Source organism: Schistocerca gregaria, unplaced genomic scaffold, assembly GCF_023897955.1.
Source record: "Schistocerca gregaria isolate iqSchGreg1 unplaced genomic scaffold, iqSchGreg1.2 ptg000288l, whole genome shotgun sequence".
NCBI classification, from domain to species: domain Eukaryota; kingdom Metazoa; phylum Arthropoda; class Insecta; order Orthoptera; family Acrididae; genus Schistocerca; species Schistocerca gregaria.
The window spans coordinates 605,754-677,842 of NW_026061777.1; the positions used below are offsets into that span (position 1 = coordinate 605,754).

General features: G+C 46.1%; 5 non-coding genes across 5 annotated transcripts; all 5 read left to right on the forward strand.

Annotated features, from left to right (window-relative positions):
* Nucleotides 1-25,401: 25,401 nt before the first annotated feature.
* Trnar-ucg (transfer RNA arginine (anticodon UCG)) lies at nt 25,402-25,474 on the forward strand. The gene has a single exon. It is a non-coding gene; the product is annotated as a tRNA-Arg (tRNA).
* A 452-nt stretch (nt 25,475-25,926) lies between these two features.
* Trnak-cuu (transfer RNA lysine (anticodon CUU)) lies at nt 25,927-25,999 on the forward strand. Its single transcript has one exon. It is a non-coding gene; the product is annotated as a tRNA-Lys (tRNA).
* A 5,532-nt stretch (nt 26,000-31,531) lies between these two features.
* Nucleotides 31,532-31,604, forward strand: Trnak-cuu (transfer RNA lysine (anticodon CUU)). The gene has a single exon. It is a non-coding gene; the product is annotated as a tRNA-Lys (tRNA).
* An 11,919-nt stretch (nt 31,605-43,523) lies between these two features.
* Trnak-cuu (transfer RNA lysine (anticodon CUU)) lies at nt 43,524-43,596 on the forward strand. The gene has a single exon. It is a non-coding gene; the product is annotated as a tRNA-Lys (tRNA).
* A 338-nt stretch (nt 43,597-43,934) lies between these two features.
* Nucleotides 43,935-44,006, forward strand: Trnat-agu (transfer RNA threonine (anticodon AGU)). The gene has a single exon. It is a non-coding gene; the product is annotated as a tRNA-Thr (tRNA).
* Nucleotides 44,007-72,089: the final 28,083 nt, after the last annotated feature.

A 72,089-nucleotide genomic window follows, 5' to 3' on the forward strand; every position in this document is an offset into this window, starting at 1 on the left:
AATTTCCCTCTTATTTGCCACCCTCACCCCCATAATGTCTTCAATTTTGCCTTGATTCCCCTTTTTTGCCCAATACCAGGCTGTTTGCTCCCTTATCTTTATATCTAGTGGGCAGAGCCCCATTATGACTAACAGGGCCCCCCCTGGAGACGTTCTATAAGCCCCCACAGATCGTAATATCATACTTCTTTGCACCCTTCTCACTGCCATGGCAGGCACAACCCTCGTGAGTCTGTGCGCCCAGACTCCCGAGCCGTAACCCACCACTGAGGTTAAGATACTATTATGATATAGTTTAATGAGGTGTGGAGGGAGGTGAAATCTTTTGTGTCCTATGGAAATGAGATTATTTATAATTTGTAGGGCCTTTTGGGTTACGGTTTCAATGTGCCTCCCGAAGTTCCATTTCTCATCAATGATGACTCCTAAGTATCGTGTGTCACGTCTTCGTAATACTGGTGAACTGTCGATTCTAACTGTCGGGTTCCTGGTTAGTTGTCCTTTCAGCAGTAAGTAAGTTGACTTACTTGGTGAGACTGTCATTTTGGTGGTGTGGCACCACTGTTGAAGTTAGTCTATGGCCCTTTCTATCTTAGGTTCAATGTCATCTCGGCTCCGGCCATCGACCAACAGGAGGAGGTCATCTGCATAGGCTATCACCTCTAGCACATCCTCGCATTGTTGTAGGTTGTCCAATAAAGGCTCCATATGGATGTCCCAAAAAAGCGGTCCAAGGACCGATCCCTGGGGACATCCTTTCGTGATCACCTTACTAACTCTCTCGCTAGAGGATGATAGCCAGACCTCTCGTTCCTCGCAATAGCTCCTCAGGCAACCATATAGCGGCCCTGGACACTCTTTCTCCCGCAAGCAGGAGAAGAGCGAAGGCCACCACAGGTTGTCAAAGGCGCCACTGATGTCCACCATGATGCCCACCACGTATTTATGCGGGGTTGAGCCGCAGACCTCGGCTGCTAGGGCGATTGCATCAGATGCCGATCGCCCCGGCCTGAAACCGAATTGCCTGCTGCTCATCCCGCACAAAACTCTGTGTGCCGCCAGCCTGTCAGCCAGCAACTTCTCTAATATTTTACCAAGCAAGTCCAACAGGCAGATTGGCCTGTATGACTTCACTTCCGCTGGATCTTTATCTTGTCCTTTCTTTATAATGACAACATTTGCCTTTTTCCATCTCCTTGGGAACTGTTGTTGCCTTAGGCATTCATTATATAAATGCGTTAATGGCGCAACCAGCTAGGGGGCCAGGAATTGCACCACCTCCGCCACAATTCCGTCTGGCCCAGGAGCTTTCCCTCTTTTGAGAGATTTTATGTGTGCCGCCACCTCCTCTTCCGAGAAGGGGTAGACCGCTGCATCGTTGTTATATTGCACTTGATCCTCCTCTCGCAGTTGCCGCTGTGCTTCAGTTTCCCCGTCCGCATAGTCATCAGGCAACAGGGACTGGAGGAGGACCCCAGCAGTTTCCTGCCAGGACTCCGTCATCCCGCCCCCGTGCCTGACAGTTGATAGCACCATAGGAGAGCGGATCTTTTCCCTCACTAACTTGTAGGGAAGTCCCCATGGATCCAGCACAAGTTGACTGAGCACGTAGCGTTCCCAGCTCCGCATCCTGACCTCGCGTAGTTCCTTTTGGAACTGTTGCTTGGCCTCACTATACCGCAACTGCCATCTTTGTTTCTCCTGCCAGACGACACTGCGCTGGTAGTACCTCCTTAGCCTTCTGACAGACTGACGCAATTCCTCTAGTTCAGGCGTCCATGGTGACGGAGAGGCCGCCATGGCCCTCTTCCTGGTTGGTACAGCAGCCCTCACCGCTGTAGTTATGGCGGTCACTATGTCGTCAGTTCTGTCGTTTACGTCTATATCTTGTTGTGCGTCCCCTCCCGGTAAAGGAGGAATTTCGCACTCCCTCGCTAGCGGCTCCCAATCTGCTCTATTAAAGTTATATTGCAATTCCCACCCCATGGCCCAGCGGCACTCTCTATCCCCTATGGCGAAAGTTTTTAAATTATGGTCGCTTGTGGTGCCATTCCCTATTACCTTCCAATTTTGGAGTATGTTTGTAACATTCGGTGTTGTTAGAGTTACGTCAATATTTCTCCCTTGTCTTCCTCCCGCCGTGTAGGTAGGAGGATTGCCCGGCCTATTAGCCACCACAAGTTGTGTTGCCATAATATATTCTTCTACCTTCTCACCATTTGCATCTCGTGTGCCACTGTACCACAGGGGGGATTTGGCATTTATGTCAGCTGTAATTATCAACTTTCTCAACGCAACGGCGTGGTCACTCTCGTTAGGTGATCTAAGTGTGTTTCAATATTATCACTGTACTGAAAGTACATGTTTGTTATGAAGACGATTCCAGTTGGGGAATGCAACTCCACGACGTTGCAGTGGGTAGTTGTGAATTGAGAGAGCGTGGTGACTCTCAGGAGCTTATTTGTTATTATTATCGCCGCTTTCGGGACTTCTCCTTTACTAATTATCTGCCATGTTGCGGCAGCAAAAGCGACCTTTCCAGCTTGGGAGTATGGCTCCTGTAGACAGAGCACATCTAATCTCCTCTCCTCCACCTCCCTTCGGAGTTCCTGCATTACGAGTCGGCTGTTATGTGTATTTAGTTGTCCTATGTTAAACTTTGTCATCAAGGGAAGTATGTATGTATGCGGTCATTTGGCCAGGTTTTAGACCAGTCAAATGCAATTCTTCCATTGGCTAGAACTGCCTGCTCGTAAATGTCGTCTAAGTCGAATTTCTCCCCTCTCCTTTCGAAGACTTTTCGTAGCAGGTCCCGCAGGGCTCCGAAGTCGGTGGGGAGATTCACTGATTTTAGTTGGATTCTGTCAACAGCCTCCATCACCGAGAAGGTTACCCTTCTTCCTTCTTCATGTCCTACACGAACCACATGTCTCAGGGCTGTGGTCAGGGTAGCCGGCTGTTCAAGTCTTGCTAGCTGCATAGTATATTCCAAATTAGGGTAGACCCTCACAGGATCCACAGGTGGCAATCTGACCACTGGAGTACTCTGTTCGGTAGAATTTATGCTGGAGCTAGTTACTTCATTTTCTTGAATCGGTTTCTCATGCTTGTTCTGTTTCTCTCCAGAGACTGTTATGGCCGCAGGATGCCCTTGCCGTTTCTGATGTTTTATCGGCTCTGCTCCCCGGCTTTCAGAGGAGGGAGCTGCTGCTATAGGGAGATCTGTTTGTATTGCTATGTTCACCCTTTGGGGCTCAGTTTGAATGGCTATATCTGTTGTTTCAGTTTTTTCGGCGCCCGTAAGTGACCTCAGAAATAACTTGAATTTACTTGTCCTCATAGCGTCCCTCCTCCTCTTGCTCGGGGACTTATGCTTCGGCATCCTGTTCGGTATGCCGAGTTCAGCCATAATCAGTTCTGGAGATTAATCTTTGTTCCAACATTCTGTATTTTGGGCAATTCCGACCTACGGCTCCACAAGACTTCTTCCCTCTGCTTTTGCATGGTATGCAGATTTGTGTACCTTTACAGACCTTGCGATTATGGCCACTTTCTCCGCACTTGGTGCACGCCGGCTCCCTGGTGCACAGCCTGAGAATGTGGTCCAGGTCACCACAGTTGTGGCAACGAGGTACCACGACATAGTCTCTAGTGTTGATGGCATGGAAGCCAACATAGATCCTGCCCATTGTTGTGATATTCTTCCACATCTGTGCTGTCACTTCAGCGACATGATGTACAACATCACGACCTCGTGGACCCGTTTTAAATCTAAGTTTAAAACAATTATTAAATTCTTCAACGCTTAAGTGCTCAAAATTTTGTGCCCTGATTGTCTCTGACAGCTCTTCGTTCATCATAATAGATGGCGCGTCATAAAGTATGACGAGAGGATTTATTTTCCTTGGTGGCTCACATTTCACCACTGAGTTCAGCTTTTGGTTCTTCAACAGCTTTTCTTTATGCTCTTCCGAGGCAACTTCTACGATGACTGAATTCCTACTCGGTTTGATTCTCTTTATCTTTATTTTTTCCTTCACAGGGTCCACGGTTTTCGTGAATAACTCCTGTATTTTCTTTATGCTTGTGTCTTGTCCAGGAAGTGTTCTCAAAAAGACTGCCGTATCTGGCCTCTTAGTTACCTTGTCTATAGTCTCTCTGGTGGTGTTGGGCTTGGTGGGAGCTTGCGCTGCCACTGCCGCCCAAGTTTTCACTGGCTGCTTTCTTAGTCGGTTGTTTTCTTTTACTAGTTCTTCTAGCCTTCCTTCTAGTTTTGCATGGACGATGGCCCAAGCTGCCAATTCATTTTTAATGGCTGACATTCCGGCTTGGCTGATCTTGCCATTTTTTACAGATTGCTCCATGAGCGTAGTTATTCTGGCAAGCCTTTGCATAACTGTCTCATTCTCGACCTGTCCCAGCTCGTCCTGAGGAGAGGGATCAGGCGCAGTAGACGCACGTTGAGGCGCACTCAAATCACTCATAACTGCCGTCGCCATGATTTACGAGTGATATAAAAAAAAGGTGGGAGCCCGTCTCTTACCCTGGACCGGCTCCTCTGGCATGGGGGGGGGGGGGGGGGGGGGACTTCTTGCAGCTCGCCCACCGACCTCGCCCCAAGGTCAAGGGCCCTCTCGAACTGCCGGGTTCAGCGCGCCGTTGCCAGCGCACTGGTCCCCATCGATGGCTCCGTCATCGGCGATTCCACGCGACGCTCCTCGGCAACTGCACCCCGCACTCTGGAGAGGCGGATGCACCTCTCGCCCTTCGCTGCCTACTAGCACGAGTTTCCACCTTTCGGCCAAGGACCCACTCCTACTCAGGTGGCGGGCCGGTCCCCCAGACGTTCGGCGGTCTGGACCCAGTTAACCGGGCCCAGGCGGTGTCACCACCTCCTGGGTTTGGCAGAACACGCCCCGGTTACCCAGGGGCGCGGCGAAGCGCCCTTGCCGACTCGCGCCGCGATCCCACGCCGACGAACGAAGTCGCCGGCATGCAGAGCTCCTGCTGGTCTGGGCCCTGCGAACTAAAGGGACAGATGTTCGTCTCTCGACACAGCTCCCCCTGTGCCACGCACCCTTCGCTTTCGCATCGGGTTGGGTGGCAGCTCTTCCTTTTGTCGCAAGGCACACCCCGGCAAGCCCGAGAAATGCCAAGCTTAACGTCCGGCACCACTTGAAGGCGGAAAGAGCAACTTGAGAAGGAGAGGCTATATATGACGCATCACTTCCCCTGTGGGCACGTCCGACTGGAAGCGATACGCCCCAGTGCGAACCTCTGTGCCTTATGGGGCGCCGGCGAGGACTGGCCCACGCCAAAAAAAAAACGCACCGCGAAACGACAGGTCCCACGCCAGACAGATCCACGTCAGACAGGTAAAGCATTTGCCAATGCGGTAAAGCATAAAATGTAATTCTGACTGCCTCGTCCCACCTTATGCTTTAGATAAAGCATTTGCCAAAGCGGTAAAGCATAAGGTGGGACGAGGCAATCAGAATTACATTTTATAGATGTATTTCTCACATATCTCAGAGCCTCTCGCGGTCGTCGTCGTCGTCGTCGTCGCCACCGCGTCTGCAGAAGTAACAAATGGCCATCGTAGCAAATGCGGCGAGGGACGCCCTGCCTTCGATTCCGAATGCACAAAGTGTGTGGTCTTGTTTCCCAGTCTATATCTGGTCGGTCTCGTAAGAGGTTGAATGTAACGAATGGGTGGGAAAGAGCAAGGGGCAGCGGCTGTGCAGAACGAAAACACAATTCCTCAGGGTGTGAGCGTTACGAGATGAGTCGTATACAAGTTATAGTTGGTCGTCAGTGACCGTGTGGCCTAATGGATAAGGCGTCGGACTTCGGATCTGAAGATTACAGGTTCGAATGCTGTCACGCTCGTGTTTTTCCAGTTCAGAAAAAGAAACATACCGTTTTAATGTAGCAATTGAGCAGTAAGAAACCGTCTGAATGTTGCTGTTGACCATTTTTTGCTTGGAGTTGCTCTTGAGCTTGAAACACACACAACAAGACCGGTGTTAACTAGCGAAATGGTCGGCAGGGTGCCGTCACCGCGAGTTTTGACTGGCACTTGCACATCTAAAACAACGTCGGAAAGTAACTCGTTCGGCTTTTGAGTCACATCAAGTATGTGTGTTAATTTTGACGCCACTAGCTCTGCATGTTGACATGCAATTAGTTTACCTCTCAGAAATGATTATGAAATAAAAGTTAAGTACGTGACGAGTGTGACGTTAGGAAAACATTAGGCAGCATGGAGAGAATCTGTATGGGACCACCCAACCCAAACGAGTACTGTGTGACGTGCTACCTGGCAGGTACTAACCGAGGCAGCCGGCTAGCTAAGTCGGTAGAGCGTGAGACTCTTAATCCCAGTGTTGTGGGTTCGAGACCCACGCTGGGCGGAACGGAATTTTGTTCCGCTGCAGATGTAAATTACCGTTTTCTGATTAACGTGATATAATGTAAATAGCAACTTTCAACTTTGCCTACGTCTCTGTCAGTCCCAAGGAAACTGTATTTGAACGTGAAGGTGATTTTGTAGACATGTGTGAAAGACATGTTCTGAAATGCAAGTGTTGTTGTTTGGAGAGCACATCGGTTACGTGTCAGATGTGTAGCCAAGGAGTAATGAGGTCGCCATAGCTGCAAATATTAGAAGCTAATATGAAGTGTTGTCAGCTGAAGTCTGATGATGCAGGCGACCGTATGGCCGAAGTACGGAAGAATACCGCTAGGCCGCGCCCCTTTAGCTCAGTGGTAGAGCACTGGTGTAGTAAACCAGGGGTGGTAAGTTCCGTCCTCAGAGGAGGAAGACGAATTTTGGAAATCAGTTTCGCGTCGTTGCCGTATAGCAAACAGTATCTGTGATGACGAACAATTAGCGACAAGCGTTTTATTAAGAATTTCTCTCAGATGTGATTAAGGCGAATGGTGCAGATAAAGCATTTGCCAAAGCGGTACAGCATAAGGTGGGACGATGTAGTCTGAATTACATTTTATAGATGTATTTCTCACATATCCCAGAGCCTCTCGCGGTCGTCGTCGTTGTCGCCGCCGCCCCCGCTTCTGCAGAAGTAGCAAATGGCCATCGTAGCAAATGCGGCGAGGGACGCCCTGCCTTCGATTCCGAATGCACAAAGTGTGTGGTCTTGTTTCCCAGTCTATATTTGGTCGGTCTCGTAAGAAGTTGAATGTAACGAATGGGTGGGAAAGAGCAAGGGGCAGCGGCTGTGCAGAACGAAAACACAATTCCTCAGGGTGTGAGCGTTTCGAGATGAGTCATATACAAGTTATAGTTGGGCGTCAGTGACCGTGTGGCCTAATGGATCAGGCGTCGGACTTCGGATCTGAAGATTACATTTTCGAATGCTGTCACGCTCGTGTTTTTCCAGTTCTGAAAAAGAAACATACCGTTTTAATGTAGCAATTGAGCAGTACGAAACCGTCTGAATGTTGCTGTTGTCCATTTTTTCTTGGAGTTGCTCTTGAGCTTGAAACACACACAACAAGACCGGTGTTAACTAGCGAAATGGTCGGCAGGGTTCCGTCACCGCGAGTTTTGACTGGCACTTGCACATCTAAAACAACGTCGGAAAGTAACTCGTTCGGATTTTGAGTCACATCAAGTATGTGTGTTAATTTTGACGCCACTAGCTCTGCATGTTGTCATGCAATTCCTTTACCTCTCAGAAATGATTATGAAATAAGAGTGAACTACGTGACGAGTGTAACGTTAGGAAAACATTAGGCAGCATGGAGAGATTCTGTATGGGACCACCAAATCCAAACGAGTGCTATGTGACTTGCTACCCGGCATGTATTAACCGAGGCAGGCGGATAGCTAAGTCGGTAGAGCGTGAGACTCTTAATCCCAGGGTTGTGGGTTCGAGCCACACGCTGGGCGGAACGGAATTTTGTTCCGCTGCAGATGTAAATTACCGTTTTTCTGATTAACGTGATATAATGTAAATAGCAACTATAACCTTTGCCTACGTCTCTGTCAGTCGCAAGGAAACTGTATTTGAAGGTGAAGGTGATTTTGTAGACATGTGTGAAAGACATGTTCTGAAATGCAAGTGTTGTTGTCTGGAGAGCACATCGGTTACGTGTCAGATGTGTAGCCAAGCAGTAATGGGTCGCCATAGCTGCAAATATTAGAAGGTAATATGAAGTGTTGTCAGCTGAAGTCTGATGATGCAGGCGACCGTAGGGCCGAAGTACGCAAGAACACCGCAAGGCCGCGACCCTTTAGCTCAGTGGTAGAGCACTGGTGTAGTAAACCAGGGGTGGTAAGTTCCATCCTCAGAGGAGGAAGACGAATTTTGGAAATCAGTTTCGCGTCGTGGCCGAGTAGCAAAAAGTATCTGTGATGACGAACAATTAGCGACAAGCGTTTTATTAAGAATTACTTTCAGATGTGGTTAAGGCGAATGGCGCAGATAAAGCATTTGCCAAAGCAGTACAGCATAAGGTGGGACGAGGCAGTCTGAATTACATTTTATAGATGTATTTCTCACATATCTCAGAGCCTTTCGCGTTATTCGTCGTCGTCGTCGTCGTCGTCGTCGTCGTCGCCGCCGCCGCCGCTTCTGCAGAAGTAGCAAATGGCCATCGTAGCAAATGCGGCGAGGGACGCCCTGCCTTCGATTCCGAATGCACAAAGTGTGTGGTCTTGTTTTTCAGTCTATATTTGGTCGGTCTCGTAAGAGGTTGAATGTAACGAATGGGTGGGAAAGAGCAAGGGGCAGCGGCTGTGCAGAACGAAAACACAATTCCTCAGGGTGTGAGCGTTTCGAGATGAGTCATATACAAGTTATAGTTGGGCGTCAGTGACCGTGTGGCCTAATGGATCAGGCGTCGGACTTCGGATCTGAAGATTACAGGTTCGAATGATGTCACGCTCGTGTTTTTCCAGTTCTGAAAAAGAAACATACCGTTTTAATGTAGCAATTGAGCAGTACGAAACCGTCTGAATGTTGCTGTTGACCATTTTTTGCTTGGAGTTGCTCTTGAGCTTGAAACACACACAACAAGACCGGTGTTAACTAGCGAAATGGTCGGCAGGGTGCCGTCACCGCGAGTTTTGACTCGCACTTGCACATCTAAAACAACGTCGGAAAGTAACTCGTTCGGCTTATGAGTCACATCAAGTATGTGTGTTAATTTTGACGCCACTAGCTCTGCATGTTGTCATGCAACTCCTTTACATCTCAGAAATGATTATGAAATAAGAGTGAACTACGTGACGAGTGTAACGTTAGGAAAACATTAGGCAGCATGGAGAGATTCTGTATGGGACCACCCAACCCAAACGAGTACTTTGTGACTTGCTACCCGGCAGGTATTAACCGAGGCAGCCGGGTAGCTAAGTCGGTAGAGCGTGAGACTCTTAAATCCAAGGTTGTGGGTTCGAGACCCACGCTGGGCGGAACGGAATTTTGTTCCGCTGCAGATGTAAATTACCGTTGTCTGATTAACGTGATATAATGTAAATAGCAACTTTAAACTTTGCCTACGTCTCTGTCAGTCGCAAGGAAACTGTATTTGAAGGTGAAGGTGATTTTGTAGACATGTGTGAAAGACATGTTCTGAAATGCAAGTGTTGTTGTTTGGAGAGCACATCGGTTACGTGTCAGATGTGTAGCCAAGCAATAATGGGTCGCCATAGCTGCAAATATTAGAAGCTAATATGAAGTGTTGTCAGCTGAAGTCTGATGATGCAGGCGACCGTAAGGCCGAAGTACGCAAGAGTACCGCTAGGCCGCGCCCCTTTAGCTCAGTGGTAGAGCCATGCTGTAGTAAACCAGAGGTGGTAAGTTCCATCCTCAGAGGAGGAAGACGAATTTTGGAAATCAGTTTCGCGTCGTGGCCGTATAGCCAACAGTATCTGTGATGACGAACAATTAGCGACAGGCGTTTTACTAAGAATTACTCTCAGATGTGATTAAGGCGGATGGCGCAGATAAAGCATTTTTTTTTAAACTTTATTTCAACATCAATAATAGTTATATATAATAACCCACTCCCTTAGTTGATTAGTGGGCCTGTATTATAATACAATGATTATTACAAATATGCGGCTCTTAATTCTAAATTGTAAGTGAGCTACAGGTGTTTCACAATAATGGGCACCACTAATATTATTGTCTATACCTACAATTAAATACTACTTCTTATCACTAAGTTCTAACATCTGCAGCGTCACATATGTGCCAACAGAGAGTATAAACCTACTGATAATTGCCTTGCTCTTCGAGCTAAACCCGAAGAGCATGCCCCTGGCACTGGGCAGGCCAAGATGTTATTTCGCTGCACTTTCCTAAACGTAAATATCCTAGTCTAATTCCTACAAACTAAGCTTATCCTAAGTCAAATCCGGTGCTTTCCATTTTGGTAGAGTTGACCCCTACTCCCCCTATTCCTGCACGCGGCGGATCCCAACTATGGTGGAAAGTCGGCCAGTCCGCGCCCAGGCGGTATGGGAACAGGGATCCAGACGAAATCGGTGTATATTTCTCAGTTTATTTTAATTCATGTCCCTCAGATATTCCATCAACACCTTACGTGATACCTCGTTTGCCAGAGTGTTAAGCAGTTGAAAGGTATCTTCGCGTCTTAGAAGTTGGTATGTGTCTTGGTTTGGTAGTCTGTCTCGGAGTGTGGTTGCAACATCATTGAAGAGAGGACACTCGTAGATCACATGTTCAGGAGTACCTTCCGGAACGCCACATTCACACGCGGGCGTTGCCTTCTTCCCAAACCGACATAGGTATGTCGGGTAGGGTCCATGTCCAGTGAGAAAGTGGATCAATCCCCTTGTTGGCTCAAAATACTTCATTTGCAAGCGTTCCCTCACGTCCGGAATGAACTGAAAAGTTCTACGTCCGGTTTCCTCCGTTTCCCAAGTCCCCTGCCATAATTCTTCTCCCCTTCTCATAATTTCCCTCTTATTTGCCACCCTCACCCCCATAATGTCTTCAATTTTGCCTTGATTCCCCTTTTTTGCCCAATACCAGGCTGTTTGCTCCCTTATCTTTATATCTAGTGGGCAGAGCCCCATTATGACTAACAGGGCCCCCCCTGGAGACGTTCTATAAGCCCCCACAGATCGTAATATCATACTTCTTTGCACCCTTCTCACTGCCATGGCAGGCACAACCCTCGTGAGTCTGTGCGCCCAGACTCCCGAGCCGTAACCCACCACTGAGGTTAAGATACTATTATGATATAGTTTAATGAGGTGTGGAGGGAGGTGAAATCTTTTGTGTCCTATGGAAATGAGATTATTTATAATTTGTAGGGCCTTTTGGGTTACGGTTTCAATGTGCCTCCCGAAGTTCCATTTCTCATCAATGATGACTCCTAAGTATCGTGTGTCACGTCTTCGTAATACTGGTGAACTGTCGATTCTAACTGTCGGGTTCCTGGTTAGTTGTCCTTTCAGCAGTAAGTAAGTTGACTTACTTGGTGAGACTGTCATTTTGGTGGTGTGGCACCACTGTTGAAGTTAGTCTATGGCCCTTTCTATCTTAGGTTCAATGTCATCTCGGCTCCGGCCATCGACCAACAGGAGGAGGTCATCTGCATAGGCTATCACCTCTAGCACATCCTCGCATTGTTGTAGGTTGTCCAATAAAGGCTCCATATGGATGTCCCAAAAAAGCGGTCCAAGGACCGATCCCTGGGGACATCCTTTCGTGATCACCTTACTAACTCTCTCGCTAGAGGATGATAGCCAGACCTCTCGTTCCTCGCAATAGCTCCTCAGGCAACCATATAGCGGCCCTGGACACTCTTTCTCCCGCAAGCAGGAGAAGAGCGAAGGCCACCACAGGTTGTCAAAGGCGCCACTGATGTCCACCATGATGCCCACCACGTATTTATGCGGGGTTGAGCCGCAGACCTCGGCTGCTAGGGCGATTGCATCAGATGCCGATCGCCCCGGCCTGAAACCGAATTGCCTGCTGCTCATCCCGCACAAAACTCTGTGTGCCGCCAGCCTGTCAGCCAGCAACTTCTCTAATATTTTACCAAGCAAGTCCAACAGGCAGATTGGCCTGTATGACTTCACTTCCGCTGGATCTTTATCTTGTCCTTTCTTTATAATGACAACATTTGCCTTTTTCCATCTCCTTGGGAACTGTTGTTGCCTTAGGCATTCATTATATAAATGCGTTAATGGCGCAACCAGCTAGGGGGCCAGGAATTGCACCACCTCCGCCACAATTCCGTCTGGCCCAGGAGCTTTCCCTCTTTTGAGAGATTTTATGTGTGCCGCCACCTCCTCTTCCGAGAAGGGGTAGACCGCTGCATCGTTGTTATATTGCACTTGATCCTCCTCTCGCAGTTGCCGCTGTGCTTCAGTTTCCCCGTCCGCATAGTCATCAGGCAACAGGGACTGGAGGAGGACCCCAGCAGTTTCCTGCCAGGACTCCGTCATCCCGCCCCCGTGCCTGACAGTTGATAGCACCATAGGAGAGCGGATCTTTTCCCTCACTAACTTGTAGGGAAGTCCCCATGGATCCAGCACAAGTTGACTGAGCACGTAGCGTTCCCAGCTCCGCATCCTGACCTCGCGTAGTTCCTTTTGGAACTGTTGCTTGGCCTCACTATACCGCAACTGCCATCTTTGTTTCTCCTGCCAGACGACACTGCGCTGGTAGTACCTCCTTAGCCTTCTGACAGACTGACGCAATTCCTCTAGTTCAGGCGTCCATGGTGACGGAGAGGCCGCCATGGCCCTCTTCCTGGTTGGTACAGCAGCCCTCACCGCTGTAGTTATGGCGGTCACTATGTCGTCAGTTCTGTCGTTTACGTCTATATCTTGTTGTGCGTCCCCTCCCGGTAAAGGAGGAATTTCGCACTCCCTCGCTAGCCGCTCCCAATCTGCTCTATTAAAGTTATATTGCAATTCCCACCCCATGGCCCAGCGGCACTCTCTATCCCCTATGGCGAAAGTTTTTAAATTATGGTCGCTTGTGGTGCCATTCCCTATTACCTTCCAATTTTGGAGTATGTTTGTAACATTCGGTGTTGTTAGAGTTACGTCAATATTTCTCCCTTGTCTTCCTCCCGCCGTGTAGGTAGGAGGATTGCCCGGCCTATTAGCCACCACAAGTTGTGTTGCCATAATATATTCTTCTACCTTCTCACCATTTGCATCTCGTGTGCCACTGTACCACAGGGGGGATTTGGCATTTATGTCAGCTGTAATTATCAACTTTCTCAACGCAACGGCGTGGTCACTCTCGTTAGGTGATCTAAGTGTGTTTCAATATTATCACTGTACTGAAAGTACATGTTTATTATGAAGACGATTCCAGTTGGGGAATGCAACTCCACGACGTTGCAGTGGGTAGTTGTGAATTGAGAGAGCGTGGTGACTCTCAGGAGCTTATTTGTTATTATTATCGCCGCTTTCGGGACTTCTCCTTTACTAATTATCTGCCATGTTGCGGCAGCAAAAGCGACCTTTCCAGCTTGGGAGTATGGCTCCTGTAGACAGAGCACATCTAATCTCCTCTCCTCCACCTCCCTTCGGAGTTCCTGCATTACGAGTCGGCTGTTATGTGTATTTAGTTGTCCTATGTTAAACTTTGTCATCAAGGGAAGTATGTATGTATGCGGTCATTTGGCCAGGTTTTAGACCAGTCAAATGCAATTCTTCCATTGGCTAGAACTGCCTGCTCGTAAATGTCGTCTAAGTCGAATTTCTCCCCTCTCCTTTCGAAGACTTTTCGTAGCAGGTCCCGCAGGGCTCCGAAGTCGGTGGGGAGATTCACTGATTTTAGTTGGATTCTGTCAACAGCCTCCATCACCGAGAAGGTTACCCTTCTTCCTTCTTCATGTCCTACACGAACCACATGTCTCAGGGCTGTGGTCAGGGTAGCCGGCTGTTCAAGTCTTGCTAGCTGCATAGTATATTCCAAATTAGGGTAGACCCTCACAGGATCCACAGGTGGCAATCTGACCACTGGAGTACTCTGTTCGGTAGAATTTATGCTGGAGCTAGTTACTTCATTTTCTTGAATCGGTTTCTCATGCTTGTTCTGTTTCTCTCCAGAGACTGTTATGGCCGCAGGATGCCCTTGCCGTTTCTGATGTTTTATCGGCTCTGCTCCCCGGCTTTCAGAGGAGGGAGCTGCTGCTATAGGGAGATCTGTTTGTATTGCTATGTTCACCCTTTGGGGCTCAGTTTGAATGGCTATATCTGTTGTTTCAGTTTTTTCGGCGCCCGTAAGTGACCTCAGAAATAACTTGAATTTACTTGCCCTCATAGCGTCCCTCCTCCTCTTGCTCGGGGACTTATGCTTCGGCATCCTGTTCGGTATGCCGAGTTCAGCCATAATCAGTTCTGGAGATTAATCTTTGTTCCAACATTCTGTATTTTGGGCAATTCCGACCTACGGCTCCACAAGACTTCTTCCCTCTGCTTTTGCATGGTATGCAGATTTGTGTACCTTTACAGACCTTGCGATTATGGCCACTTTCTCCGCACTTGGTGCACGCCGGCTCCCTGGTGCACAGCCTGAGAATGTGGTCCAGGTCACCACAGTTGTGGCAACGAGGTACCACGACATAGTCTCTAGTGTTGATGGCATGGAAGCCAACATAGATCCTGCCCATTGTTGTGATATTCTTCCACATCTGTGCTGTCACTTCAGCGACATGATGTACAACATCACGACCTCGTGGACCCGTTTTAAATCTAAGTTTAAAACAATTATTAAATTCTTCAACGCTTAAGTGCTCAAAATTTTGTGCCCTGATTGTCTCTGACAGCTCTTCGTTCATCATAATAGATGGCGCGTCATAAAGTATGACGAGAGGATTTATTTTTCTTGGTGGCTCACATTTCACCACTGAGTTCAGCTTTTGGTTCTTCAACAGCTTTTCTTTATGCTCTTCCGAGGCAACTTCTACGATGACTGAATTCCTACTCGGTTTGATTCTCTTTATCTTTATTTTTTCCTTCACAGGGTCCACGGTTTTCGTGAATAACTCCTGTATTTTCTTTATGCTTGTGTCTTGTCCAGGAAGTGTTCTCAAAAAGACTGCCGTATCTGGCCTCTTAGTTACCTTGTCTATAGTCTCTCTGGTGGTGTTGGGCTTGGTGGGAGCTTGCGCTGCCACTGCCGCCCAAGTTTTCACTGGCTGCCTTCTTAGTCGGTTGTTTTCTTTTACTAGTTCTTCTAGCCTTCCTTCTAGTTTTGCATGGACGATGGCCCAAGCTGCCAATTCATTTTTAATGGCTGACATTCCGGCTTGGCTGATCTTGCCATTTTTTACAGATTGCTCCATGAGCGTAGTTATTCTGGCAAGCCTTTGCATAACTGTCTCATTCTCGACCTGTCCCAGCTCGTCCTGAGGAGAGGGATCAGGCGCAGTAGACGCACGTTGAGGCGCACTCAAATCACTCATAACTGCCGTCGCCATGATTTACGAGTGATATAAAAAAAAGGTGGGAGCCCGTCTCTTACCCTGGACCGGCTCCTCTGGCATGGGGGGGGGGGGGGGGGGGGACTTCTTGCAGCTCGCCCACCGACCTCGCCCCAAGGTCAAGGGCCCTCTCGAACTGCCGGGTTCAGCGCGCCGTTGCCAGCGCACTGGTCCCCATCGATGGCTCCGTCATCGGCGATTCCACGCGACGCTCCTCGGCAACTGCACCCCGCACTCTGGAGAGGCGGATGCACCTCTCGCCCTTCGCTGCCTACTAGCACGAGTTTCCACCTTTCGGCCAAGGACCCACTCCTACTCAGGTGGCGGGCCGGTCCCCCAGACGTTCGGCGGTCTGGACCCAGTTAACCGGGCCCAGGCGGTGTCACCACCTCCTGGGTTTGGCAGAACACGCCCCGGTTACCCAGGGGCGCGGCGAAGCGCCCTTGCCGACTCGCGCCGCGATCCCACGCCGACGAACGAAGTCGCCGGCATGCAGAGCTCCTGCTGGTCTGGGCCCTGCGAACTAAAGGGACAGATGTTCGTCTCTCGACACAGCTCCCCCTGTGCCACGCACCCTTCGCTTTCGCATCGGGTTGGGTGGCAGCTCTTCCTTTTGTCGCAAGGCACACCCCGGCAAGCCCGAGAAATGCCAAGCTTAACGTCCGGCACCACTTGAAGGCGGAAAGAGCAACTTGAGAAGGAGAGGCTATATATGACGCATCACTTCCCCTGTGGGCACGTCCGACTGGAAGCGATACGCCCCAGTGCGAACCTCTGTGCCTTATGGGGCGCCGGCGAGGACTGGCCCACGCCAAAAAAAAAACGCACCGCGAAACGACAGGTCCCACGCCAGACAGATCCACGTCAGACAGGTAAAGCATTTGCCAATGCGGTAAAGCATAAAATGTAATTCTGACTGCCTCGTCCCACCTTATGCTTTAGATAAAGCATTTGCCAAAGCGGTAAAGCATAAGGTGGGACGAGGCAATCAGAATTACATTTTATAGATGTATTTCTCACATATCTCAGAGCCTCTCGCGGTCGTCGTCGTCGTCGTCGTCGCCACCGCGTCTGCAGAAGTAACAAATGGCCATCGTAGCAAATGCGGCGAGGGACGCCCTGCCTTCGATTCCGAATGCACAAAGTGTGTGGTCTTGTTTCCCAGTCTATATCTGGTCGGTCTCGTAAGAGGTTGAATGTAACGAATGGGTGGGAAAGAGCAAGGGGCAGCGGCTGTGCAGAACGAAAACACAATTCCTCAGGGTGTGAGCGTTACGAGATGAGTCGTATACAAGTTATAGTTGGTCGTCAGTGACCGTGTGGCCTAATGGATAAGGCGTCGGACTTCGGATCTGAAGATTACAGGTTCGAATGCTGTCACGCTCGTGTTTTTCCAGTTCTGAAAAAGAAACATACCGTTTTAATGTAGCAATTGAGCAGTAAGAAACCGTCTGAATGTTGCTGTTGACCATTTTTTGCTTGGAGTTGCTCTTGAGCTTGAAACACACACAACAAGACCGGTGTTAACTAGCGAAATGGTCGGCAGGGTGCCGTCACCGCGAGTTTTGACTGGCACTTGCACATCTAAAACAACGTCGGAAAGTAACTCGTTCGGCTTATGAGTCACATCAAGTATGTGTGTTAATTTTGACGCCACTAGCTCTGCATGTTGTCATGCAATTCCTTTACATCTCAGAAATGATTATGAAATAAGAGTGAACTACGTGACGAGTGTAACGTTAGGAAAACATTAGGCAGCATGGAGAGATTCTGTATGGGACCACCCAACCCAAACGAGTACTTTGTGACTTGCTACCCGGCAGGTATTAACCGAGGCAGCCGGGTAGCTAAGTCGGTAGAGCGTGAGACTCTTAAATCCAAGGTTGTGGGTTCGAGACCCACGCTGGGCGGAACGGAATTTTGTTCCGCTGCAGATGTAAATTACCGTTTTCTGATTAACGTGATATAATGTAAATAGCAACTTTCAACTTTGCCTACGTCTCTGTCAGTCCCAAGGAAACTGTATTTGAACGTGAAGGTGATTTTGTAGACATGTGTGAAAGACATGTTCTGAAATGCAAGTGTTGTTGTTTGGAGAGCACATCGGTTAAGTGTCAGATGTGTAGCCAAGCAGTAATGGGTCGCCATAGCTGCAAATATTAGAAGCTAATATGAAGTGTTGTCAGCTGAAGTCTGATGATGCAGGCTAGCGTAAGGCCGAAGTACGCAAGAGTACAGCTAGGCCGCTCCTCTTTAGCTCAGTGGTAGAGAACTGGTGTAGTAAACCAGGGGTGGTAAGTTCCATCCTCAGAGGAGGAAGACGAGTTTTGGAAATCAGTTTCGCGTTGTGGCCGTATAGCAAACAGTATCTGTGATGACGAACAATTAGCGACAGGCGTTTTATTAAGAATTACTCTCAGATGTGATTAAGGCGAATGGCGCAGATAAAGCATTTGCTAAAGCGGTACAGCATAAGGTGGGACGAGGAAGTCTGAATTACATTTTATAGATGTATTTCTCACATATCTCAGAGCCTCTGGCGGTCGTCGTCGTCGTCGTCACCGCCGCCGCCGCTTCTGCAGAAGTAGCAAATGGCCATCGTAGCAAATGCGGCGAGGGACGCCCTGCCTTCGATTGCGAATGCACAAAGTGTGTGGTCTTGTTTCCCAGTCTATATTTGGTCGGTCTCGTAAGAGGTTGAATGTAACGAATGGGTGGGAAAGAGCAAGGGGCAGCGGCTGTGTAGAATGAAAATTCAATTCGCAGGGGTGTGAGCGTTTCGAGATGAGTCGTATACAGGTTATAGTTGGTCGTCAGTGACCGTGTGGCCTAATGGATCAGGCGTCGGACTTCGGATCTGAAGATTACAGGTTCGAATGCTGTCACTCTCGGGTTTTTCCAGTTCTGAAAAAGAAACATACCGTTTTAATGTAGCAATTGAGCAGTACGAAACCGTCTGAATGTTGCTGTTGAGCATTTTTTGCTTGGAGTTGCACTTGAGCTTGAAACGCACACAACAAGAACGGTGTTAACTAGCGAAAGGGGCGGCACAGTGCCGTCACCGCGAGTTTTGACTGGCGCTTGCAAATCTGAAACAACGTCGGAAAGTAACTCGTTCGGCTTTTGAGTCACATCAAGTATGTGTGTTAATTTTGACGCCACTAGCTCAGCATGTTGTCATGCAATTCCTTTACCTCTCAGAAATGATTAGGAAATAAAAGTGAAGTACGTGACGAGCGTGACGTTAGGAAAACATTAGGCAGCATTGAGAGATTCTGTATGGGACCACCCAACCCAAACGATTACTGTGTGACGTGCTACCTGGCAGATATTAACCGAGGCATCTGGCTAGCTCAGTCGGTAGAGCGTGAGACTCTTAATCCAAGGGTTGTTGGTTCGAGCCCCACGCTGGGCGGAACGGAATTTTGTTCTGCTGCAGATGTAAATTACCGATTTTCTGATTAACGTGATGTAATGTAAATAGCAACTTTAAACTTTGCCTACGTCTCTGTCAGTCGCAAGGAAACTGTATTTGAAGGTGAAGGTGATTTTGTAGACATGTGTGAAAGACATGTTCTGAAATGCAAGTGATGTTGTTTGAAGAGCACATCGGTTACGTGTCAGATGTGTAGCCAAGCAGTAATGGGTCGCCATAGCTGCAAATATTAGAAGCTAATATGAAGTGTTGTCAGCTGAAGTCTGATGATGCAGGCGACCGTAAGGCCGAAGTACGCAAGAGTACTGCTAGGCCGCGCCTCTTTAGCTCAGTGGTCAGTTCCGCTTCAGACGCCGTGCAGTGTGGACGTGCCTAGTCTTCCGCTCCGCCGTAGCGTTACGTATAGTGGGATATCGTTTGTTTACGTGTAGTGTTGTACCTTCTGTAAATTTTTCTCCGTCGCTGTTTCGTTCCTTGTGTTACTTTTTGTGTGTATTTCAGTGTTTTTGTTTAGCGGTTTAGACCGCGTAGTTTTTGAAAATGTCGTCTCAGGTTATTCCTCGTCAGGCTACAGTTAGTTTTGCTTTTGACAAGTCCACCCGCCATGTGCAACCTAGTTCCCTTGAGATTCATGATTGGTTAGTAGATACCTTTGGCATTAATTCGGATCAGGTGCACACTGCATATTGTGATACAGAACTCTATGTTTTCTTTGTTAAATTTATGGACCCCCTTCAGGTTGATAAATTTATTTCCAAATTTGGTCATCAGGTTCTCTTTCGGCATCGGGATGATTCTGTCAGTACCGTACTGCTTTCAAATGCTTCCATTACGTACACCAGTGTTCGTGTTTACAACCTTCCGCCGGAGGTGGATAATGTGTATCTTAAGGAGGGTTTACTCAAGTATGGTGATGTTAAGAGTATTCGCCTTGAACGCTGGTCCAGCCAACATCGTCTGCAGTGTTGCAGTGGTATTCGTTCCGTCGAAATGCACGTGAAGCAGAATATTCCCTCGCACCTGCAGATCGGTGGATATCGTGTCCATGTAACATATAGTGGTCAGGTTGGCACCTGTTTCTTGTGTAATGAGAGTGGCCACGTGCGTACCGACTGTCCGCGGAGGGTTTTTGTGTTAAAAAATTCTCTCGAACAGCGTCGCAAGTTAACGGTCGCTGACCTCGTTGCAGGTGGTTCTGCTCTTGGTGTCGAACAGTCCAGTGGTAGTAGCGCCCAGTCGCAGGTTTTGCACGCCCCTGACACAGAATTTCCTCCTTTACGTGCCAAATCTGATGTTGTTCCGTCGGTTCCTCAGGTGGGTGTGCCGCTTTTGAATAATAAACGGCGTCGCGCACAAGATGGAAATAGTACGGATGAGGATCTCCCCGAGATGCCCCAATCCGAGAGACCGACATCCTCCGAGCCACAGAGTAGTGTAGATGCTCCCTGTTCCCCTGAAGTAGCTGTTCCGGTAGCGGCTGCTGACGCCCCTCCGGCTTCCGACGCGGCTTCTCTCGAGTCGGCTCGTCGGTCGGGCCTGTTGGCGCCTCCTTCCGAACCGACTTCGTTGTCACGACAAGTTGAGCCGCAACAACTTCCTGCTTCGCTGCCCCATACCTCTGCCAGCGGAGCTGCTCCGCCTCCTTCCAACTTAGCAGCTTCGGAGCTTCCTGCTCACGTTTCGCCTCCGTGTAGTCCATGTTTGCCGGAAGCTAGTATTGGTGTAGACCAGTCCGTTTCGTCGGATGTTTCCCCCGCGCCTCCGGACCCTGACTGTGGACCGGCGCGGGTGGTGTCGGATACAGAACTTGACCCTCCTACGTCACCGGCTGCTGCCGCTTCCTTGCCCGTCAGCCGACGCAAGTTGCGCGTTCAGCCGAACGTCAATGCTGTTCGTAAAAAACCGAAACGTAAGGGATCCGCGGAAGGGGGTAGCAGTCCCCTTCCCTCGGATGCCTCCGTCTCCCCTGCTATGGACTGTGATGTTGATGCGTCGGTGTAGGTGATTTCCTCTCTCGATTTTCTCTCCATGGTTCAAGCATACACCTTTCTTACCTTAAATGTTAACCGTATTGAGTCCGACGTTCGCATTGCCTCTTTGCGGCAGTTTCTCTACGACTCCTGTGCGGACGTAGTATTTTTGCAGGAAGTATTGTTTTCTGATCTCTCTCTACCTGGATTTCAAACTGTTTTTAATGTCGCACCGGATAATTCAACAGGAACTGCTCTTTTCTTTCGAGAAGGTATTCCTGTTACTGACATTGAATTCCTTGACTCTGGCCGTGGGATTGGTTGTCGTCTTTTTGATCTCTGCCTAGTTGTTTTGTATGCCCCCTCTGGTTCGTGTCGCACTGTGGCTCGATCGCGCTTTTATAAGGAAGAGCTTATTTATCTTTTGCGCAAGAGTCCTCGGAGTCTCCTGCTCGGAGGCGATTTTAATTGTGTTTTACGCCCTGAAGACCAGTCCCCCAATTTTAATTATTGCCGAGATTTACATGACTTGGTTCGTACCATGCACCTGCGTGATGTTTGGGAACACAAATATCCAACCCTGGTGATATTTACGTATTTTACCGCGTCCTCATGCAGTAGACTCGTCAGATTCTACTTCTCTGATTTTTTATGTTATAACATTCTTTCTGTCGATGTTATTCCTACTAGTTTTTCTGACCATTGTGCTTTTACTGCAACTGTAAATCTTAGTCACCAACCAGCAAAACTTTATCGTTCCCAGTGGATGTTAAATGTTTCCCACCTTGCCGACAGTGCCATTGACGAAGTTGTAAGTGCAGTGTGGGAGCGATGTCTTCGCTCTGTCCCGCGTTACCCCTCCTTGCTCGTTTGGTGGACTGCGTTTGCCAAGCCCAATATTCGTCAGTCTTTGATTTTTTACTGTGCCGCAAGGGCGCGTGATTTTAAGAACACGTATGAATTTTACTACTCTGTCCTGCGTGAACTGTATGACGCGGCGGGTCCTTCTCCTCTGCGGATCCATGATGTTCGTCGTATTAAAGCCAAGCTCTTGACCCTCAAACGACGACAGTTGGATGGTCTGCGAGTAAAGTCGAAATCTCACTCTCTTGTTGAAGGTGAACTGACTTCTTTGTACCACCTGCTGCGGCATCAGACTCGACGTCGTCGCACCTTCATCTCTTCTCTTATGGTGGATGATGGACGACAGCTTATTGCACAGGAGGATATGACGCATGCTCTTCATCAGTATTACGCTAGTCTCTATTCTGCCGATGATTCTGGTGCGTCACTTTCTGATGATGTCCTTGAGGATCTTCCTGCGACGATCACGCCTGACGCGAACGGCGACTTTCTCCGGGAGTTCCAGGTAGATGATGTTTTCTATTTTATTCCTCGCTCTCCGTCCGGTAAATCGCCGGGTCCAGACGGCCTGCCTAAAGAATTTTATCTCCGTTTTTGGCCTCTTTTGGGTGGCACTTTTACGCAGATTTTAAATGAGATTGTCAGGGGGATGGATGTGCCAGCCGATTTTAAAGTAGGGAAAATTGTTTTAATTCCGGAGTCCACTGGTCGTTTATCTGCTGCCAATCTTCGTCCGCTCACATTGCTGAACTTTGATTACAAGACAGCTGCTAGAGCGCTCAATAGTCGATTGTCTTCTCTGCTTTGGGGTGTGATTGGTGCACATCAATGTTGTTTTCCTGGTAGATCTATTCTGACCCCAGTAGCCGAATATCGGGATGTTGTCTCGGTTGCGGCGGTTACAAACGTTCATTGTGCCTTTGCTTTCCTCGATTTTTACAAGGCTTTTGATCACGTCAGTCATGTGTTTTTAAATCGTGTTTTAGATACAATAGGTTTTAACGCTTCATCACGTGGTGTTCTTGGTAATTTGTATAGGGGAATAACTGCTCGGGTGTCAGTCAATGGGCAGCTGACGCCGCCCATTGCTATCCGCCGAGGGGTACCTCAGGGTATTCCGCTCTCTATGTCTCTATTCATATTGTCCCTGGAACCGCTGCTTCGGACTCTTGCTTTCAAGCTTCAGGGTATGACCCTCTCTGGTGGGAAGCTCACTGTTAAGGCGTACGCGGACGATGTCGTTGTTCTCCTCCGTCAACGTGATGATATCACATTGTTGAAAGGGGCAGTTGATGCATACTGTTGTCTCTGGAGCGCGTCTCAATCAGGGTAAATGTAAGTTCCTTAATATTCGAGGGTTTCGCGATGCTGATGTCCCTTGGGCCACTTTTGTCGATCGCCATACCTCATTGGGGATTAGCATTGATCGGTGTCCCATAAAAATGGCGGCTCTTAATTGGAAATCTGTCACCGAGAAGATACAGGGGGCTCTGATGGTCCATAAGCAGCGCTCTGCGGCCATTTTGCAAAAAGTAAGAATTTTAGACACGTACGTGTTATGTAAAGCCTATTATGTTGCTCAGCTGATCCCACTTCCCATAATGGTGGCGAAAAGGTTGCGCCAATTGTCTAGCAGGTTTATATGGAAGGGTCATCTATTCAAGTTGCGTTACGAGGTTATGACGAAACCGCGTATCTCCGGAGGCTTGGGCCCCACTGACATTACTCGCAAGGCATCTGCCTTGTACGTCCGCCGTACGACTCTCATTGTTACGCAAGAAGTGACTTCAATTACATCCAGAATTTTTACTGTTCTGCGTCCGAAGAGCCTTGCTCCACCTGTCGACGTCGGTCGCCTCAATTTTAAGTTGAAACACGTCCGGGAATTTTATATTGCGGTTAGTTACCTCGGTGACGTCTTCTTGCGACGACCGGTGCCAACGACCAAGAGCTTGATTGCCCGTTGTGAGGGGCTGGCCGGTCCCAATCCAATCGAACTGGCGTCTCCATCAGTGTCCTGGAGGAACGTCTGGAAGAATGTTAGTCTGCCGATCCACTCAATGGCTGTGGCGTCCACATGGTATAGGGTAATTAATAATTTGGTCCCCACCAACGTACGACTGCACCGTATTGGTCTTTCTGACACGGACAACTGCACTCGGTGTGGTCTCCTGGACACACTTAGGCATCGATTCACCTGCAGTGGGCACCTTGCTAATTGGCTTTGGCTCAGGAAACAACTGGCTTTTGTCACTAGGACTGCCGAAACCGCTTATACCATTGACATCATCGTACGGCCCGATTCTTCCTTTTATCCGCGAACGAAGCTCAATACCGTTATGTGGTTGCTTGGACACTTCGTACATTTTGTCAATAGTTGTCATGAAGAGGATGAACACCTAACGTTTCGGCAGTACATCGTTACTGCTTACTGGAACCGATTGCGCTTGCCAGGACTCCTTAAAGATTTTGCAAATATGCTTAGCCTGACATTTGAAAGGGAGGGTGTTGGCTAAGGTCACCTGTGTGAGCCGATTTCTTTTACACTGTAGTTGGTTTTGTCGCCTTTATGTAAAATTCTTCTCTACACCTGGACTGAAGTTTACGTGGACCTTTAGGGCGAACAAGAGAAACAAACGTAAGACCAAGAACCAAGACAGTAGGGGAAATTACGACGCCGTTGTACAGGTGCCATTCGGAAAGAGGACGGTGGAATCATCGTGGCCAGGCCTCGGGTTTCGACCCCTGCCCGCTTTGTTTCCGTAGGCCTGAATCTGATTGTCACCCCTAACTTTCAAACAATGGCAGACGAAAACGACACAAAATAATGGTAAAAAAAGAAAAAACGGGGCAGAGCACTGGTCTTGTAAACCAGGGGTCAATAAAAAAAAGTGGCTAGGATACCTGGCTCTCACCCAGTATTAAAAAAAAAGTGGTAGAGCACTGGTCTAGTAAACCAGGGGTCGTGGGTTCCATCCTCACAGGAGGAAGACGAATTTTGGAAATCAGTTGCCCATCGTGGCCGTATAGCAAACAGTATCTGTGATGACGAACAATTAGCGACAGGCGTTTTATTAAGAATTACTCTCAGACGTGATTAAGGCGAATACAAAAAAAAAAGAAAAAAGTGGTAGAGCACTGGTCTAGTAAACCAGGGTCGTGAGTTCCATCCTCACAGGAGGAAGACGAATTTTGGAAATCAGTTGCGCGACGTGGCCGTATAGCAAACAGTATCTGTGATGACGAACAGTTAGCGAAACGCGTTTTATTAAGATGTGATTAAGGCGAATGGCGCAGATAAAGCATTTGCCAAAGCGGTACAGCATAAGGTGGGACGAGGCAGTCTGAATTACATTTTATAGATGCATTTCTCACATATCTCAGAGCTTCTCGCGGTCGTCGTCGTCGTCGTCGTCATCGTCGTCGCCGCCGCCGCTTCTGCAGAAGTAGCAAATGGCCATCGTAGCAAATGCGGCGAGGGACGCCCTGCCTTCGATTCCGAATGCACAAAGTTTGTGTTCTTGTTTCCCAGTCTATAGTTGGTCGGTCTCGTAAGAGGTTAAATGTAACTAATGGGTGGGAAAGAGCAAGGGGTAGCAGCTGTGTAGAACGAAAACACAAATTCTCAGGGGTGTGAGCGTTTCGAGATGAGTCGTATACAAGTTATACTTGGTCGTCAGGGACCGTGTGGCCTAATGGATAAGGCGTCGGACTTCGGATCTGAAGATTACAGGTTCGAATGCTGTCACGGTCGTGTTTTTCCAGTTCTGAAAAAGATACATACCGTTTTAATGTAGCAATTCAGCAGTACGAAACCGTCTGAATGTTGCTGTTGACCATTTTCTGCTTGGAGATGCTCTTGAGCTTGAAACACACACAACAAGTCCGGTGTTAACTAGCGAAATGGTCGGCAGAGTGCCGTCACTGCGAGTTTTGGCTGGCACTTGCACATCTAAAACAACGTCGGAAAGTAACTCGTTCGGCTTTTGAGTCACATCAAGTATGAGTGTTAATTTTGACGCCACTAGCTCTGCATGTTGTCATGCAATTCCTTTACCTCTCAGAAATGATTATGAAATAAAAGTGAAGTACGTGACGAGTGTGACGTTAGGAAGACATTAGGCAGCATGGAGAGATTCTGTATGGGACCACCCAACCCAAACGAGTACTGTGTGACGTGCTACCCGCTAGGTATTCACCGAGGCAGCCCGGGTAGCTCAGTCGGTACAGCATGAGACTCTTAATTTCAGGGTCGTGGGTTGGAGCCCCACGCTGGGCGGAACGGAATTTTGTTCCGCTGCAGATGTAAATTACCGTTTTTCTGATTAACGTGATGTAATGGAAATAGCAACTTTAAACTTTGCCTACGTCTCTGTCAGTCGCCAGGACATCTTTCGATTGTCAGTAGCACCGTTTTCGTTAAATTAGCGAGATCCGACATGTGCGAGAAAATTGTTGCATCTTGTGGTGGTATCCTAACGTTTAAACATAGCGATGGAAATGTGGGAGAAGTTGTTGTTTCGCATGCCGGCCTAGGAATACTGACTGTTCGAATTTTTGAACTTCCATGTAAAATAACCAGTGAACAGATAAACGCAGTGCTTTGTCTTTACGGTAAAATCATAAGCAATATTGCGGAACGCTGGTCTAGTGCACATAAATTCCCAGTTCTTAACGGGGTGCGGCAATTAAGAATCGAGCTGCAGAAGCACATCCCGTCTTATGTTCACGTTTGCGGGTATCGTGCGATAGTAATGTACGATGACCAGCCTCGAACACGTGCAGCATGCAACTCGACAGGTCACGTGCAAGCCGAATGCATGCAGAGGCGAGTGGCGCAGCAGCCTATCGGCGGGGCTGCCACGCCCCCCTCAATGACAACACTGTCTGTAACGTATGTGGCCGTGGCGCGTGGGCTTTCGGCTACACCCACGGTCCCACAAGTTAGTGAAACCACGTAACTGCCTGCGACTGTGAGACGAATAGAGACTGCTGAAACGCCTGATCATAGTCAACCTAAACCAGCAGAAATATCGACGTCTATCGTAGTCACCGAAGAACGGGCATCTGCGTTGCAAACGGCTGCGTCTCCACCGGCCGATGCTACTCCACGGGGGGAATCTCAAGCAGGTGATGATAAAAGCCCACAAAAGTGTGCATCTCCCAGAAAAACTAAAAAACGGAGAGTTGCCCGCCAGGATGCCGAACTGATTGCACCGGTTCTGCGCGAAAAGGCTAAACAGATCGGTGAACAAATCAGTGCAAAAGCATCTGATAGCACAAACCATGATCATCCCTCAGCTAGTTTACCATCAGTCCTTGACAATGTCTCAGATGCTCTACCTCTGAACCCCGAACAGTCAGCTACACTTCGAGCCGACCGTGATAACCACATGATCGACCTCTATCCTGTTGAAGCGTCAATAACCACCTCGACAGGCCCACAGCCAACTAGTTGGGCAGACGATACAGAATCCAATGTCGAAGTAGACAGTATGGATACTTCAGAAACGGTGACAGCCATAACTTCGGTCCCCAAGGACGACGATGTTAATGAGAAAGGTAACGCCTCGACAGAAACTACTGTGCAAAAAGAACTCGCGACTGATCCATTTTCAAACGGAGAATATTTTTAACTCTGCCTTTACAGTGACTGTCCATAGATGTTTTTAAATTGCTTGCACAGTGCATTTTCGACGTGGTTTGCTTTTCCAGCGCTATTTATGATTGATATTGGACGGATTTTAGGCATTGCTTTTGTTTAGTCACCCACAATTCAGCCACAGGCCTATCGACTTGCTACTCTAAATATTAATAAGATACGTAGCGCTTGTAAATTACAACATTTAAAGGACTTTTTATATGCAGCTGATGTAGACATTTTATTTGTCCAAGAAGTAACAGAGGTCGGACTTGATTGCATACCAGGTTATAATGTGATTACTAATCCTGGAGCCGGTTGTGAACTAGGTACAGCTTTTATTGCCAAGGAAGGTATTATTATCACTGACGTCACAGAATTGCCGAACAGTAGGGGCATTGCGGGCACTTTTTATAACAACAGACTAATTAATGTATATGCCCCATCCGGTTCCAGTAATAGACGTCAAAGAGCAGATTTTTTTAAAGGAGAAATAGTTCCAATCTTTGGCGTCCGCCACGACAATGTTATCTTCGGAGGTGACTTTAACTGTGTCATCAGTGCAAAGGACCAGACTCCCAATCTTAACAGATCACTTGAACTGGAACGAATTGTACGAGACTTAGGCTTAATTGACTCTTGGGAGCTCAAGCATGGGGCTGCACCTGGGTTTACCCATATTACGACCCATTCGGCAAGCCGTCTCGATCGAATTTATGTCACACCTAATTTGAGGAATAACATTCTGCAGTCAGAAGTATGGCCAGTGGCGTTCTCAGATCATGCTGCATACATCTGTACTATCACTCTAGACCGACAACGAACGTATCGATACAGGGGCCTGTGAAAATTAAATATTTCACATCTTCAAGACTCGGCGTGTCAAGAAGCCTTCCTCCAAACCTGGCGAGAATGTGAACAGAGATTTGCCTCTTACAATACAGCCATTGATTGGTGGCTCAGGTGCGCCAAACCTAAAATTAGGTGGTGTTTCATGAACTACGCACGGGAAAAGAGCTTTTGGCTTCACAGGACGATCCATTTCTATTTTCATTGTCTGCGGGAACTGTATGCGCTCGGCACTTCGGCCGTCGAGCAATGTAAACGAATTAAGAAAATCCAGGCCAAAATCCTAACCCTAAGGAGGACGCAGCTAGAAGGCTACAAAGTCAGGTCGCGGGTCCAGACTACTGCACACCAAGAACTCACCTCAGTCTACCATATGATCCAAGAAAGTAGGAAAGGATCCCGTAAAATTCTGACGGAGTTAACTGCTGAGGATGGCGCAACGCTGACTACGCACAATGAGATTAAGGCGGCGGTGCTTAACTACTTCACCACCTTGATGTCAAAAATAGAATTTAACGTGCAAGTGCGGGACGATCTTTTGAATAATTTGCACAACAGAGTCAGTCTCGCGAACGCGGAACAGCTATTAGCCGTGGCAACCGAAGACGACGTGGGATATGTCATCTGGGAAAGTGCTAAGAATAAATCCCCCGCACCTGACGGAATTCCCGCCGAATTCTATCAAAAATTCTGGAACACCATAAAGGCGAAGATCACTTGCATGTGTAACGAACTTCTAGACCACAACAACGTGATCCCCACCAGCTTCTGTGAAGGCGCAATCGTTCTAATTAAAAAAACTCAGGCGGTGCCAACGTAAAAAATCTAAGACCGATAACGCTGCTCAACAGCGACTATAAAATCTTTGCGAGACTATTGGCCCAAAGGCTTAAATCCACGATGACCAGCATCATTGGCCCTTACCAGACCAGCGTGGGCAAGGATCGGAAAATTCAACAGACTCTATGCGACTACCGTGATTTAATCTCCATTGCGGAAGTCTGTAAACTGAAATGTGCCATCATGTCCTTAGATTTCGACAAAGCCTTTGACAGGGTAAACCACCAGTATCTCTTTCGTACCATGTCTGCGATGGGTTTTCCACCTGGGTTCGTTGCCATTATACAACAGATGGTAGCGACTAATTCATCCAGAATCATCATCAATGGCCAGCCTACCCGAGCAATAGAGATAGTCAGTTCCGTCAGGCAGGGCTGCCCAATGTCCATGGCGCTTTTTGCGATTGCCATTGAGCCTTTGTTAGCTACCCTGACGAAAAGTTTACAGGGCATCGTCATACATGGATCCCGAGTTGTGTGCAAGGCGTATGCAGACGATGTCGGTTTCCTTATCATAAATAGAACTGAAGTGGAAACCGCACTACAGACAGTCAGGCAATATGAGCAAGCGTCCGGTGCACAACTAAACTGGACAAAGTCTGGAATATTCAATATTGGCCGCGGCCTAGGATCGCGCCCTCACAGGCAACTACGTCAGCTGAAGATCTTCAAGTGTCTTGGAATTGATTTTCAGCGTAATATCCGGCACACAATTGCAACCAACTATAGAAAGCTTTTACAGACTATTCGTGCCGGCATACGGTAACACAGTGTACGAAAACTAAATGAAATTCAGAAAGTCACGGTCGCAAATGTATATCTCACCTCAAAACTCAATTATATCGCTCAAATTTTACCAATGTCTGCACACACTGCAAAACGAATTATGTCAGCATTAGGACAGTTTGTCAGCCATCGTCACATTTTTGAAGTTCAGTTTGACACCTTAACGCTGGCCACAAAAAATGGTGGCTTAAAGCTTGTCGATGTTGGAAAGAAGGCGCAAGCTTTATACATATCAAAAACTTTCCACCAATGGAAACACTCAGCAGATAGTCTCGCTGCTCACCTGCTTACTGAGATAGCTCCGGCAAACCTCAGTCCACCCATCACGGTGCAACATATTCCAAACGGACTTTATCATTTAAAACGGTTTTTATTGGAGTACAGTTATGCACAGACAAGGATCCCCGTACAAGCAATGACGGCAGTGAAACGCGTGTACCAGGAACTCATGAAAGATAAGAAGACAAATAACGTCGAAGACAAATACAATTTTTACGACTGGAAGGTAATCTGGTTGAACATCCATTGTCCACACTAGCCGTCAGCAATGCAAGCCACTTGGTATTTCGCAGTTAACAGAAAATTGGCCACTAACTCCAAACTACATAACATACACCTCGCAGAATCACCTTTATGCATCACGTGTAATTTAATAGATACTGATGAACACAGATTTGTGTGCGACAAAGTAAAAGATATATGGGCATATATCACGAACAAGTTGGCGCTCATCAGCAGAACATCTCCCAGATATATAACGCCTGCTGCCTTTCTAACGCCGGATGATACTCCGTACCCACGGACGAGAAGGAACGCACTAAACTGGTTAAAATCCGCTACAGTACACTACTTATTTACAAAAGAAGAAAAGAGTAAAGAAGACTTCTGGGTCTATCTTACAACTCAGCACCATCTGCTAATGAAAACACAAAACTACAAGGATCACTTCGCCAACTACCTGCTCAAAACTGTGACGTAAAATAAAGAAACTAACAGGTCAACTGATTGAATTTCATGTTACTGAAAGTTCAGCAGATATTCACTGCAAAAAGGCGGACCATCTATAAGGCGAATAATATATCATGTTGACCGACTCCCAAGTTACAACCACACTGAAGGATTCGATTGGCAAGATTTTCAAGCTTCATTTCGTAAGCAGAAGAAAAATAATAATAATAAAAAAAATGGATAAGGCGGCGGTCTTCGGATCCAAAGATTGCAGGTTCAAATCCTGTCACGGTCGTTTTTTTCCAGTTCTGAAAAAGAAACATACCGTTTTAGTGTAGCAATTGTGCTGTACAAAAACCGTCTGAATGTTTCTGTTGACCATTTCCTGCTTGGAGATGCTCTTGAGCTTGAAACACACACAACAAGACCGGTGTTAACTAACGAAATGGTCGGCAGAGTTCCGTCGCCGCGAGTTTTGACTGGCACTTGCACATCTAAGACAACGTCGGAAAGTAACTCGTTCGGCTTATGAGCCACATCAAGTATGTGTGTTAATTTTGACGCCACTAACTCTGCAGGTTTTCATTCAATTCCTTTACCTCTCAGAAATGATTATGAAATAAAAGTGAAGTACGTGACGAGTGTGACGTTAAGAAAACATTAGGCAACATGGAGAGATTCTGCATGGGACCACCCAACCCATACGAGTACTGTGTGACGTGCTGCCCGGCACATATTTACCGAGGCAGCCCGGCTAGCTCAGTCGCTAGAGCATGAGACTCTTAATTTCAGGATCGTGGGTTCGAGCCCCACACTGGGCGAACCGGAATTTTGTTCCGCTACAGATGATAATAACCGTTTTTCTGATGAACGTTATGTAATGGAAATAGCAACTTTAAACTTTGCCTAGGTCTCCGTCAGTCGCAAGGAAACTGTATTTGAAGGTGAAGGCGATTTTGTAGACATGTGAGAAAGACATTTTCTGAAATGCAAGTGGTGTTGGTTAGAGAGTACATCGGTTACGTGTCAGATGTGTAGCCAAGCAGTAATGGTTCGCCAAAGCTGCAAATATAAGTCGGTGATATGAAGTGTTGTCAGCTGAAGACTGATGATCGAGACGACCGTAAGGACGAAGTACTCAAAAGAACCGCTAGGCCGTGCCTCTTTAGCTCAGTGGAAGTCGCGCCTGTGACACCGTGCTGATCGGACGTGTAAAGTGCTCCACTCCGCCACGTGTTTACAAGTCGTGATAACAACTTAAGTTTTCTCTTTACCGTGAAGTGTTTTTATTTAGTGTATATTGTTCTTGAGTTTGATTTTCATTCTTGTGTTCTTCTAGCGGTTCCTTTGCTAGTTATCGTTTTGCAATGTCCAGGTTATTTCCGAGAAAGTGTACACTCTGATTTGAATTTGACAAGTCTACCCGTTCTGTGCAGCCTAGTGCCTTGGAAATACCAGATTGGGTTGTGGATGTCATTGGAATTACCTCTGATCAAGTGCACACGGCGTATTATGATACCGAGGAATATTGCTTATTTGTAAAATTGCTGAATCCTGTATTACTGGAAGAGATTCTGACGAAACACGGAGGGAGAGCTGTTTTTCGACACCGGGACGAGTCTGTAAGTACTGTGCTCATTTCCAATGCCGATGTGGAGTATACCAATGTGCGTATCTTTAACCTACCCCTTGAAGTAGAAGATTGTTATCTGAAGGAAGTTCTGTCCAAATTCGGGGATATCAAGCAGATTCGTAACGAACGGTGGTCAAACCAGCACAGGTTACAATGTTACAGTGGCGTCCGATCAGTAGAAATGCATATAAAGCAGAATATACCCTCGCATGTTACCGTTTGTGACTATAGGGCTCATGTTACTTACAGTGGCCAAACTCCCACATGCCATATATGTAATGAGAGTGGTCACCTGCGTCATGACTGTACCAGGCGAATGTTTGTGCTAAAAAATTCGCTACAGAAGCGTAAAAGTCTTACGTTGGCTGATGTAGTTTCGGATAACCCTATCGTAGAGGGTGAGGTCCCTAGTTCTGCCGTACCTTCGGAAGAGCTAAAAGAATTTCGCCCTGAAGAGTTTCCAGCTCTGGTAAGGAGAGACAATGGTGCTAAGCCACCCGCGAAGGTCGATGCCACGACTAATAAGAGGCGTTGAACTTGTGACAGCCGTGACTCTGATGATAAAACCTTCAGTGCGCACGAGACCGCGGAATCGGTCGTACGGGGGATCGCTTCGGGTACTAAAGTTATAACCGGTGCAGCGATTGTGGACGATTCTTCTACCGCAATTTCAAGCGTCGATACTTCCGTCGACGCCGTTCAGTTACCACAGGCTCATGTCTCAGAACTTCCGCAACAGCACACTCAGGAAAGTCAACAAGTAGATATGGCTCACGTATCTACTGGAAGTACTCACATCGCGGCTCGCCGTTATGGTATACAAACAATGTCTCCGGGAGCGGACGGTACACAACACGTGGCAACTGCTCCGACCCTAGCCTCAGAACAACATGAATGTCATCAACTCCGCGACGGTATACAAACACAGCAGCCTGGGACTGTCAGTGACAACAAACAACTTCGGGCAGCGAGTGTTGCCAAACAAGCTGATAGTGAAAGTGGTGGCTCAGCTGATCGCTCGCCAGCGGTTTCGGCGCATGCGCTCCCGGCGCAAGATGTGTCGGGAGAGACGATTGACATCACCCAAGACCCTCCCACACATCCGACTGCAGCGGTGCTGCAGAGTGTCCGTCACAGGATCCAAGTACCACCAAATGTTAATGCTGTCCGGAAAAAGAGTAAAAACAAAGATGCAAGAGATCAACTCAGTGACGCTCCAGACAGGAATTGCGCGGCCGCTACTCACATGGAATGGCATGGAGATGTGGGCAATTAACGGCAGTTGATCCCTCCTTCTCTCAGACGTCCTGTTATTATGTCACAGGCCTATACGATCACGACCCTCAATATTAATAAAATTTGATCAGAAGTGAAACTGCATGCATTAAAACAATATCTATATGAGCCCGGTACTGATATACCACTTTTGCAGGAGGTGTCGATGCCACAATTTACTCTTCCTGGGTTTGTCGGCATTGCAAATTTTTCCCTGGAAACGACCGTGGGCACCACAGTCTTAATTAGAGAAGGGATTCCAGTTACTCAGATCGACAAATTGGAATCGGGTAGAAGGATCGGGATCACTGTTTTCGGCGTCACCATCATCAACTTGTACGCACCTTCTGGCAATACCTATAGAGCGGAACGAGCTACTTTTTTTCTTTCGGAAAAATCCCCGACACATTATCATTGGTGGTGATTTTAATTGTGTCTTATCCAGGAAATATCAGTCCCCAACTTTTAATTATTCGTCTGAATTAAAGCGCCTCGTGACCGACCTCAAACTTAAAGATGCGTGGGAAATTAGGTACCCGACATTGGTACGCTTCACTCACATCGTCGCATATTCCTGCAGCAGAATCGACCGGATTTATGTTTCCGATGTTATCGAGAATGATTTATTAAAAGTAGAGACGATCCCCTCCAGTTTCTCCTATCACAGTGGTGTCATCGCGTGCTTGAAATTACTTCCCCAACCCACGCGATGGTATAAAGATCAATGGAACCTGAATGTGTCTTTGTTATCGGATGTTTTGCTGGAGGAGGGGGTGCGTCGTGCTTGGGAGCAGTGCTTGCGCGCTACTCACAAGTTTCGCAGCACTATAGAGTGGTGGACTCTGCAGGCAAAGCCGAAACTGCGAAAAGTTATCATGTCATTCGGAATTGAAAGGGCGGCGGAAATCAAAAAGACGATGGAATTTTATTACACAATCTTACGGGACCTGTACGATCGTGCAGACGCGACGGCCACCAGAATTGACGACATTCGGAAAATAAAGGCAAAATTAATCAATCTGAAGAGGATGAAACTGGACGGCCTTAAGATAAAATCTAAAGTGACGTCGGTCAGAGATGATGAAGCAGCGGCTCTGTACCACCTCCTCAAACATACAAGGAACAGGAGGCGGACTTTTATTGACGCCCTGAAACTCGAGGATGGAACAACGGTTGACACATAACGAGAGATTGTCACAGCACTGCACAACTATTTTGTCAAAACCTACGCATCAGTGACTCTACACGATGACTGCTATGATGGACTGTTTAGTGCCATTTCATCTACCGTAACTAGGGAAGACAATGACTCTATCTCGTTGGCCTTCAGTAATAAAGATGTTGTGGGGGTTGTCTGCAGTTCGCCGATTGGGAAATCGCCGGACCCTGATGGCTTACCAATTGAATTTTACAAGCAATATTGGCACATCATCGGGGACAAAATCACTCACGTCGTGAACGAAGTCTTGCAAGGAACGTCTGTCCCACCCTTCTTTAAGGAATGTAAAATTGTGCTTCTCCCTAAAAACAGAGGTACTAAAACTATCACCAATTTCCGGCCAATATCGTAGTTAAACTCGGATTATAAGATCGTGGCTCGCGCAATTAACATGAGACTCACGCCACTCACTGCTAAAATCATTGGCCAACAGCAGACATGCGCCTTCAGGAGAACAATTCTGCAAACGGCTGCTTTTTACCGCGACGTCATTGCGTTAACGAACGCTAGTAACATGAAATGTGGGCTGATCTTTCTTGATTTTTTAAAGCTTTTTATCTCGTAAATCATGCTTACCTTCTCGAGACTATGCAAAGATTGGGCTACTCTCGGAACACGATTGACATGATTAAAAACGCGGCCATGGGAATCACTGCAAAACTTTCTGTCAACTCACGACTGACGCGACCAATACCAATCAACCGAGGGGTTCCACAAGGGATCCCTCTGTCTATGTTGCTTTTGTACTTTTCCTTGAACCTCTGTTACAACAGTTGCAGACGAAACTCACTGGGATTACAATTTCTGGGGTAAAAAGTGTAATCGGAGCTTATGCCGACAATGTGGGTGTAGTGATTCGCGATGTCGATGATGTCACCGTATTAGAGGCTGAACTTCGGAAATACTGTCTGGTGTCAGGAGCGCAGTTAAATGAACACAAAAGCAAATTTCTGAACCCCTGTGGCCTCCAGCATTTTCGTGTTGATTATGCTAAACAAGTCAGAGAACACAAGGCTCTGGGGATCATGTTGATGGCGTCCTCTCTACAGATGATAGCGGCAAACTGGCGAGATGTAGCACGTAAAATAAATGGAGCCCTAATTGATAATTACCATCGCAGCCTCAACCAATTTGATCGCATTCAACTTATCAATGCCTGTATCTTATCAAAAGCCTACTACATGGCGCAGCTCCTGCCGCTCCCTGCTGTCATTGCTAGAAATACTATGTCGACGATAACAAATTTTATTTAGCGCGTGGAAATTTTTCGTGTATCTGCCAAAACTGCTACACTCCACCCCCTGAACGGAGGGATGGGCTTAGTCGACATCAAGAAAAAGGCAGCGGCTCTCTATGTCACAAGGACGGTCTCTATCCTTACCAACTGCCCTTCGGGCATTACGGCGCAATTATTCTATGCTGTCAGGCCGCAAAGCCTTGACCCCCCGCTGAACATTCAGACCATCAGTTACAAGCTCAAATACATCCGCGACTATTTCCTTGCATGCAGCTACATCAGTCAAGAGCTTAAATTCTCGACATTTAGCAGCTACAGCAATATTGGCATACTGGCGACAACATGAAGGACCAAATCCAATTGTTACGAAGTGCAGTGGCATCAACTGGGATATAGTGTGGCGTAATGTCAGTTCCAGGATCCTTACTTCAGCCGCTCGAACTGCATGGTACAAAGCAATCAATGAAGTGATTAGTACAAGTGAGAGGCTACATAAAATCGGACTCAGTGATACAACTCTGTGCCATAGCCGTCAACTGGTGGATACCGTTATGCACAGTTATACCTGCGGAGAACGTGCACGAAATTGGAGTTGGCTGAGAGAAAAACTAGCCATCATTACGAGGACCACAACCACCAACATACCTTCAACTATGTTGTCTCGACCCGACGTGCGATTTTATCCGCCGTCGAAAAATAATGTAGTTATGTGGTTGCTGGGCACCTATTCCAGCTATGTTTTTAATAAACTTGGTGGTGACGATCACTTAGAATTCAAGCTGTTTATGGACATCGAATTCGCAAAAACCTGCGGATATCCTAATCATGGCAACATTTTCGGCAATATGCTTAAATTAACATTTAATAGAATGGGTATAGGGTGAGACATGTGAGTGTAAGTGGGTGGGCCCGGGCCGCAGGACACCAGTGGTGCCGCGAAGAGGCCCCACTGCTTCTGTGACGCGTCCTGGTTCCCACCCCCGCCACTCGCAGACTCCAGTACGCCGGAAAATGAGGACAATTCTTGTGTTAGCAACGGAGCTATTTTTTTTTCTATACTTCTCCAGAAGCAATCAGAGACAAGCAAAGAAGAGTGTTTTAGTTGTTGATAAAAAAAAGCTCAGTTGGGAGAGCGTTAGACTGAAGATCTAAAGGTCCCTAGTTCGAACCCGGGTATCGGCATGCGACCTTTTTGAAGCTGACGCCTATGGAATTGCTCTGCCTTTGTGACAATGCAATTACCGCTGAGGATGTGAATTACTCCGCCCTGTAGCTGTTCTGATTGTCTAGTGCTTACAACAAGAGGGATATAGTACACACAGTCTGTAAAAAAATAAAAATAAAAAAAATAAAAGTGGCGGAGCGCTGGTCTAGTAAACCAGGGGTCGTGAGTTCGATCCTCACAGGAGGCAGACGAATTTTGGAAATCAGTTGTGCATCGTGGCCGTATAGCAAACAGTATCTGGGATGACGAACAATTAGCGACAGGCGTTTTATTAAGAATTACTCTCAGATGTGATTAAGGCGAATAGCGCAGATAAAGCATTTGCCAAAGCGGTACAGCATAATGTGGGACGAGGCAGTCTGAATTATATTTTATAGATGTATTTCTCACATATCTCAGAGCCTCTCGCGGTCGTCGTCGTCGGCGGCGGCGGCGGCGCCGCTGCTTCTACAGAAGTATCAAATGACCATCGTAGCAAATGCGGCGAGGGACGCCCCGCCTTCGATTCCGAATGCACAAAATGTGTGGTCTTGTTCCCAGTCTATATTTGGTCAGTCTCGTAAGAGGTTGAATGTAACGAATGGGTGGGAAACAGCAGCTTGGCGTCGCCCGCAGCTGTTGGTACTGTAAGTAGTACTTCAAGAAAGTGATGGAAGATGTGTTGAGACGTTACACGCTACGATTTGGATTTCCGTATGGATATGCTTGACCTCAGGTTCATGAACTCGTTGACTGGTTTTACGATCGTTTAGGACTGCGAGATGAAGTAGTTCTTGGCTTTTCATATGATTTTCTTGCGAACGCTGTGTATGTAAAATTTGTTAGTGACGATCCTTGCGTTCGTATTATGACCCTCACGGAGGGCACAGCGGATTTTGTGAATTCTAAAGGCGAAATATGCAGTGTCTGTTAGTCATGCTGGCCTAGGGCTTCGAAACGGCCGGATATTTAATCTGCCTTTCGAAGTTAGCTTCGATAGAATTCGGCAAGCTTTGTCTCCCTACAGTAATGTCCTGCAAATTCATGCCGAGCAGTGGAGGGGTTACAGACATTTCAATGTAGATAATGGCTTTAGGAATGCGAAAATTGATTTGACGAAGCACATCCCGTCCAACATTTTGGTGCAGGGTTTTCGAGCGGTGGTGATGTACGAAGGACAACCGAGAACTTGCGTAATTTGTGGTTCTACCGACCATTTAAAATCTGCTTGTCCCCGTGTCCGGGCGGGTCGACGAAGAATGCAACATCGTCTTACGCCTCTCGATGGGCAAGATGACAATCGGTTGTCTTACGCCCAGACTCTGATGGAGTCGCCTGTGACACACCCGACGCTCCACCAACCGGCTGCGGTGACCCCAGACGCCGGCGCAGTTGTTGTCAACAACTCTGCGACAACCCCCCAATGTCACGTTCGTAGTGATGTCACCGATGCCGACAGCCACGCTGCACACCTGCAGGTTTCCACGACTGTCGGCCGTCGTGCCGACCATGCAGGACCGACTCCCGTCATTACTCCAACCATGTACGCTGAGCTGAAACAGTTGTCGGATGGTGGCGACAGGTCGCGCATTTCTTGCACCCCTGACGTTGCGCCCCACACACCCCTCCCTCCCGGCAGTGACCAATCTGAGGAAGGCTCTACGCACAGCCTCTTGACGGATACCAAAACCGTTTCTGACGCCGACGCACCTCCCCAAAGAACGGGGAAATCTAAGCGGGCGGCACGGAAGCAGAGTGAGGAGGAGATACGCACTGGAAAAGAAACTGCAGCGCACCATAAAGCAGATCCGAAAAGACGGCAGTGACCGCGGCAGCACAGATGAAATGGGTTCCGTCGCCCGCCACGTGGGGGAGGCCGATATGGACATGCATGTCGACCGTCCGAGTCCTGAGCTGATGGATACTGGCCATCAGCATACGCCATCCGAAAAGTCTTGGGCCGACGACAGTGAATAAAACGGACCCTTCCTATCCCCACCATGCAAGATTACACACTTGCCAAAGTTAATTTAAATCGGATCGCATCCGATGTCAAACTTAAATGTTTGACCGACTCTCTACATGCAGCAGATATCGATATAGTTTTCTTCCAAGAAGTTGTGTCACCCAAGGTTAGAGAAATACCTGGGTATGATGCCATATTAAATCTAGGCACTGAGACGGGAACTGCGATTTTATTCAAAGCTGGCATCGCTTACCAACCTACAGCGATCTTAGAAACGGGACACGGCATTGCCGTCCAATTAGAGGATTTGCTTCTCCTGAACGTGTGCGCCCCGACAGGGTCCGCTGGCAGACGGGACAGAAGTGATTTTTTTAGGGCTGAAGTTGTGCCATTATTAACAAACATTCGTCTGAAGATCATCCTGGGTGGGGATTTTAACTGCGTTTTGCGAAAAGCAGATCAACGTCCGAATTTTAATTTTTGTCCCGAGCTACTAATGTTAACAGATGGACTGCATTTAAAAGATAGTTGGTGTCACCTTCGACCACACACGATGGGATATACCTATGTGAGCGCTGCTTCTTCCAGCCGTCTGGATAGGTTTTATGTTTCTCAAGATCTTTTAAATACCATTCGTGATTGTGAACTATGGCCGCTCAGTTTTAGTGACCACTCCGCATACCACATAACGTTACGGCATTTGCGACAGAAGACATTTTTGGGACGCGGCACGTGGCAGCTGAATGTCTCTCTGCTAGAAGAAGCGGACTTAAGGCGTTGCCTCGTTGCCACGTGGCAGCAGTGCCTCCAGAGGCAAGCTCGGTATAGGGAGCGCATTCTTTGGTGGACGGATTTTGTTAAGCCGCGGATTCAGAAATGTCTTTGCCAGTTTGCCAGGACCAGGGCTTATTGGAGGAAACAGTCTCTAGAATTTTATTTCCTCGGTTTACGCCAGCTGTACAGCGATCCCTCCGCATTGTCCGACAACCTGATCCGCATCAAGCGTATCAAAGCAAAACTTACAGCTTTAGTTCGTGAAGCACTTGTTGGTAATCGGGTACGATCGCGCTCTTCTGATGACGTTTCCCACGAGTCCACATCGTTATTCCATATCATACGGGAAAAGAAACGTGGTAAACAAAAACTTATTGCTCATCTTACGGATGCTGGGGGGCATCTGTACAATGAGCAGGGTGCTATCAAGGCGTATGTCTTCAATTATTTTCGAGAACATTATTCCGAGTCAGATACCGATCTATCGGCGGGGGATGATTTTTAACCGACATCGCCTCCACAGTGGATCAGGATGATAACGCTGATCTCTTGGCCAATGTCACCTACTCTGAAGTTAAGTCCATTATTGCGTGCGCTGCCAAGAACAAAGCTGCCGGCTTAGACGGCTTACCGGTCGAATTTTATTCACGGTATTGGGATGTGATCGGCGACGAATTGACCCAAATGTACAATGAATTGCTCTCGCATGCTGCCTTCCCCCCGCAGTTCACGCAAGGAATGGTTGTCCTGGTTCCTAAAACATCAAATCCGACTATGTTAAATGATTTTCGGCCCATTACGTTGCTTAACTCCGATTTCAAGATCTTGACTAGGATTATAAGCAACAGGCTTAAAGTGCTTCTTGGCAAAGTACTTGGCCCTTATCAGACGAGTGCAGTCAGTGGTCGATCTATGTTAAATGCCCTGTGTGAATATCGTGACCTGGCTTATTTAACTTGGATTACCAACACTGATTTGGCGTTACTGTTTCTCGACTTCGATAAGGCGTTTGACAGAATTAATCACGGATTTTTATTGCGCACAATGAGTAAAATGGGATTCAGTCAGCGTTTTCGACAGCTTATTAAGAAATGTATCTGCGGAACGTCTTCACGCGTGAAGGTTAACGGCCAGTTAACCGCCCCTGTGCCTATACGACAAGCAGTACGACAAGGGTGCCCCCTTTCCATGACTTTATTCTCGATTGCTATAGAGCCACTTCTTAAAAAGTTTTACATAACTTTACATGGGTTGCAAACGTTAAACAACAAAACGGTCTGCCACGCCTATGCCGCCGATATCAGTGTGATTATTACTACCACCGAAGAGCTGGGGTCAGTTCGTCGGATTGTCCATCAGTACTCTGTCGCTTGTGGTGCCAGACTTAATGAGCGAAAGTCCAAAATCATGCCGTTGGGTCGTAATCCGAACTCCATCGATATTTCTTGGTTGGAGAAGACCGAACATCTGTGGCATTTAGGCCTGGTTATATCACCACATCCCCAGGCAATGCTCAACGCGAATTGGGAACGCAAGCTTACCATCTTACGTGCGGTGATCAAAGAACATAACATGCGGTCTTTAGACCGGATGCAGAGGGCACAGTTTATTAATAGTTACGTTTTCAGTAAGCTCTATCATACTGCCGCTGTTTTACCAATCCCAACAGCCATTGCGAAAAAATTTTTAGCACTTGCTTGCTGGTATGTCTGGAGAGGGAACATCTTTAAAGTTTCCTTTAAAGCTACCTCGTTACTTCGTTCCCGAGGTGGCTTAGGCGTCAAAGACCTTGAATCCCAATGTGTGGCTACTTTTTTAACTCGTACTTCCCGCATACTACACAGTAACCAAAATAGCCTTACGGAACAGCTTTTCAAGACCTTACGTCCAAAGGAGTTGTCTGCGCCAACGTATGTGGGACACATTCATCCCGAGCTCAGCTATGTCTGGCGATATTATGTGGAGCTCAGCTATGTTCAGGATAACCCGCATCCGTTCCACACGGCGGAGATCTATCGTGCTCTTACTAAACGGCAGCTGAATAACCCAATTGAGAAGAAACATTTAGGCATAAACTATAGAAATATATGGAAGAACATTAGTTATCCGTTCCTTCGTTCCAGAGTTCGATCTGTTTGGTATGACGCTGTCAATAAGGTGATTCCCACTGGAGAGAAATTGCACAAAATCAAGCTGCGGCCCACCCCGTTTTGTGCCAAGTGTAACCTAGTGGAAACCCTGCCGCATCTCTTCCACTGCAGGGATCAAACACAGATATGGCAGTGGACACGAAAGAAACTCGCTGTCATTAATAGGACGTCGGATACTTCCATTCAACTTCAAGACGCGCTCCGACCGGACTGGCAGCTTTATCCTCAATCTAAGAATAATAGTTATGTCTGGCTCATGGGCCAGTTCGTCTATTACATGCTCGTCCATACAACGGCAACGCTACACGATTATCAGATGTACCTCATCGAAGAGTACTATGCGATTAAGAAATTGCGACAGTATAAAGACCAGTTCCAATATTTTCTCACTATTGCTTTAAGTGATGGAAGAATTTAAGTTTCTAAATCCATTGGGCGGAGTTTTTCTTTTTTTTTCACTACTTTGTTATTATTGTTATTGTTTCCATGGATTGGTCTGCTCCGCACCGTCAGATGTGGGTGATTTGCATCATGGATCAATAGACGGTACAGAGTACATCGTGCACTCGGCCTCGAACATTTAATTGTATTTTGGTGTTCCTTTTCGTTTTGCAATGAAAGCACTTTACTTTTGGTTCCGCAGTGCGACACCCTGAAGAGGATCCTCATTTGTTTACTTTCATTTCGCATTATCTTTCATCAAAGCTGCACAAAGATTTAGTAAGAACCAGAAGTTTTCTGCAGCTTCTATTATTCCTATCAAGAGGACTTATAATACGGGAAATGGTTGTTTGGCATGTCCCTGCTCTATGGTGCCCCCACGTTACCAGCGCGCATCTTCAAACGCATAGCATGCTCAAGGTTTTGAGAAGCAGGAATCCACAATCAACCATCTGGCAACAGAATTCACCATACCAATAAACGACATGGAAACTGGGAAAATTATTTGTACGCGAAGACCAACTTAGAGTATCTGCTGTGCTGGATTTCATAGTGTGCTGCGTAATCCTAAGACCAGACATGGATTTATTTTAACATTCTGTTTATATGTATAAAAACACTGGCGCACATGATACCACTTTAAAAATTAATACAAAAATGAATAATACACAAATAGCCATAACATAAAATCACAAAACCATGCGAATGAGTGCGAGGTATGGCAGTGACATCGTGGCCAGGCCTCAGGATGCGACGCCTGCCCGCCTTGCCGCCGACTGCCTAGCGCTGAGATGCATAAAAAAATAAACAATTAAAAAATTAAAAAAAAATTTAAAAGGCAGCCCGGCTAGCTCAGTCGCTTGAGCATGATACTCTTAATCTCAGGGTCGTGGGTTCGAGCCCCACGCTGGGCGGAACGGAATTTTGTTCCGCTGCAGATGTAAATTACCGTTTTTCTGATTAACGTTATGTAATGGAAATAGCAACTTTAAACTTTGCCTACGTCTCTGTCAGTCGCAAGGAAACTGTATTTGAAAGTGAAGGTGATTTTGTAGTCATGTGTGAAAGACATGTTCTGAAATGCAAGTGTTGTTGTTTGGAGAGCACATCGGTTACGTGTCACATGTGTAGCCAAGCAGTAATAGGTCGCCAAAGCTGCAAATATTAGTCGGTGATATGAAGTGTTGTCAGCTGAAGACTGATGATCCAGACGACCGTAAGAACGAAGTACGCAAAAGAACAGCTAGGCCGCGCCTCTTTAGCTCAGTGCCAGAGTACTGGTCTAGTAAACCAGGGGTCGTGAGTTCGATCCTCACAGGAGGCCGACGAATTTTCGAAATCAGTTGCGCGTCGTGACCGTATAGCAAACAGTATCTGGGATGACGAACAATTAGCGACAGGCGTTATATAAGAATTACTTTCAGATGTGATTAAGGGGAATAGCGCAGATAAAGCATTTGCCAAAGTGGTACAGCATAAGGTGGGACGAGGCAGTCTGAATTATATCTTATAGATGTATTTTTCACATATCTCAGAGCCTCTCGCGGCCGTCGTCGCCGCCGCTTCTGCAGAAGTAGCAAATGGCCATCGTAGCAAATGCGGCGAGAGACGCCCTGTCTTCGATTGCGAATGCACAAAGTGTGTGGTTTTGTTTCCCAGTCTATATTTGGTCGGTCTCGTAAGAGGTTGAATGTGACGAAAGGGTGGGAAACAGCAAGGGGCAGCGTCTGTGTAGAACGAAAACACAATTCCTCTGGGGTGTGAGCGTTTCGAGATGAGTCGTATATAAGTCAGTGACCGTGTGGCCTAATGGTCAGTCTGCTTTCCGCAGCGCTGCGGCGAGGACGTCTTGTTTACGTCCCGTCCGCGTGGTCGCGAGTGCTCGTAGTTGTTTACTACTGCGTTGTCGCCTGTTTGGAGTCCATCACTACCGACGCACCATGGCACATTCATACAGACAAACCACCATCAAGATCAGTTTTCAACCCGATCATGCACGACCGCGAGCTTTTGAAGTGGAACGTTTCTTACGTGACGACGTTAAAATTTTCCCGCGAGACATAATTGGTATCCATCTCTCTATCACGAGCAGTGTTGTCTACGTCAAGCTAGTAAATGACGAGGTGTGCAACAGAATCGTGAGCGCACATGCGAACGGTCTTAAATTCAAACATTCTGATGGCCATATTGGGGCGGTCTCTATCGATCACGCGGGGCTTGGCCTACGTACGATACGCGTCTTCGAACTCCCTTTTGAAGTACCACCGGACGTAGTCGGCGCGGCTTTCCAGCCCTACGGCGGAGTGATCAGCCATATGGCAGAAGAATGGACCACCTTTACAACGTACCCCGTTAAGAACGCGGTACGACAGATTAAAATTGAATTGACCAAACATGTTCCGTCCTATCTTGTCATCGGCGGATGTAGGGCGATCATTATGTATGACGGTCAGCCACGCACTTGCTCTGGTTGTGGCCAAGTAGGGCACGTCCGTTCGGATTGTCCCCGACGACGGCTTACTCAAATCCCGACAGGTGAATCTATGACTCCTTCTACGGTGACGACCCTTCCTCTCAATTACGCCGAAGTTACACGGGCAGCAACCTTTACCGATACTGACGACATTAGTCCGATAGCCGCCCCCGACGGCGAGAACATAATGGCTTCTACAGTACAGGATCCGGTCTCTACAACGGCACCCCCACCTGAAGATAATCGCCGACCGACCTTGCAAGAAGGCGTGGATGCCAGGATGGACATTGACCCACGGGTTGTGCCGACAGCGGCTTTTCTTCCAGACACCGGAGCAGCTGAAGAAATCCACCCACATTCAGATACTGAAGCACACGACCGTAAACAGCGTTCCCCGCGAAAACACAAGAGACGGCGGCGTGCTCCATCGGAGGAGTGTTTGCAGCGATCGTCTGACATGGACAGTGGAAATTCCGACGACGGTACCGGCGGTACAGAGGCCGCTGTAACTTCAAACTCAACAGATCGCCGTGGTGACGGCTTCAGCCCCTCCGACCCCACAGAACAGCAGGATAACAAGCAGGCAGCCGCTGCCGATTCCCAGCCAGAAGAGCCGATGGAGTCAGCGCCGAGTGCCGCAGCAGCCACTAACAGCCACCAACAGCCGATGGTATTTCATGGCGACTGGACAGACGACTGTGAGGCACACTCCTTGCCCATCGTGTCGGACGACACGGGGGGAAATTTATCCCACCAGTGCTGACCCTTTCCCGCCATCAGTTAGAGTGACGAGACAGCCTTACAGGGGTACTGATGGCCAACACGGATGCTGTGGATAGACCTCAAACTTATCACATTGCAACTATAAACATCAACACTATACGGACGCGCGCTAAGTTATCCTTGCTTCAGGATATGTTGAACTCTGCTTCCATCGACATAGCCCTCCTCCAGGAAGTGTACGTCAACGACTTTCCAGGCATGTACGGTTACGATGCTTGCGTCTCTCCAGCTTCCCCAACATGCAGCGGTGTCGCTGTACTTCTTCGGGAAGGGATAGTGGCGGACGATATGATGTTTCTGCCTGGGGCAAGAGGAATGGCACTCACAGTACTGGGTGTCCGCCTTATCAATATCTACGCACCTTCCGGGACGGACAAACGTCGCGAACGTTCACGATTCTTTGCGGAAGACGTCGCCCCGCTCTTCCAAGGCCCCCACGACCGTCTGTTGTTTGGAGGTGACTACAATTGCGTACTGGCGCCCAGAGACCAACTACCACGTCATAATCCGTGCCCGGAACTCGAGACGCTAATTCGAGACCTGCAGATGGTGGACACTTGGGAACATCTTCACGGCCACCGACCGGGATTCACGCACTTCACGAGTCACTCTTCCAGTCGTATCGACAGGATTTATGTCTTACGCTCTCTCGCCGCTGGAACACAGGATGTGGAACTGTGGCCTGCAGCATTCTCGGACCACTCAGTTTACATTCGTGCCGTCACCCTGCGGCGGCGACAAATGTGGAGAAGCCGCAGCCCGTGGAAATTAAAAATCGCTCACCTGTCGTACCCGGATTGCCGCCAAGCCGTTGAGGATACGTGGCATTCGTGTGAAAATCGCCTCCGTGCGTATCCCACAACGATCCGCTGGAGGTTGGACTGCGCCAAACCGGCACTGAGGCGAACGTTGATAATCTACGGTCGCGACCATGCTACTTGGCGAAGACATACACTCGACTTTTACTTCCGGGTCTTGCGCACCTGCGATGCTATGGCGCCGTCTCCGGAACGACAAACGGCGGTCCACCGTGCCAAGGCTCAGATCCTCGCTCATATGCGACGCCACCTAGAGGGGGTAGTCATCCGCTCGAGGACGCAGGATCGGATACCTAGCGAACGCCCGTCAATGTTCCACGTCCTTCGTGAACGTAAACGACGCCAACGAGCGCTGATACGCTTCATCGATACGGAGGACGGTCATCGCCTCACCACGCAACAAGACATAAACACAGCGTTCTACAATCATTATGCCCAGCTCTATTCCGCTCAGACCCGTGATCCGACAGCACTGGAGGACGTCTCTCAGACGATTTACGGCACCGTCACCCCGGTAATAAAAGCGGCCTTGATGGAAGAAATTACAGAAGAAGAAGTGATCAACGCCATTAGAAAAGGAGCTGTCAACAAGTCTCCGGGTCCTGATGGCCTCCCCTTGGAATTTTACCGGACTTTTCAATATTTATTAGCCTCCCGATGGACGGACATCTGTCGCGAACTACTATCCCCGGACGTGCCGCTCCCTGCGGCCCTTGTGGAAGGGATGATTATTCCTATTCACAAACCGTCTGGTGGCTGACGACTGCAGGACTACCGCCCGTTGACGCTATTGAACTGCGACTTTAAGATCTTTTCTCGACTGTTGGCGGCGCGGATACGCCAGACCCTACGCAATGTTATCTCACCCGATCAGACGTCATTGGGAGGCGACAATAATATTGAAACAGCACTCAGCGAATATCGTGACTTGATCTCACTGGCGAGGGCATGTCGTCTGAAGGGTGCACTGGCGGCCATCGATTTTAGTCAAGCTTTCGACCGAGTGGACCACAACAATTTGGAAGCGGTCCTCCAACATATGCGGTACCCACAGCCATTCGTCACTGTCGTCATGCGACTACTCCGTGGCGCGACGTCCAAGGTGATCGTCAACGGCCGACCTTCGCAGCCCCTCACAATTTCTCGATCGATACGCCAAGGCTGCCCTCTGTCCACTTTACTTTACGCTGTGGCCATGGAACCTCTCCTCTGCGGCCTGCGCCAACGACTAACGGGTATGACGTTACGAGGCCACACTTTCCGATGTAAAGCGTACACTGACTACCTGCTGATTGTCATCCGCAACGGTGACGACACCGCTAGCGCACTAACTTGGATAGCGAAATATGGCATGGCCACTGGTAGTCGTATCAACGTCGCAAAATCGGTGGCGATGAACATCGGGGTCGGATTGTCTGAGAACAGTGTCACCCCCTTACAGCTCAGTGATAGTTTGAAATGTCTAGGCATTGATTTTACAGACGATATACGACGGACTGCTGCTCACAACTTTCGACGGCTTTTACGAAATGTTCGGACTGCAATTGCCAACAACCACCTACGAGACCTGGATATCGTCCAACGGTCTCAGTATGTCAACACACATTTAGCGTCACACATTCCGCACTACACCCAGATATTACCTATACCGGTGGTGTTAGCTCGCCGTATACTTGCGGCTTTTGGGTCCTTCGTGAGTTCTAGAATGCTTTTCAAGATCAAATGTGAGACTCTCACCCTTCCCCCGGATCGGGGAGGGCTTGGCCTTTATCACGTTTATGACAGAGCGGTTGCCCTATTTGTGAGCACATTAGTCAAACTATGGCACCGCCGTCCGGACAGTCTGACCAGTTTGTCAATAGAAGAACTAGCACCGCCCTCCCTGTTGCCGCCTGTGCCGATACACCACGTCCCCTCTTCGCTCTTATACATCGGTGTCTTTTACCTCGAACTCAGTTACTTTCGACTTGCCTTACCAGCGACTCAACTGGCGTCGGCAAAGACGGTTTGTAGGGTCCTGCAACGTGGACGACCCGACAACGTAGTGGAGAGGAAGCACCCGAACGTCAACTGGAGGGTAGTGTGGAGGACAATTCACCACGTAACACTAGACACTGACGTCACGGCGATGTGGTATATCACTGTCAACGGTAAGCAGGTGACCAGATCAAGGCTACATGCGATCCACATGGTAGACTCACCCACGTGCACGAGCTGTGGCGTTCAAGACAACGATGAACACCGTCTTAGCTGTGGCTAGTCCACAGCAGTGTGGCACTTAGTGAGGCAAATGTCAGCATACTTCCTTCCGGTAACGCCAAATCATATCGCCCCTAAGACTACCTTATACCCGGATGAAACGTATTACCCACGGACTAAAACTAATGCAATGACGTGGTTTCGTGGACATGCAGTGCATTATTTGTTTCAAGACGGCACTAAGGACACTTTAGACTTTCGGAACTATTTGCAGGAACGACATTGCAAGATCCTCCGTAACCCAAAGTAGCGACAATATTTTTCCAATTTTTTGTGGAGTGCGTTCCACGACCCTCCACGTAGCTGGAACGTCACGGATAAGAGAAGCTAAAATTACAATACGATAATAGAACACTACACGGTACAACGTGGGATCTACTTTCATCATTACGAGAAGTCATACGTGGATGATACAGCAGATGGAGAGTTTCGTTGTGAACCCTCACACTCTGTAGCAGTATTTGTCCCGTTTCCTCTTTTTGTCCCCGGTGCGAAAAGGTCTTCGCAGTTTTAGTTATCCCATCCGGTGCAAGATGTAGCACTGGTTAATTGTGGTATGGATTCCACCCTTCAGTTTTGTTTCATGGTTTCCTTAGCCCCGCACTTTGCTCTCTTTATTTATGCCTTTTTCTACAACTATTAGCATGGTTTTAGTTACGTGCGTCCCCAACTCGACGCAAGGAGTGCACTTACTAGTTTTCTGTTCCTCACTGTTAAAAAAAATAAAAATAAATAAATGAATAAATAAAAAAATCACAATAATACACCAACTGTATCCTTTGTACCACATCACATCCCCAGGATGGGAGGGGGCAGGCATCGTGGACAGGCCTTGGGTCGCGACCCCTGCCCACCTTGCCTCCGCCAGCCCCCTCCCTGCTCCATCAAATAAATAAATAAATATAAATAAAAATAAAAATAAATAAAAAAATAAAATGGATAAGGCGTCGGACTTGAAGGTTCGAATCCTGTCACGGTCGTGTTTTTCCAGTTCTGAAAAAGAAACATATCGTTTTAGTGTAGCAATTGAGCAGTACGAAACCGTCTGAATGTTGCTGTTGACCATTTCCTGCTTGGAGATGCTCTTGAGCTTGAAACACACACAACAAGACCGGTGTTAACTAGCGAAATGGTCTCGACAGCACGGTAGCTCAGCGTGTCCGGACACAGTGTTAGCTGCCCTCTGCAATAAAAAAAAAAAATAATAATAAAAATAAAAAAATAAAACTGAGTTAATGGATCAACGACGAACTGAAATGGACGTCTTACGACGTGCACAACGAGCAGATGAAACGAACAATACGATATTTTTGCCTGCACGGTAACTCAGCGTGTTCGGTCAGAGGGTTACGTACCCTCTGTCATAAAAAAACTGAGTTAATCAGTCATCAATGAACTTCATCGGATGTCTTACAACGTCAGCCCCGAGCAGATACAACGGAGAAAAGCACACAAAATGAGAGCTAAAAAAAAAAATCTGGATAAGGCGTCGAACTTCGGATGCGAAGATTGAAGGTTCGAATCCTGTCACGGTCGTGTTTTTCCAGTTCTGGAAAAGAAACATACCATTTTAGTGTAGCAACTGAGCAGTACGAAACCGTCTGAATATTGCTGTTGACCATTTCCTGCTTGGAGATGCTCTTGAGCTCGAAACACACACAACAAGACCGGTGTTAACTGGCGAAATGGTCGGCAGCGTGCCGTCGCCGCGTGTTTTGACTGGCACTTGCACATCTAAGACAACGTCGGAGAATAACTCGTTCAGCTTATGAGTCACATCAAGTATATATGTTAATTTTGACGCCACTATCTCTGCAGGTTTTCATGCAATTCCTTTACCTCTCAGAAATGATTATGAAATAAAAGTGAAGTACGTGACGAGTGTGACGTTAGGAAAACATGGGCAGCATGGAGAGATTCTGTATGGGACCAATCAATGCAAACGAGTACTGTGTGACGTGCTACCCGGCACGTATTCACCGAGGCTGAGAGAATGTGGGTTTGGTAATATATTCATATACATACGGCCTGGGAAATCAATAAAAAAAATTCAATGTTACTTTACAATCAATGTGAGTGGCGGCAATCGCAAGAGGCCTAGAACTATCTGCCCCTGAAATCCTTGCCGCCACCTGCCTGGCCCGCTCGATATATGTAGAAAGAGAGTGTTGGTTTGGTGATATGTTCATATACATATGGTCTGGGAAATCAATAAAAAAAATTCAATGTTCCATTTCAATCGTTGTGAGTGGTGGTGAGTATGAGGGGGGCACTGGATCCAGGCCTAGCACTATCTGCCCCTTAACTCCGTGCCGACATCTGCCTTGCCCGCACGATATATCTAAAACGAGAATGTTGGTTTGGTGATATGTTCATATACATATGGTCTGGGAAATCAATAAGGAAAATTCAATCTTCCTTTACAATCGATGTGAGTGGTGACACATATGAGGGCAGCACTGGAACCAGGCCTAGAACTATCTGTCCCGGAAATCCTTGCCGCCATCTGCCTGGCCCGCTCAAAACATGTATAAAGAAAATATTGGTTTGGTGATATGTTCATATACATATGGTCTGGGAAATCAATAAGGAAAATTAAATGTTTCTTTACAATCAATGTGAGTGGTGACCGGTATGAGGGCAGCTCTGGAACCAGGCCTAGAACTATCTGCCCCTGAAATACTTGCCGCCATTTCCCTGGGCCCTTCGATATATGTAAAAATAGAATGTTGGTTTTGTTATATGTTCATATACATGTGGTTTGGGCAATCAATAAACAAAATTCAATGTTCCACTACAATCAATGTGAGTGGTGACGAGTATGAGAGCAGAACTCGAACCAGGCCTAGCACTATCTGCCCTTAACTCCGTGCCGCCATCTGCCAGGCCCGCTCGATATATATATAAATAAAATGTTGGTTTGGTGATACGTTCATATATATATATGGCCTGAGAAATCAATGTAAAAACTTCCATGTTCCTTTACAATCAATGGGAGTGGTGTTGGGTATTAGGGAGGCACTCAGACCAGGCCTAGAACTATCTAACCCTGAACTCCTTGCCGCCATCTGCCTGGACTGCTCGATAAATGTAAAAAGAGAATTTTGGTTTGCTGACATGTTCTTATTCATATAGTGTGGGAAATTACTAAAGAAAATTCAATGTTCCTTTACAATCAATGTGCGAGATGGCAGGTATGAGGGCAGCACTGGAACCAGGCCTAGAGCTATCTACCCCTGAACTCCTTGCCGCCATCTGCCTGGGCCGCTCGATATATGTATAAAGATAATGTTGGTTTGGTGATATGTTCATATACATATGGTCTGGGAAATCAAAAAAAGAATGTTCAATGTTCCTTTACAATCAACGTGAGTGGTGATGAGTATGAGGGCGGCACTGGAACCTGGTCTAGCACTATCTGCCCCTTAACTCCGTGCCGCATTCTGCCTGGCCTGCTTGATATATGAATAAAGAAAATGTTGGTTTGGCGATATGTTCATATACATATGGTCTGGGAAATCAATAAAGAAAATTCAATGTTGCTTTTCAATCAATATGAGTGGTGACAGGTATGAGGGCGGCACTGGAACAAGGCCTAGGTCTATCTGCCCCTAAATCCTGCTGCCATCTTAATGGCCCGCTCGATATATGTATAAAGAGAGTGTTCAGTTGGTGATATGTTCATATACATGATGATGATGATGATGAGTCCCATACTCCGTTTACCGAGCGTAGGGGAGCGACGCGGGAGACCCGCGCCGCCATACTAGGCAAGGTCCTAGTGGAGGTGGTTTGCCATTGCCTTCCTCCGACCGTAATGGGGATGATTGATGATGATGATGAAGACGACACAAACACCCAGTCATCACGAGGCAGGTGAAAAATCCCTGACCCCGCCGGGAATCGAACCCGGGACCCCGTGCTCGGGAAGCGAGAACGCTACCGCGAGACCACGAGCTGCGGACCTGGTCTGTGAAATCAATAAAGAAAATTCAATGTTCCCTTACAAACAATATGAGTGGTGACAGGTATGAGGGCAACACTGGAACCAGGCCTAGAACTATCTGCCCCAGAAATACTTGCTGCCACCTGCCTGGCCCGCTCAAAACATGTATAAAGAAAATGTTGGTTTGGTGATATGTTCATATACATATGGTCTGGGAAATCAAAAAAAGAAAGTTCAATGTTCCTTTACAATCAACGTGAGTGGTGATGAGTATGAGGGCGGCACTGGAACCAGGTCTAGCACTATCTGCCCCTTAACTCCGTGCCGCATTCTGCCTGGCCCGCTTGATATATGAATAAAGAAAATGTTGGTTTGGCGATATGTTCATATACATATGGTCTGGGAAATCAATAAAGAAAATTCAATGTAGCTTTTCAATCAATATGAGTGGTGACAGGTATGAGGGCAACACTGGAACCAGGCCTAGAACTATCTGCCCCAGAAATACTTGCTGCCACCTGCCTGGCCCGCTCAATATATGTATAAATAAAATGTTGGTTTGGTGATATGATCATATATATATGGCCTGGGTAATCAATATAAAAAATTCAATGTTCCTTTACAATCAATGGGAGTGGTGTTGTGTATTAGGGAGGCACTCAGACCAGGCCTAGAATTATCTGCTCCTGAACTCCGTGCCGCCATCTGCCTGGACTGCTCGATAAATGTAAAAAGAGAATTGTGTTTCCTGACATGCTCATATACATATGGTGTGGGAAATTAATAAAGAAAATTTAATGTTCCTATACAATCAATTTGAGTGAAGACATATACGAGGGCGGCACTCGGACTAGGCCTAGAACTATCTGCCCCTGAAATCCTTGCCGCCATCTGCATGTCCCACTCGATATACGTATAAGGAAAATATTGGTTTGGTGATATGTTCATATACAAATGGTGAGGGAAATCAATAAAGAAAATTCAATGTTCCTTTACAATCAATGTGAGTGGTGACAGGTATCAGAGCAGCACTCTAACCAGGCCTAGAACTATCTGCCCCTGAAATCCTTGCCGCTATCTGAATGGCCCCCTCGATATACGTAAAAAGAGAGTGTTGGTTTGGTGATATGTTCATATACATATGGTCTGGGAAATCAATAAGGAAAATTCAATCTTCCTTTACAATCGATGTGAGTGGTGACACATATGAGGGCAGCACTGGAACGAGGCCTAGAACTATCTGTCCCGGAAATCCTTGCCCCCATCTGCCTGGCCCGCTCAAAACATGTATAAAGAAAATGTTGGTTTAGTGATATGTTCATATACATATGGTCTGGAAAACCATAAAGGAAATTCATTGTTCCTTTACAATCAATGTGAGTGGTGAAGTGTGTGAGGACAGCACTTGATCAGGCCTAGAACTATCTGCCCCTGAAATCCTTGATGCCATCTGCATGGCCCGCTCGATATATGTATAAGGAAGATCTTGGTTTAGTGATATGTTCATTTACATATGGTCAGGGAAATCAATAAAGAAAATTCAATGTTCCTTTACAATCAATGTGAGTGGTAACAGGTATGAGTGCAGCACTGGAATAAGTCCTCGAACTATCTGCCCCTTAACTCCGTGCTGCAATCTGATCGGCCCACTTGATATATGAATAAAGAAAATGTTGGTTTGGAGATATGTTCATATACATATGGTCTGGGAAATCAATAAAGAAAATTCAATGTTGCTTTTCAATCAATATGAGTGGTGACAGGTATCAGGGTGGCACTGGAACAAGGCCTAGGTCTATCTGCCCCCTGACTCCGTGCCGCCATCTGCCTGGCCCACTCGATATATGTATAAACTAAATGTTGGTTTGGTGATATGTTCATATACATATGGTCTGGGAAATCAATAAAGAATATTCAATGACCCTTTACAATCAATGTGAGTGGTGACACATATGAGAGCAGCAGTGGAAACAGGCCTAGAATTATCTGCCCCTGAAATCCTTGCTGCCATCTGCCTGGCCCACTCGATATATGTAAAACGAGAATGTTTTTTGGTGATATGTTCATATACATATGGTCTGGGATATCAAGAATGAAAATTCAATCTTCCTATACAATCAATGTGAGTGGTGACGGGTATGAGGGCGACACTGGAAATAGGCCTAGCAATATCTGCCCCTTAACTCCGTGCCGCCATCTGCCTGTCCCGCTCAATATATGTGTAAAGAGAGTGTTCGGTTGGTGATATGTTCATGTACATATGGTCTGTGAAATCAATAAAGAAAATTCAAAGTTCCTTTACAATCAATGTGCGTGATGCCAGGTATGTGGGCAGCACTGGAACCAGGCCTAGAACTATCTACCCCTGAACTCCTTGCCGCCATCTGCCTGGGCCGCTCGATATATGTATAAAGATAATGTTGGTTTGGTGATATGTTCATATACATATGGTCTGGGAAATCAAAAAAAGAAAGTTCAATGTTCCTTTACAATCAACGTGAGTGGTGATGAGTATAAGGGCGGCACTGGAACCAGGTCTAGCACTATCTGCCCCTTAACTCAGTGACACCATCTGCCTGGCCCGCTCAGAACATGTATAAAAAAATGTTGGTTTGGTGATGTGTTCATGTTCATATGGTCTGGGAAATCAATAAGCAAAATTAAATGTTCCTTTACAATCAATGTATGTGTAACAGGTATGAGTGCTGCACTGGAACCAGGCCTCGAACTATCTGCCCCTTAACTCCGTGCCGCATTCTGCCTGGCCCGCTTGATATATGAATAAAGAAAATGTTGGTTTGGCGATATGTTCATATACATATGGTCTGGGAAATCAATAAAGAAAATTCAATGTTGCTTTTCAATCAATATGAGTGGTGACAGGTATGAGGGCGGCACTGGAACAAGGCCTAGGTGTATCTGCCCCTGAAATCCTGCCGCCATCTTAATGGCCCACTCGATATATGCATAAAGAGGGTGTTCAGTTGGTGATATGTTCATATACATATGGTCTGTGAAATGAATAAAGAAAATTCAATGTTCCCTTACAAACAATATGAGTGGTGACAGGTATGAGGGCAACACTGGAACCAGGCCTAGAACTATCTGCCCCAGAAATACTTGCTGCCACCTGCCTGGCCCGCTCAATATATGTATAAATAAAATGTTGGTTTGGTGATATGATCATATATATATGGCCTGGGTAATCAATATAAAAAATTCAATATTCCTTTACAATCAATGGGAGTGGTGTTGTGTATTAGGGAGGCACTCAGACCAGGCCTAGAATTATCTGCTCCTGAACTCCGTGCCGCCATCTGCCTGGACTGCTCGATAATAGTAAAAAGAGAATTTTGTTTCCTGACATGCTCATATACATATGGTGTATGAAATTAATAAAGAAAATTTAATGTTCCTATACAATCAATTTGAGTGAAGACATATACGAGGGCGGCACTCGGACCAGGCCTAGAACTATCTGCCCCTGAACTCCTCTCCGCCATCTGCCTGGCCTGCTCGATATATGTATAAAGAGAATGTTGGTTTAGTGATATGTTAATATACATATGGTCTGGGAAACAATAAAGTAACTTCATTGTTCCTTTCCAATCTATAGGAGTGGTGACGGGTATTAGGGAGGCACTCAGACCAGGCCTAGAATTATCTGCTCCCGAACTACTTGCCGCCATCTGCCTGGCCTCCTCGATATATGTATAAAGAGAATGTTGGGTTGGTGATATGTTCATATACATAGGGTCAATAAAGAAAATTTAATGTTCCTTTACAATCAATGTGAGTGGTGACAGGTATGAGAGCGACACTTGGACCAGGCCTAGAAGTACCTGCCTCTTAATTCCTTGCCGCCATCGGTCTGGCCCGCTCGATACATGTAAAAAGTGAATGTAGGTTTGATGATATGTTCATATACATATGGTCTGGGAAATCAATAAAGTAAATTCAATGTTCCTTTATAATCAATGTGAGTGGTGACGGGTATGAGGGCGGCACTTGCAAGAGGCGTAGAACTATCTGCCCCAGATATCCTTGTCACCATCTGCCTGTCCCGCTCGATATACGTAAAAAGAAAATGTTGGTTTAGTGATATGTTCATATACATATGGTCTGGCAAATCAATAAAAAAATTCAATGTTCCTTTACAAACAACGTGAGTGGTGACGAGTATGAGAGCAGCACTCGGACCAGGCCTAGAAATCTCGGTCTCTGATCTCCTTGCCGCTATCTACCTGGCCCGCTCGATATATGTAAAAAGAGAATGGTGGTTTGGTTTTATGTTCATATACATATGGTCTGGGAAATCCAAAAAAATTGAAGTGTTCCTTTACAATCAATGTGATTGGTGACGGGTATGAGGGAGGCACTCGGAAAACACATAGAACTATCTGACCGTGAACACCTTGCCGCTATCAGCATAGCCCGCTCAACTTATGTATAAGGAAAATGTTGGTTTGGTGATAGGTTCATATACTTATGGTCTGGGAAATCAATACAAAAAATGAAGGGTTCTTTTACAATCAATGTGGGTGGTGACGGTTTAAGAGGGCAGCACTCAGACCAGGCCTAGAACTATCTGCCCCTGAACTCCTTACTGCCATCTGCGTGGCCTGCTCAATATATGTATAAAGAAAATGTTTGTTTGGTGATATGTTCATATACATAAAGTCTGGAAAATCAATAAAGAAAATTCAATGTTCCTTTACAAATAATGTGAGTGGTGACGGGTATGAGGGCGGCACTGTGATCAGGCCTAGAACAATCTGCACCAGAACTACTTACCACCATCTGCCTGGCCCTCTCGATAAATGTATACAGAAAATGTTGATTTGGTGATATGTTCATATACATATGGTCAATGAAATCAATAAAGACAATTCAATGTTCCCTTACAATCAATGTGACTGGTGACGGTTATGAGGGCACCACTAGGTTCAGGCCTAGAAGTATCTGCCAGTGAACTCCTTACTGCCATATGACTGACCCGCTCGATATATGTATAAAGAAAAACTTTGTTTGGTGATATGTTCAGATACATTTGGTCAGGGAAATCAAAAAAGAAAATTCAATGTTCCTTTACAATCAATGTGTGTGGTGACGGTAAAGATGGTGGCACTCGAACCGGGCCCAAAACTATTTGCACCTGAACTCCTTGCCGCCATCTTCCTGGCCCGCTCGATATATGTATAAAGAGAATATTGTTTTGGTGATATATAAATATATATATGGTCTATGTAATCAATATAGAAAATTCAATGGTCCTTTACTATCAATGTAGTGGTGACGGGTGTGACGCGGCACTGATTCTAGGCCTTGAACTATTTGCACCTGAACTCCTTAGTGCCATCTGCCTGGCCCTCTCAATAGATGTGTAAAGATAATATTTGTTTGGTGATATGTTCACATACATGTAATCTGGGAAACCGATAAAGAAAATTCAATGTTCCTTTACAATCAATGCTAGTTTTAACGGGTATGAGGGCGCCACTAGGGACAGGCCTAGAACTATCTGCCCCTGAAATCTTTACTGCAATCGGTCTTGCCCGCTCAATATATGTATAAACAAAATGTTGGTATAGTGATATGTTCATATACATATGGTCTATGAAATCAAAAAGAAAATTCAATGTTCCTTTACAATCAATGTGAGTGGTGAGGTGTATTAGGGCACCACTAGGACCAGGCCCAGAACTATCTGCCCCTGAACTCCTAACTGCCTTCTGCCTGGCCTGCTCGATATATGTATAAAGAAAACGTTTGTTTGGTGACATGTTCATATACATATAGTCTCGAAAATCAATAAAGAAAATTCAATGTAACTCTAGAATCAATGCGAGTGGTTACGGGTATGAGGGTGGCACTGGGACCAGGCCTAGAACTATCTGCCCCTGAACTCCTTACTGCCTTCTGCCTGTCCTGCTCGATATATGTATAAAGAGAATATTGATTTTGTGATATGTTCATATACTTATTGTCTATAAAATCAATAAAAAAATTCCATGTTCCTTCAAAATCAATGTGACTGGTGACGGGTATGAGGGCACTACTAGGACCAGGCCTAGAACTATCTGCCCCTGAAATCCTTACAGCCATCTGTGTGGCCCGCTCGATATATGTATAAAAATAATGTTGGTTTGGTGATATGTTCATATACATATAGTCTGGGAAATCAATAAAGAAAATTCAATGTTCCTTCACAAATAATGTGAGTCGTAACGGGTATGAGGTTGCCACTGGGACCAGGCCTAGAACTATCTGCCCCCAAACTCCTTACTGCCATCTGCCTGGATCGCTTGATATATGTATAAAGAAAAAAGGAAATATTGGTTTGATGATATGTTCATAAACATATAGTCTGGGAAATCAATAAAGAAAATTCAATGTACCTTTACAATCAATGTGAGTGATGACGGGTATGAGGGCACCACTAGGACAAGGCCTAGAACTATCTGCCCCTGAACTCCGTTTTGCCATTCGCCTGGCCCAATCGAAATATGTATAAAGAGAATATTGGTTTGTTGATATGTTCTTATACATATGGTCTATGAAATCAATAAAGAAAATTCAGTGTTCCTTTACAATCAATGTGAGTGGTGAGGGGGATGAGGGCGACACTGGGCCAGGCCTAGAACTATCTGCCCCTGTACTCCTTACTGCCATCTGCCTCGCGCTTCGATATATGTATAAAGGGAATATTGGTTTGGTGATATACTCATATACATATAGTCTGGGAAATCAATAAAGAAAATTCAATGTTCCTTTACAATCAACGTCAGTGGTGACGGGTATGACTGCGGCACTGGGACGAGGCATAGAACTATCTGCACCTGTACTGCATACTGCCATCTGCCTGGGCCGCTCGATATATGTATAAAGAGAATATTGGTTTGGTGATATGTTCTTATACATATGGTTAATGAAATCAGTAAAGAAAATTCAATGTTCCTTTACAATCATTGTGAGTGGTGACGGGTATGAGGGTGGCACTGCGACCTGGCCTAGAACAATCTGCCCCTGAACTCCTTACTGCCATCTGCCTGGCCCACTCGATACATGTATAAAGAAAATGTTGGATTGGTGATATGTTGATGTACATATGGTCTATAAAATCAATAAAAAAAATTCAATGTTCCTTTACAATCGATGTGAGTGGTGAGGGGTGTGGGGGCGGCACTGCGACCAGGCCTAGTAACTCCTGCTCATGAACTACTTACTGCCATCTGATGGCCCTCTCGATATATGTATAACGAAAATATTGGTTTTGTGATATGTTCATATACATATGGTCTATTACATCTATAAAGAAAATTCAATGTTCCTTTACAATCAATGTAAGTGGTGAAGGGTATGTTGGCACCATTAGGACCAGGCCAAGAAACATCTGCCCCTGAACCCCTTACTGCCATCTGCCTGGCCCACTCGATATATGTATAAGGAAATGGTTGGTTTGGTGATATGTTCATATACATATAATCTGGGAAATCAATAAAAAAATTCAATGTTCCTTTACAATCAAAGTGAATGGTGACGGGTAAGAGGGCGGCACTGGGACCAGGCCTAGAACTATCTCCCTCTGAACTTCTTACTGCCAACTGCCTATCCCGCTCGATATATGTATAAAGAAAATGATGGTTTGGTGATATATTCATATTCATATCATTTGGGAAATCAATAAAGAATAATTAATGTTCCTTTACAATCAATGTGGTGGTGACAGGTATGAGGGTGGCACTGAGACCAAGCCTAGAACTATCTGTCCCTGAACTCCTTACTGCCATCTGCCTGTCCCGCTCGATGAATGTATAAAGAAAATTTTGGTTTTGTGATATGTTCATATACATGTGGTCTATGAAATCAATAAAGAAAATTCAATGTTCCTTTACAAACAATATGAGTTGTGATATGTATGCGGGTGGCAGTGGGACCAGGCCTAGAACTATCTGCCCCTGAAATCATTACTGCAATCTCTCTTGACCACTCGACATATGTATAAAGAAAATGTTGGTTTGGTGACATGTTCATATACATATAGTCTACGAAATCAATAAAGAAAATTCAATGTTTCTTTACAATCAATGTGAGTGGTGACGGGTATGAGGGCGGAACTGGGACCAGGCCTAGAAAAATCTTCCCCTGAACTACTTACTGCCTTCTGCCTCGCACACTTGATATATGTATAAAGAAAATGTTAGTTTGGTGACATATTCATATACATATAGTCTGGGAAATCAATAAACAAAATTCAATGTACATTCACATTCAATATGAATGGTGACGCGTATGAGGGCGGCACTGGATCCAGGCCTAGAAATATCTGCCCCTGAACTCCCTACTGCAATCTGCCTGGTCTGCTCGATATATGTATAAGGAAAACCTTGGTTTGTCAATATGTTCATATACATAGGGTCTGCGAGATCAAAAAAGAAAATTCAGTGTTCCTTTACAATCAATGTGGGTGGCGACGGGTGTGAGGGCGGCAGTGGGACCAGGCCTAGAACTATCTGCCATTGTACTAATTACTGCCATCTGTCTGTCGAGTTCAATATATGTATAAAGAGAATATTGGTTTGGTGATATGTTCATATATATACAGTCTGGCAATTCAATAAAGAAATCTCAATGTGCCTTTACAATCACTGTGAGTGGTGACTGGTACGAGGGCGGCACTGGGAACAGGCCACGAACTATCTGGCCCTGAACTCAATACTGCCATCTGTCTGGACCGCTCGATATATGTATAAAGAAAATGTAGGTTTAATGATATGTTCATTCTCATATAGTCTGCGAAATAAATAAAGAAAATTTAATGATCCTTTACAATCAATGTGGGTGGTAATTGGTATGAAGGCGGAACGGGTCCAGGCCTAGAACTTTCTGCCCTGAACTAATTACTGCCATCTGCCTGGCACGCTAGATATATGTATAAGGAAAATGTTGGTTTGGTGATACGTTTATATACATATTGTCTATGAAATCAATAAAGAAAATTCAATGTTCCTTTACAATCAATGTGAGTGGTGACGGGTATGAGGGCATTACTAGGACCAGGCCTAGTAACACCTGCTCATGAACTACTTACTGCCATCTGCTGGCCCTCTCGATATATGTGTAAAGAAAATGTTGATTTTGTGACATGTTCATATATATATATATATATGGTCTATGAAATCAATAAAAAATATTCAATTTTCCTTTTCAATCTATGTGAGTGGTGACGGGTATGAGGGCGGAACTAGGACCAGGCCTAGAACTATCTGCCCCTGAACTCCTTACTGCCATCTGCCTGCCTCGCTCGATATATGTATAAAGAAAGTGTTGGATTGGTGATATGTTGATATACATATGGTCTATGAAATCAATAAAGAAAATTCAATGTTCCTTTACAATCAATGTGAATGGTGACGGGTATTAGGGTTGCACTTGGACCAGGTCTAGAACTATCTGCCCCTGAACTAATTACTGCCATTTGCCTGCCGTGCTCAATACATGTACACTCCTGGAAATTGAAATAAGAACACTGTGAATTCATTGTCTCAGGAAGGGGAAACTTTATTGACACATTCCTGGGGTCAGATACATCACATGATCACACTGACAGAACCACAGGCACATAGTTGCAGGCAACAGAGCATGCACAATGTCGGCACTAGTACAGTGTATATCCACCTTTCGCAGCAATGCAGGCTGCTATTCTCCCATGGAGACGATCGTAGAGATGTTGGATGTAGTCCTGTGGAACGGCTTGCCATGCCATTTCCACGTGGCGCCTCAGTTGTACCAGCGTTCGTGCTGGACGTGCAGACCGCGTGAGACGACACTTCATCCAGTCCCAAACATGCTCAATGGGGGACAGATCCGGAGATCTTGCTGGCCAGGATAGTTGACTTACACCTTCTAGAGCACGTTGGGTGGCACGGGATACATTGCGGACGTGCATTGTCCTGTTGGAACAGGAAGTTCCCTTGCCGGTCTAGGAATGGTAGAACGATGGGTTCGATGACGGTTTGGATGTACCGTGCACTATTCAGTGTCCCCTCAACGATCACCAGAGGTGTACGGCCAGTGTAGGAGATCGCTTCCACACCATGATGCCGGGTGTTGGCCCTGTGTGCCTCGGTCGTATGCAGTCCTGATTGTGGCGCTCACCTGCACGGCGCCAAACACGCATACAACCATCATTGGCACCAAGGCAGAAGCGACTCTCATCGCTGAAGACGACACGTCTCCATTCGTCCCTCCATTCACGCCTTTCGCGACACCACTGGAGGCGGTCTGCACGATGTTGGGGCGTGAGCGGAAGACGGCTTAACGGTGTGCGGAACCTAGCCCAGTTTCATGTAGACGGTTGCGAATGGTCCTCGCCGATATCCCAGGAGCAACAGTGTCCCTAATTTGCTGGGAAGTGGCGGTGCGGTCCCCTACGGCACTGCGTAGGATCCTACGGTCTTGGCATGCATCCGTGCGTCGCTGCGGTCCGGTCCCAGGTCGACGGGCACGTGTACCTTCCGCCGACCACTGGCGACAACAACATCGATGTACTATGGAGACCTCACGCCCCACGTGTTGAGCAATTCGGCGGTACGTCCACCCAACCATCCGCATGCCCACTCTACGCCCTCGCTCAAAGTCCTTCAACTGCACATGCGGTTCACGTCCACGCTGTCGCGGCATGCTACCAGTGTTAAAGACTGCGCTGGAGCTCCATATGCCACGGCAAACTGGCAGACACTGACAGTGGCGGTGCACAAATGCTGCGCAGCTAGCGCCATTCGATGGCCAACACCGCAGTTCCCGGTGTGTCCGCTGTGCCGTGCGTGTGATCATTTCTTGTACAGCCCTCTCGCAGTGTCTGGAGCAAGTATAGTGCGTCTGACACACCGGAGTCAATGTGGTCTTTTTTCCATTTCCAGGAGTATATAAAGAAAATGTTGTATTGGTGATATGTTCATATACATATAGTTTGGGAAGTCAATAAAGAAAATTCAATGTTCCTTTAAAATCAATGTTAGTGGTTACGTCTATGAGTGCGGCACTAGGAACAGGCCTAGAACTATCTCACCCTGAACTCTTCACTGTCATCTACCTGACCTGCTCAATATATGTATAAAGAAAATGTTGGTTTGTGGATATATTCATATACATATAGTTTGGGAAATCAATAAAGAAAATTCAATATTCTCTTACCATCAATGTGAGTGGTGACTGGTTTGAGCGCTGCACTAGGACAAGGCCTAGAACCATCTTCCCATGAACTCCTTACAGCCATCTTTATGGCCCGTCGAGGTATGTATAAGGAAAATGTTGGTTTGGTGATATGTTCATATACATATATTCTGGGAAATCAATAAAAGAAACTCAATGTTCCTTTACAATCAATGTGAATGGTGACGGGTAAGAGGGCGGCACTGGGACCAGGCTGAGAACTATCTGCCCCTGAACTTCTTACTGACAACTGCCTATCCCGCTTGACATATGTATGAAGAGAATATTGGTTTAGTGATATGTTCATATACATATACTCTGGGAAATCAATTAAGAAAATTTAATGTTCCTTTACAATCAATATTAGTGGTGACGAATATGAGGGCACCACTTGGACCAGGTCTATAAATTTCTGCCCGGAAACTCCTTACTGCAATCTGCCTGGCCCGCTCGATATATGTATAAAGAAAATCTTGGTTTGGTGATATGTTCATATACATATAGTCTGGGAAATCAATAAAGAAAATTTAATGTTCCTTTACAATCAATGTGAGAGGTGACGGGTATGAGTGCTGCACTGCAAACAGGAATAGAACTATCTGCCCCTGAACTCCTTATGGCTATCTGCCGGGCCCGCTCGATGTATGTGTAAAGAAAATGTTGGTTTGGTGATATGTTCATATACATATAGTCAGTGAAATCAATAAAGAAAATTCAATGTTTCTTTACAATCAATGTGAGTGGTGACGGGTATGAGGGCACCATTAGGAACAGGCCCAGAACATTCTACCCCTGGACTCCTCACTGCCATCTGCCTGCCCCGCATGATATATGAATAAAGAAAATCATGGTTTAGTGATATGTTCATATACATATAGTCTGAGAAATCAATAAAGAAAATTCAATATTTCTTTACAATCAATTATGGTGGTGATGGGTATGAGGGCGGCACTGGGACCAGGACTAGAACTATCTTCCCCTGAACTCCTTCTTGCCATTTGCCTGGCCCGCTCAATGTGTGTACAATGAAAATGTTGGTTTGGTGATATGTTAATATACATATGGTCTATAAAGTCAATAAAGAAAATTCATTGTTCCTACAATTAATGTGAGTGGGGACGGGTATGAGTGTGGCACTGGGACCAGGCCTAGAACTATCTGCCCCTGAACTCCTTACAGCCATCTGTCTGGCCCGCTCGATATATGTACACAGAAAATGTTGGTTTGGCTTTATGTTCATATACATATAGCCTAGGAAATCAATAAAGAAAAATCAATGTTCCTTTACAACAAATGTGAGTGGTGATGGGTATGAGGGCGCCACTGTAACCAGGCCTAGAACTATGTGCCCCTGAACTCCTTAATGCCAGCTGCCTGGCCCGGTTTATGTATGTATGAAGAAAGTGTTTGTTTGGTGATATGTTCATATACATATAGTCTGGGAAATCAATAAAGAAAATTCAATGTTCCTTTACAATCAATGTGAGTGGTGACGGGTATGAGGGTATCATGGGACCAGGCCTAGATCTATCTGCCCTTGACCTCCTTACAGCCATCTGCATGGCCCGCTCGGTATATATATAAAGAACATGTTTTTATGCCGATATGTCCATATACATATAGTCTGTAAATCAATAAAGAAATTCAATGTCCCTTTACAATCAATGTGAGTAGTGAAGTGTATGAATTCGGAACTGGTACCAGACCTATAACTATCTGCCCCTGAACTCCTTACTGCCATCAGCCTGGCCCACTCGATATATGTATAAAGAAAATGTTGGTGTAGTGGTATGTTCATATACATATAGTCTGCGAAATTAATAAAGAAAAATAATGTCCATTTACAACCAATGTGAGTGGTGATGTGTATGAGGGCGGCACTGGGACCAGGCCTAGAACTATCTGCCCCTGAACACCTTACTGCCATCTGCCTGGATCGCTCGATACATGATTAAAGAGAATATTGGTTTCGTATTATGTTAATATACATATGGCCTATAAAATGAATAAAGAAAGTTCAATGTTCCTTTACAATCAATGTGAGTGGTGACGGGTATGAGGGCACATACAGCACCAGGCCTGGGACTATCTGATCCTGAACTCCTTACTGCCATCTGCCGGGCCAGCTCGATATATGCATGAAGAAAATATTTGTTTGGTGATATGTTCATATACATATAGTCTGGGAAATCTATAAAGAAAATTCAATGTTCCTTTACAATCAATGTGAGTGGTGAACGGTATGAGAGTGGCACTGGGACCAGGCCCAGATCTCTCTGCACCTGAACTCCTTACTGCCATCTGCCTTGCCAGCTCGATATATGCAAGATGAAAATGATGGTTTGGTGATATGTTCACATACATATAGTCTGGGAAATCAATAAAGAAATTTCAATGTTCCATTTGAATCAATTTGAGTGGTGACGGGAATGAGAGCATCACTAGGACCTGTCCTAGAACATTGTGCATCAAAAATCCTTACTGCCATCTGCCTGGGAAGCTCAATATATGAATAAAAAAATGTTGGTTTGGTGATATGTTCATATACATATAGTCTGAGAAATCAATATAGGAAATTCAGTGTTCCTTTACAATAAATGTGAGTGGTGACGCGTATGTAAGCGGCAAGGGGAACAAGCCTAGAACTATCTGCCCCTGAACTCCTACTGCCATCTGCCTGGCCCGCTCAATATATGTATAAAGAAAATGTTGGTTTGGTGATATGGTCATATCCATATAGTCTGGGAAATCAATTAAGAAAATTCAATGTTCCTTTATAATCAATGTGAGTGGTGACGGGTATGTGGGCACCACTAGGACAAGGCCTAGAACTATTTGCCCCTGACCTCCTTACTGCCATCTGCCTGGAAAGCTCGAAATATGAATAAAAAATGTTGGTTTGGTGATATGTTCATATACATATAGTCTGAGAAATCAATATAGAAAATTCAATGTTCCTTTTCAATCAATGTGAATGTTGACAACTATGAGGCGGCACTGGAACCAGGCCTAGAACTATCTGCAGCTGAACTCCATACTGCCATCTGCCTGGGATGCTTAATATATGTATAAAGAGAATTTTGGTTTCGTGTTATGATAATATACAAACGGTCTATAAAATCAATAAAGAAAATTCAATGTTCCTTTACAATCATTGCGAGTGGTGACGGTTATGAGGGCGGCACTTTGACCAGGCCCAGAAATACCTGCCCCTGAACTTCTTACCGCCATCTACCTGGCCCACTCAACATATATATAAAGAAAATGTTGGGTTGGAGATATGTTCATATGCATATGGTCTATGAAATGAATAAAGAAATTTCAATGTTCCTTTACAATCAATGTGAGTGATAACGGGTATGAGGGCGGCACTGGGAGCAGGCCTAGAACTATCTACCCCTGAACTCCTTACTGCCATCTGCATGGCCTGCTCGATATATGTATAAAGAACATGTTTTTATGCTAATATGTTCATATACATATAGTCTGGGAAATCAATTATGAAAATTCAATTTTCCTTTACAATCAATGTGAGTGTTAACGGGTATGAAGGCGTAACTGGGACCAGGCCTAGAACTATCTGCCCCTGAACTCCTTTCTGCCATCTGCCTGGCCCGCTAGATATATGTATTAGGATAATGTTGTTTGGTGATATGTTCATATACACATTTTCTATGAAGTCAATAAAGAAAGTTCAATGTACCTTTACAACCAATGTGAGTGGTGTCGTGTGGGAGGGCACCACTAGGACAAAGCCTAGAACTATCTGCCCCTGAACTCCTTACAGCCATCATCCTGGCCCACTCGATATTGTATAAAGAAAATGTTGGTTCGGTGGTACGTTCATATACTTATAGTCTGGGAAATTAATAAAGAAAAATAAAGTTCCTTTACAACCAATGTGAGTGTTGACGGGTATGAAGGTGGCACTGTAACAAGGCCTAGAACTATCTGCCACTGAACTCCTTACTGCCATCTGCATGGGCCACTCGATATATGTATAAAGAAACTGTTATTTTGGTGATATATTCACGTACATATAGTCTGGGAAATCAATAAAGAAAATTCAATGTTCCTTTATAATCAATGTGAGTTGTGATGGGTATTAAGGCACCCCTAAGACCAGTTCCAGAACTATCTCCCCTGAACACCTTACTGCCATCTGCCTGGCCCGCTTGGTATATGTATAAAGAAAATGTTGGTTTGGTGATATGTTCATACATATATAGTGAGGGAAATCAATAAAGAATATTCAATGTTCCTTTACAATCAATGTGACTGGCGACAGGTATGAGGGCGACACTGGAACCAGGCCTAGAACTATCTGCCCCTGGTCACCTTACTGCCATCTGTCTGGCCTGTTCGACATTTGTATAGAGAAAATGTTGGTTTGGTGATATGTTCATACACATGTAGTCTGGGAAATCAATAAAGAAAATTCAATGTTCCTTTCCAATCAATGTGAGTGGTGACAGGTATGAGGGTCGCACTGGGACCAGGCCTAGAACTATCTGCCCCTAAACTCCTTACTGCCATCTGCCTGCCCCCTCGCTCGATATATGTATAAAGAAAATGTTGGTTTGGTGATAAGTTCATATAGATATGGTCTATGAAATCAATAAAGAAAATTCAATGTTCATTTACAATGAATGTGAGTGGTGACGGGTATGAGGGCGGCACTGGGTCCGGGCCAAGAACTTAATGCCCCTGAATTCCTTACTGCCATTTGCCTGGCCTGCTCGATATATGTATAAAGAAAATGTTGGTTTCGTGATATGTTCATATACATATAGTCTGGGAAATCAATAAGGAATATTCAATGTTCCTTTGCAATCAAGTTGAGTGGTGACGGGTATGAGGGTGGCACTGGGATAAGGCCCAGAATTATCTGCCCCTGAACTCCTTGCTGCCATCTGCCTTTCCAACAGGATATATGTATAAAGGAAATGTTTTTTTTTTTTGATATGTTCATATACATATGGTCTATGAAATCAATAAAGAAAATTCAATGTTCCTTTACAATCAATGTGAGTATGAGTGCGGCACTAGGACAAGGCCCAGCTATAACTGCCACTTACTGCTTGCCGCAATCTGCCTGGCTCACTTGATATATGTATAAAAAGATAGTTGGTCTTTTTGATATTTTCATATACATATGGTTTGGGAAATCAATAAAAAAAATTAATTGTTCCTTTACAATAAATTTGAGTGGTGACGGGTATGAGGGGGCACTGGGACAAGGCCTAGCACTAACTGCACCTGCCCCCTTGCCGCCATCTGCCTGGTCCACTTGATATATGTATGAAGAGACAGTGGTATTTTGATATGTTCATATACATATGGTTTGGAAATCAATAAAAAAATTCAATGTACATTTTGAATCAATGTGAGTAGTGATGGGTGTAACGGTGCACTGGACAAGGCCTAGCACTAACGGAAAATGACTCCTCGCCGCTATCTGCCTGGTACAATTGATATATGAATAAAGAGAAGGTTAGTTTGGTGATATGTCCATATACATATGGTCTGGGAAATCAATAAAAAGTATTCAATGTTCTTTCACAATCAATGTGAGTGGTGACGTGTATGAGGGCGGCATTTGACAAGGCCTAGCACTAACTGCCCATGATGCCTTGCAGCGATCTACCTGGCCCACTTGATATGTGTATAAAGAGAATGTAGGTTTTTTGGTTATGTTCATATACATATGGTTTGGGAAATGATAAAACAACTTCAATGTTCCTTTACAGTCAACGTGAGTGGGATGAATATTAGGGCGGCACTAGAACCAGGCCTAGCACTAACTGCCCCTTACTCCTTGCCACAATCTGCCTGGCACACTTGATATATGTTTAAAGAGAATGTTGGTATTTTTTTTATACGTTTATCTACATATGGTTTGGGAAATAAATAAAAAAAATTCTTTGTTTCTTTAGAATCAATGTGAGTGTGACGGGTATGAGGGGGCACTGGGACAAGGCCTAGCACTAACTGCAAGTGACTCCTTGCCGCCATCTGCTGGGGCCACATGATATTTGTATAAAGAGAAAGTTTTTTTTATATATTTTCATATACTTATGGTTTGGAAAATAATTAAAAAAAATTCAATGTTTCTTTAGAATCAATGTGAGTGGTGACAGGTATGAGGGGCCACTGGGACAAGGCCTAGCACTAACTGCAACTGACTCCTTGCCGCCATCTGCCTGGCCCACTTGATATGTGTATAAAGAGAATGCTGGTTTTTTTGCTATTTTCATATATATATGTTTTGGGAAATCAATAAAAAAAAATCAATGTTTCTTCAGAATCAATGTGAGTGGTGACGGGTACGAGGGGGCACTGGGACAAGGCCTAGCACTAACTGCCCCTGACTCCTTGCCACCAGCTGCCTGGCCCATTTGATATATGTACAAAGGGAAAGTTGGTTTCTTTGATATGTTCATTTACATATGGTTAGGAAAATCAATAAAAAAAATTCAATATATCTTTAGAATCAATGTGAGAGGTGACGGGTATAAGGGGGCACTGGGACAATGTCTAGCACTAACTGCCCCTGACTCCTTGCCGCCATCTGCCTAGCCCACTTGATATATGTATAAAAAGAAAGGTGGTTTCTTTGCTATTATCATATGCATACGTTTTGGGAAATCAATAAAAAAAATTCAATGTTTCTTTAGAGACTATGTGAGTGTTGACGGGGGGGGGGGGGGGGGGGGCACTGGGACAAGGCCTAGCACTAACTGCCCCTGAAGCCTTGCCGCCATCTGCCTGACCCTCTTGATATATGTATAAAGAGAAAGTTGGTTTTCTTGATATTTTCATATACATATGGTTTGGGAAATCAATAAAAAGAATTTAAAGATTCTTTAGAATTAATGTGAGTGGTCAGGGGTATGAGGGGGCACTGGAACAAGGCCTAGCAGTAACTGCATGTGACTCCTTGCCACCATCTGCCTGGCCCATTTGTTATATGTACGAAGAGAAAGTTGGTTTTTTTGATATGTTCATATTCATACGGTTTGGGAAATCAATATTAAAAATTTAATGTTTCATTAGAATCAACGTGAGTTGTGTTGGGTATGAGGGGGCACTGGGACAAGGCGTTGCACTAACTGCCCCTGACCCATAGCTGCCACCTGCCTGGCCCATTTGATATATGTATAAACAGAAATTTGTTTTTTTTATAGGTTCATTTACATATGGTTAGGGAAATAAATAAAAAAAATCAACTTTTCTCTAGAATCAATGTGAATGGTGACGGGTATGAGGGGGCACTGGGAAAAAGCCTTGCACTAACTTCCCCTGTTCCATGCCGCCATCCTCCGGGACCCCTTGATATATGTATAAAGAGAAAGTTGCCTTTTTTTTAATATATTCATATACATATGGTTTGGGAAATCAATAAAAAAAATTCATTGTTTCCTTATAATCAATGTGAGTGGTGACGTGTATGAGGGGGCACGGGTACAAGGCCTAGCACTAACTGCCCGTGACTCCTTGCCGCCATCTGCCTGGCCCACTTGATATATGTATAAAGATAAAGGTGGTCTTTTTGCTATTTTCATATACATACGGTTTGCGAAATCAATAAAACAAGTCCATTGTTCCTTTAGAATCAATGTGAGTGGTGACGGGTATGAGGGGACACTGGGACAAGTCCTTGCACTAACTGCCCGTGACTCCTTGCCCCCACCTGCCTGGCCCTCTTGTATATGTATAAAGAGAAAGTTGGTTTTCTTGTTATTTTCTTGTACATATGGTTTGAGAAATCAATAAAAAAAATTCAATGATTCTTGAGAATCAATGGGAGTGGTGACTGGTATGAGGGGGCGCTGGGACAAGGCCTAGCACTAACTGCCACTGACACATTGCCGCCATCTGCCTGGCCCACTTGATGTATATATATAGAGAAAT